General features: G+C 36.7%; 2 protein-coding genes and 1 non-coding gene across 5 annotated transcripts in view; 2 read left to right on the top strand and 1 right to left on the bottom strand.

The window, feature by feature from the left end:
- The first annotated feature begins 15,452 nt into the window (after positions 1–15,452).
- Positions 15,453–19,802, top strand: LOC127086324 (proton pump-interactor 1). 3 transcript variants are annotated; one of them, XM_051027074.1, is made up of 8 exons: positions 15,453–15,687; positions 16,324–16,724; positions 17,244–17,417; positions 17,536–17,715; positions 17,829–18,023; positions 18,422–18,520; positions 18,672–19,163; positions 19,245–19,802. In XM_051027074.1, the coding sequence occupies exons 2-8, from the start codon at positions 16,350–16,352 to the stop codon at positions 19,545–19,547; spliced, it is 1,818 nt and encodes a 605-aa protein (XP_050883031.1). In that variant the 5' UTR covers positions 15,453–15,687; positions 16,324–16,349; the 3' UTR covers positions 19,548–19,802. The 3 variants fall into 3 exon arrangements, with proteins under 3 accessions (XP_050883031.1, XP_050883033.1, XP_050883032.1); XM_051027076.1 differs by having other exon boundaries at positions 15,457–15,687; positions 16,332–16,724; XM_051027075.1 differs by having other exon boundaries at positions 15,457–15,748.
- A 14,768-nt stretch (positions 19,803–34,570) lies between these two features.
- Positions 34,571–34,677, bottom strand: LOC127088738 (small nucleolar RNA R71). The gene has a single exon (XR_007790561.1). It is a non-coding gene; the product is annotated as a small nucleolar RNA R71 (small nucleolar RNA).
- A 34,430-nt stretch (positions 34,678–69,107) lies between these two features.
- The window catches only part of LOC127086323 (uncharacterized), a 3,158-nt gene continuing 176 nt past the window's right edge, over positions 69,108–72,089 (top strand). The window contains exons 1-10 of the mRNA XM_051027073.1: positions 69,108–69,372; positions 70,238–70,347; positions 70,518–70,649; positions 70,741–70,814; positions 70,906–71,011; positions 71,186–71,254; positions 71,388–71,452; positions 71,539–71,637; positions 71,721–71,820; positions 71,918–72,089. The exon at positions 71,918–72,089 is cut by the window's right edge and continues 176 nt beyond it. Coding sequence (XP_050883030.1) covers positions 69,225–69,372; positions 70,238–70,347; positions 70,518–70,649; positions 70,741–70,814; positions 70,906–71,011; positions 71,186–71,254; positions 71,388–71,452; positions 71,539–71,637; positions 71,721–71,820; positions 71,918–71,980 — 966 coding nt within the window. The 5' untranslated portion in view covers positions 69,108–69,224 and the 3' untranslated portion in view covers positions 71,981–72,089. The remainder of the gene's footprint in view (positions 69,373–70,237; positions 70,348–70,517; positions 70,650–70,740; positions 70,815–70,905; positions 71,012–71,185; positions 71,255–71,387; positions 71,453–71,538; positions 71,638–71,720; positions 71,821–71,917) is intronic.

Here is a 72,089-nt window from a genome sequence, read left to right as displayed (position 1 = left end):
AGAAGATTATGGAAGACATGCACGACGGTATCTTTGGGACTCATTCTAGTGGACATACAATGGCCAAGAAGATTCTGAGGTCAGGGTATTATTGGTCTACCATGGAAACTGATTGCCACCATCACTCCAGAACTTGTCATAAGTGCCAGATCTATGCGGATAAAGTACATGTGCCTCCTGCTCCATTAAACGTGTTGACCGCGCCGTGGCCCTTTGCAATGTGGGGCATTGATATGATTGGCGAGATTAAACCTACCGCCTCTAATGGACATCGTTTCATCCTTGTTGCTATTGATTACTTCACAAAGTGGGTGGAGGCAGCCTCATTTGCTTCTGTTACTAAGAATGTGGTGGCACGATTCATCAAGAACAGCCTCATCTGCCGATACGGCGTCCCTGAGAGAATTATCACTGACAATGGCACTAATTTGAACAACAAGATGATTACTGAACTCTGCACGCAGTTCAAAATAAAACACCATAACTCTTCTCCGTACCGGCCAAAGATGAACGGCGCTGTAGAAGCGGCTAATAAGAATATTAAGAAGATTATACAAAAGATGACGGTAACATACAAAGACTGGCATGAGATGTTACCATTTGCTCTTCATGGTTATCGTACTTCCGTGCGAACTTCGACAGGGGCAACTCCTTTCTCTTTAGTCTACGGAATGGAAGCCGTTTTACCAGTGGAAGTTCAGATTCCCTCTCTAAGGATCATGAAAGAGGCGGGCTTAGACGAGGACGAATGGATTCAGACTCGACTCGATCAGATAAATTTGATGGATGAGAAGAGACTTGCGGCTGTATGTCACGGGCAGATATATCAGAAGCGCATGACCAGGGCATTCAACAAAAAGGTCAAGAGACAAGTGTATCAAATTGGCGACTTGGTAATCAAACGCATCATCCTACCACAAACTGACCCCAGAGGCAAATGGACTCCCACATACGAAGGGCCATTTGTAGTTAAGAAGGTATTCTCAGGTGGAGCCATGATACTCGCTACAATGGATGGTGAAGACTTCCCACATCCCGTGAACGCGGACATAGTTAAAAAATACTACGCATAAAAGAGACCCGCTAGATCGACGTATCTAGGCAAAAGTAAGGGCATCCCGGCGAACCAAAAGGGTTCGGGCAAAAATTAGGGATATATAAAAAAAATGTACACCCGGCAAGTCGAAAACCTGAAAAGGCGGCTTGGGCAAAAAAGGGTATCCTGGTGGACTGAAAACCTGAAAAGGCGGTCCAGGCAAAAATTAGGGATTAAAGCGTATGACTATGTCCCGTTCTCAGTCAACTTTCATCCAAGTTCGAGGGACTGACCAAGCCAATCACTTCTATCCGACAGCAAGGGATGAGATGCTCGAAGACATAATGACAGTAGTAGGCTTAAAATCAATAGGACTTCTTCCACATAGCTTTCTCTTTGTTTTCGACAATTTCCTCTTACTAGGATTTCTGTCTCCTTGTACACAAATTGCTTGTTTATAGGCCTCCTTTCAAAATCAATACAACCCTCTTTCAAAAAAAAGATGCTTTTGTTTTTACTTTTCTGTTTTGGTTGCGTAAATGTCCATTGATTTAATTTGAATTAATATGTGCATTTGAATATGACTGATGTTTACCAAAAATACATGCATAGAATAGCAATAGCAATTACTACCCGACTTCAGGATCAAGGAAAAGGTCTAATCATGCTTCCAATGAATCCGCTACCAATTCTCTTCCCCAGCAAGCCTGTTTTTTTTTTCCTCAGAAAATGGCAGTATCCCCAGGCACAGCCAGTTACTCCCCAACAGAGGTCGGCGTCACCAGACAGATTGATCATCTCATCCATCCCCAGCCAGGCTCTGTTGAATATTTCCACCATCAGACAGAAATCAAGCATCCCCAGCCGAGAAAGGGTCATCGACACAAATGTCTCAAATCAGTAGATGGGGATTTATTTTCCCCAGTAGAGTCCCCAAGCAGAACTTCTCATACGCATAACTCATTCATTACATCCTTTCACAGCATACGCATGCATACAACATTCACATTTATTTTAGCATAACACGAAACATCTCATGCATCATGACATAGCATGAAGCTAACTTTTTCTTTGCAGATTAATTATCCTCCTGATATAGTCAAAGTAGAAGGTTCATTCAGACATACACCTTTATCAATCACATTCAAGATTCAGATACATATTTCAAATACAGTTCATGGGAACATTCATTCTGACAACACTTCGATATCCTCCTAACGATGGCATCTCTAAGCCCATCCCAGACATTTATTGCAAGTACAACATATACAGGTTATCAGATACAGCCTAACGTACGGTTCATTCTGATTCAGCCCAACATATGACTTCTTCAGCAACTCCAATGCGGTCTAACGTACGACCCATTTGGACCTTCAAATCCTCAGATGCTGCCTAGCGTACGGTACATTCAGGGGTGTAGTCTAGCGTACGACTACTTTCTTTTTCAGATGCAGCCTAACGGACGGCTCAGTCTACAACTCGGATACGATCTAACGTACGATCCATTCTGAACTTCAACAACCCCAACGCGGTCTAACGTACGACCCGTTTGGATCTTACAACCCTCAGATGCTACCTAACGTACAGTACATTTCTGAAGTGTAGTCTGGCGTACGACTACCCCTTTTATCATCAGATCCTACCTAACATACGGTACATTTCTGAAGTGTAGTCTAACGTACGACTACCCCTTTCGTCATCAGATTCAGCCTAACGTACGGCTCATTCTGCAACTCAGATACGATCTAGCGTATGGTCCATTCTGATCCTTTATCCCCAACAGCATATGACACACTCCGACTCCCCAGCGAAGTCGGCAGCCTAATGGATGACTCATTATACGGTCTAACGTACGACCCAGTGTGGCACCCATGTCTTCAAATTGGCCTAATATACGGCGCGATCTGAAGCTTTCGTCATCAAACCTCCCGGATGGCATCTTTAAGCCCATCTCCATCAAGACCAACTGTCGATTCTCAAGTGCAAATTTTTGGGGCATTCTAGTGTTCAATAATCTTCCACCTCCAGACCACGAATGGCGTATACACCATTCTAACTCTCTCGGTCCAAGAATATTGAACAGGGGCAGCTGTCATACCCCAAAATTTGCCCATTAATATTTCAAGACATTTTGCAAGGCATTCCGACTCATATATAACACTGATCTTGAAGAAACAAAGGCCCAGCTCACGGATGGCCCAATCCAGAAAATGGCCCAAACTGGCCTGTTCGCTACGCGCTCGCCTAGCGAAGCTGACAGACAACAAAAATTTCGGGCTTCATTCTGAGCCCAAAAAAAAAAAAGAGAATTTTTTTTTTAATTAATTAATTAATTAATTAAATAATTAAAATAAATAAATAAATAAAATATAACAAATTATTTTGGACTTGGGTCTCCCTCATTCCAAGCCCATTACCCACGAAATTAGTCTATAAATACTGAAGTTTCAGTAGGGGAGTTACACTTGGAGTTACACTGGGAGATTCACTGGAAAAAAAAGAGGAGGAGAACAGAGAAGAACGAATAGAAGTTTTGGCATAGGAACCCTGCCTACCCGGAGAATTCAGAGTAAAGAAACCCTGAAGGCATCCCATCTGCACCGAAGCCATCGCCGTCCAATTCCCGCTGCCTAACTTATTCCGATACTACAAGTGGTCAATCCCTTCAACCTTGAATTGGCAAACAGGTTTGCGTATCTCTATTGTTTATACTTTCAATTGGCCATATCTACATATATAATGCATCATGATTAAATGTTGATATATAATTTGCTTTCGTATGGGAATTTAAATATGCCTGAATACCCTGAATGTTTGATCATGTTATTCCTGTGATAAAATGCCATAAAATTCAAAGTTCCTAACGTGGGGCTGTTTTCAAATTCAAAATCCGTGGCCGCTCGCTAGCACCTCGCTAGGCGAGCCTGGGGCGAGTATTCGCCTGGCCTTCGCTAGGCGAGGCAGAGGCGAACGAGACAGTAGCTGACTTTTCTATTCTGTTTTTTTTTTATGTTTTATCATAGCCATGCATTATTCATCCTATCCTATTTATTGTTGTGATATTTCTCCGGTGTAATCTTCGATTGCACCCTGATTTGGTGTTCTGACATGTTTCTTTTTTTTTGAGTTTCGTAAAGGTTCACATATCCCAGGAAAAAGTTATTGGCTAGGTATTCCACTTTATTTGTGGGATACCCTTGTGGAGTTTCACCCTAAATTAATTTTTAATGTATTAATTTCTAATGTATTAATTTTTTAATATATTATTTTTAATAATTTTAATGTGGAGTTTCATCCTAATTATATAATTAATTGTAAAACTTTGCCTTTGAATAAGTGATCTTGGACCTCTCTTTGTTGCCTTACGATTACGATATTACGGTCATGTCCCGCGAACGTGGGGATACCCTTAGCAAAGACCCTTCGGTTAAATCATCATAAAATAAATTATAGTCCCTCGGATGTTGCCTTCGAATATACAACTTTGTCCCTCGATGACCCTCCGATGTTGCCTACGGTTAAAAGATGATAGTCCCTTCGAATGCTAAGATATCCTCGTAACTGTTGCCTTCAATGACCTATCGATGACCCTACGATGACCCTTAAACATCCAAAGGATAAAACTACTTATTTCTCAATAATAAGGACAGTTTTACCCTCATAAGGATAGGAAATGCTCATAAAGACCTTGGGTCGGTATAACTCTTAATTGTTGGCTCACAATCTAAAAACAATTTTCACACCTCACACCTTTCAAAATATCTTTAGAAAATCACCACTTGGTATATATTCATACTAGAATCATTACCGAGTTATATTTTTCTAAACAATTTCCAAAACTAAACGAGATAACTACTTTGTATATATTCATACAAGAATCATTACAAAGTTAAATTCTCTTTCCAAAAACAATTTTCCAAACAATTCACAAACACTTTTTTTCAGACAAAAAATAATATAAGTGATCGAGCAATTAAGAGCCCATGGATAACCATGGATACAAAGGGTGCTAACACCTTCCCTTTGTATAATGTACCTCCCGAACCCAAAATCTAAATTAAGGTCTTTCCTGTTCTTTTCCACCTTTCCTTATTGGATAAAAGAAAAGTCGGTGGCGACTCTTGCTAACCGCGACATTGCGATAAAAAACACAAAAAGTCCAGTTCACCGTATGACACAGTGTTACCAGTAGAGATTCAGGTTCATGCAGTCAGAATCCAAAGGCAACATGAAATACCTTCTGAAGATTATTGGAGCATGATGGCAGACGAACTGGTTGAGTTAGATGAGGAAAGAATGTTAGCCTTGGATTCATTACAAAGACATAAATAAAAAGTCGCCAGAGCCTACAATAAGAAGGTGAAGGGCAAAATGTTTGATGTCAACGATTTAGTTTGGAGAGTGATCTTGCCTATGGATAAAAATGACAGAGTCTTGGGCAAATGGTCCCTAAATTGGGAAGGACCGTTTAAGGTTTTGCAGGTTTTCTCTAATAATGCCTACGAGGTCGAAGAGTTGGCACCAGATAGGCGAATCTTGAGGGTAAATGGAAAATACTTAAAAAAGTATATGCCTCTCCTTCAAGAGGTCAAGATTTCGACAGGCTAAATAGATGTCGAATAAATTAGGCTGGAGAAAACTATGTTTGAAACCAGCTATAAAAGCACAGAAAATTAAACATACACGGTGCTGGAAAATAAAGTAGTAGCATAAAAGTTGGCAAAAGCCATTGTTCAAATATTACATCAAAATAAAAACGCCTAAAATTGGCCGAATCTAGATTGAAATGATTGAAGCTCAAGATTGTAGTGCAGAGACTTAAGTTCAAAGTTGTCGGTCTGGACCCTAAGCTGTTCAAGTTTCTTTTCAACATTGGAGAGTTCTTCAACTACAGCCAAGGCATCTGTGGTGGTTTGCTCGACATTATCTTGGGACGGCTTCACAACCTTGTCGACAATGCGGGATTCCTCCTCAATAATTGACCCCAATTCACTATCCAGAGCAGAAATTTGACACCGAAGGTCATCAATTTGGAGGCGTATCTCAGCAGCTCTTGTTTGTTTGGAGGCCAATTCCTTCTTCTTCTCCTCAATCGTTCCCAGCATTTTGGTGACTTCTTCATCGGCTTTCATCACCAGATCCCATTTCTCCTTCACAAAGGCCTCTGTAGTTATAATCTGGTGTTCATTTTCCCTAACGTTGTCGAGATGACGCAGCATGGGAACTAGAAGTTTTTCAAATGTGGCCATCGCACACTTAGGATACTCATAAAGGTGAAGCTCCTTAAGTTGGGCAAGCACATGCAAGAGTTCTGGGCCGACAGCAGGTTCACTCATAAGCACATGGGGTAGATCTGGATTCAAGGCGTAAAAACGAACCCTGTACATTAGAGCTTTGACCTTTGTTGCTTCATGACCCATCTTCTCAGAATGGAGTTGGTGAAGCTGCTCAGAATTTGAAGAAGCATCACGTGATCTTACTAGGCTACGAAGCCTAGCAATTGCTTATAGAGCAGAAGGCTTTATTGCTAGCGCCTGGGAAGATGAAGGGGAAGTGGTTGGTAGAGGAGCAGTTTGAGGAGGTTGGATTTTTGTGATGCCAACATTTCCTTGTCCCATTAAATCCTGCAAAGGCAAGGAAGCTGAAGAAAGACTAGATTCAGAACTAGTCGAACTGGAATCCGTGTGCGTGGCAGGGCTAGTGACTGAACCAGAATCACTATCATTAATCTGGATAGGGGAGCCAGTGAACTCGCTAGCATTGTCGACAAAGGTTGCTTGGTGAGATGGAGAAAAAGTTATCGACAGGGGAGTATAGTCAACAACATGGTGAGGTTGCTCACCAGAAGCATTAGCCTGTTTTAGAGCAAAAGGATGTTTGTAAGAAAAGTCCAGCAATTCAGGGAAAAAGATAGTAAAATAAGTGATTACCTGTGTCGGTGTAGGAAGAACAATATCCGGATTCCCTTCCTCCAAGATAGCAACAGCAGGGATGTTGGTCGGCTTCAAAGTCCCCACAGTTGGATCAGGGACCTTATTAAGGATAGACTTGTCGACCACAATGGTGTCAGCGTCTAGAGAAGAAGAAGCCTCTGTAGTGAGCACTTTGTGTTGTTTTTTCATCTTTGCTTCACCACCCTTAGAGGGAGAATCATGTTTCTTCCTTTTATGGCCCTGGTGGCCTTTGGGTTTGTGGGATTGTTGAGGAGATGGTTAAGTCGACTGTGGAGTCGGCTGAAGACAGGAAGAGAGGTTATAAGCAGATATTCTAGTCAGAAGATCGGACAAACCGACAAGAAATACCTCAGGTCCTGTGGCAGCAGAACGCTTATGTTTTTTGGATTTCTTGGACTGAGGAGAAAGGACGGGTAGATCTGTCGAACGTGGTCGACCCTGCATATAGGTAAAAGGTTAGAGGCCATGTATTGTTTTTCTTAGAGAAATCACATGGTTGAATGAGATTGCTACATATAGTTGCATACCGAAGAACTGGGTTTTTTCAAAACTTGGGAAGGTTGCTCATCATCATTAGAGGACTTCTCAGGAGCAGCCTGCAAGAGTGGAAATGACAGTTAAGAATATATACCAAAGTAAAAGAAAATGGAAAATCAGCCAGATTTGAACCTGAGTCTTTTCTGTCGAAATGATAGGTTCATTGACAGAAGCGTGATCCACAGGGTCTATGGGGATTGCTGTAAAGAAAACATAGAAAGTCAAGTAAGCGACAAAATCCAAATAAAAGGAGGTGCTAGATTTCCAAAAAAGTGTTACTAATTTGTGTGGTATCGAGCACTCTAACATATTGAGGATCAATATGAAGTGGCTCTGAGTAGTAGGGCAGATAATGCTTCGTCGGTACCACTCTGTCGGCCTTTTTCTTATAAGCATTTTGCACGTCTAAAAAGGGACAATAATACCAATCTGGAATTGAAGAGCCGAAGGCCAAAACCAATGGGCTAGATGGCAAATGAGGGAATTTGATGTTTCCAAAATGAAGGGCGTAAAGATACTTGTCTTTCGCGTAACCAGGGATTTTAAGCTTTGGGATCCTGTCGGTTACCTTCTCCTTTAATTCGGCAGCGGCCTCAGAAATGGTCCGACGAAGATTATCAGGTCGATACACAACTCGGACATATTTCTGGAAAGCTTGAATTTGTTTGGTATGGAGAGTCTTACACTTGGTCGATTTCGCCTACAAATGGACAAGAGCTTGAGTTAGTTCAGATAATTTGGCCTCAGGAGCGCCAACGTAAGCAGCAAAATATGATTGCCACCAATCATCAAATTCTTTAGTGCAGAAGAAGGCTGGTTGAAATGGGATGGAATGGAGCCTGGGTTGGTTTTTCCAAAGGGCCTCAACATCTTCTTGGATCATACTCTAGGGCTGATCACAAAGGATATTTGTGAGTATGTCGAGAGAAGAAAACAGGGACTTGGGAATAAACTGACAAAGTCCAAACTGTTTAGCTACCAAGTTGGGTTGGTAAGCAACTAGTCCAGGGTTGACGCTGGATGTTACAGCCGACAGAAACTGGGGGACCAGAAAGCGTCTCCCGATAACAAAAGTTTCATTCCTGTGTTCATCTTCAGTTGGAGGGAAAGCCCTGGTGAGCCATTCAGGACCTTCAGTTCGACTACTGAAAGGAGCCATAGAAGGGTGAAAGTCGGCGCGCTTAACATGATGTCGAACAAAAGGCGAAACACCTTGACATCAGGAAAGGTTCTGTCGATGGGGGTCAGAGGGATCAGTCGCTTCCAAAGAAGGTGTTGCTCTTCTGGGGGACACACGACCCTTCTCATCCCATGAGACGTTATATCTTTAGAAAAAGTGGCGTTGAGCCACAGTTGTAGGAACCAAAATGGACCGTGAGCCAAGACATTCTTCTTTTTTGAGTTCTCAGGGTCAAAGAGTTTGATTTGGCAGACAACTTTAGATAAAGACTCGTAAAGAGAGGCCAGTATTAATTGGCCAAGAGCGATGTCACGCTCTTGGTGTAGCTGAGTTGCCAGGAGAGCAAAGTGTTTAGCTATCTGCATTAATCTAGAGCAGAACACAAAGCGAGACAACCAAAGAGTTAGAAAGGTCACATGTTCTTCAGTGGTCACAGGGCCCGAAGATGTAGCATGATGATTAATGAAGTTATTGTATGTCAGTTTGCGAGAATCATCGACGTCAAACCTTAGAGAGACTGGTGCTACGGCTTCACAGTCGAAGACTTCGCCGGTCGGTTTTAGGCCTGTAATGGCAGCAATATCTAAAAGCGTCGGCGTAATCATGCCACACTTTGTATGAAAGGAGTTGGTCGAGCTTTCCCAGAATTGGAGGGCAGCCAGCAACATGCCACAGGATTGAGGGGGGCCACAACGGGCAATCTGCAAAAGGGTATATATACCTATTCGTTTCCAGTGGTCGATTTTCTCTGCCTCTAAACGATCCATTCAAGCGCAAAACTTAGGACAGTTCTTAAGAGGAGCAGTTCTAAAGTTCCTTTCGACATAACGGAGGGAGATAGGTGTTTGAGAAGAAACTAGTGGTTCAGAAAGATGACTGGTAGGAAAAAAGGAATTTTTCTTAGTTATCTCTGGTTGACGATTCTCTAGGAGTGGACCTAAGAATGCTAGAGGTTTGTCAGATAGGGAGAAAGGGATTAATACCTGAGAACGCAAGATTTTGGCTTTTTCTTCAGCAAAGGGAGGTTCAGGAACATATTCCTTGCCATCAATGGTGAGTGGTTGCATGAGCTTCGCAGCAGAGGGGAGTGTTTTGTTTTTGCTTGAGCTGACCATGGAAGAAGTTGAAGGTTTGAAGAAGAAAGGAGTTTGTTGTTTTCGTTTACTGAAGCAGAGGGCGAAAAAAGGAAAGAAGAAGAAGAAACAAGGGTTTTATAAGAGTTTAAACCCTAGGAAAAGGAAAAATGGACGTTTGATTTTATTTTTCTGACACATGTACCCATGTTCCCACATCTGCAGACACGTGGAGGCGAAGGGGCAGTCGTGGTTGGAGACACGTTTTCGTCATAAAGACGTAAAGTGATGGAGACGTGATTTTGTGAGTCTCGAGAGAAAAAGGAGATGTTTGTCATGATTAGATGACGTCAGCAGCGTGGGACAAACAGGTGTACCACCAAGTAGAAGTGGAAACGGTAAAGAGCAATTCGACATCTCAAAGATGCCATTATCTCATAAAAAGTCGACATTCGAAAATGGTATCTCTGGGGGGAATTTTGTTACCACAAGAAATTGATAGGGCATGTTGAAAACGTAATTAATGAAAGCGCCTTATGGATTTAAGGATTATACCCCACCAAGGGGAGGTTTGAAAGAAAAGCTGAGCCTAAAATAAGCAAGAGCTGGGAAAACCACAAGTTACCAGAAGATGAAATCGACGGAAGAAGCAAGTTTGGTCGAAATCCGTTCTGTCGACTGAACCGGAGATGGGGACTTAAGAAATTCATGATTGTACCAAACACATAGGGAATGACGTCGACATAAATACCTGAGCGGGATAAGTTTGAAATTCAAAATGACTAGCAGTTACAAGGAGAACAAACACCAAAGATATGAAGCAGTTTTTAGATCGTGTGGCACGACGTCTGTCTACAGACAGTTATTTTTGAGTAGTTTTGCTTGTAGGAAGTTTCTTTAGTCCATTACAAATAGGGGATCCCACAGAGGACTCCGGGTGTTCACTTTGTACCAAAATCACTTGCAAAAAACTTCACATTCCCAGCGTGAGGAAGCAAGAGTTTTTAAGAGTGCTATGTACGTGAATCACCACATTTACTTCAATGCAACTTCCTTAATTTTCAATTGTTCCCGTTGAACACTTTATTTTAATTTCTTTTACGTTTGAATTATCCTTTTATGTTGTCGTCTACGCTGTCGACACTAATTCTATTACGATAATAGAATTCACCAAAAGCGTGTTCGTTGTGTATGTCTTTTGAATGTTATAGCGTTGTCGGTCACGAGTCACCCATAGTCTATAGCATCATCATTTCGTGTGGAAAAACCTTTGCTTGTTCAATATTTTGTCAGAAGCCGTTTCTCACAAAGTTAATAGTCCGTCGAACTGAACGAGTTACCCTGTTACATTAGCACATGTCTTAGGATCAACTGGTCGATCCTGCAAGTAACCCTTAGTTTTAAGGCTTGGGGAGGACCAACGGTTGTTTACCAATTTCCACAGTAAACAGTTTTTTGCATTTGAACTTACTATATATTGGAATTCATGTTGTCACAGTCTACCTTTGACCATCTTAAAAAATGTGTTTCAAATGCTTATCACTCATCAATATCTCTATTTATTATCTTTTTATTGATGACAAAAGGGGAGGAAATTATGGGAATACTTAAGAAGGTTTAATGTATTTTTTTAATGCTTTTAATTAATCCTGAACCTTAATCATTTAGTTATTTTGATATTAATTTCTTTTGAATGAATTTAATCTCACTGTGCTTAATGAGAGTTTTAATTAACAAAGACAGGACTCGGGGAAAGCTTACAAACCCTACCTTAATGAACTATCAGACTAAGGGGGAGCTTACAAATCTCAAACCTAAAGTCAGTTTGTTGATTAAAATTATAAGATTTAATTCACATGGATAGGGAGTTAAGAGTAGCTTATAAACCTCGTCTTAATGAACTATCAGACTTAGGGGGAGCTTACAAACCTTACCTTAAAGGACTATCTAACTTAGAGGGAACTTACAAACCTTAAACTCTGATGTTAGACTGTGTTAATTAAATCATCAACCATTGTTCTTAAATACATTTGTTTGTCATCATCGAAAAGGGGGAGATTATTGAAACAAGATTTGTTTATGTCCTTAAAAGGTTTGGATGATTATAAAGTATTTAAAGAACAATAGAGTTTGCTAACACTTTGTTTAAGTGTGTATGATCACAAGCATATAACTAATCCTGATAGTTAGCATATGTGAAGAAGCAATGTATACCTAATTCTGATTGATCAGAATTTGAAGTGATTCACTAGCATCTGAAGGCATCAAACTCTAAAGGTTCAGAATCTGGTCTCAAGACTTAGCTTCTAATGACAACTCAGATTTTGAAAGGATGAAGTGCATTTGTTCCGTACATTGTACCAAAAATAGTCTTGTCTTAACAAAGCCCCAGATCTCTGGACAAAGTCAACCAGGGTTTCGTTTTGCAAGGCTTAAGAAATAAAGATGTGACATCTTCATTCTGTTCTACCTTTTGGTAGATACATAGTACTTTGAAAGATACTGTGAGTAATGCTATTATTCAGTGAACAAAGCTTCAAACCAGATGCAAGTCTCTAACATCTCTTTTGGCATACTTCTTCACTAAGTTTGCTCGCTGTGTTTAAACCCTCAAACGACTCTTTTTCCATCTCTATAAAACGAAACTGAAGACTCAAAGGAAGATTACAACATTGCAATACATTTCGAAAGATCTTAAGCATAACTCTAAGCTATTATTTCTTGTAACTATTATTGTCTAAAGATCTTAAGATTTATTATCTTAGATTATCTCATAAATCTTAAGAGGTTGTAAAACCTTTGTGGAAAGTATGATTGAGCCAATTTAAGAGATTTTTAAAGGTCCACCATCACCAATTAAAATCTCTTTGAAAGAATCATATTTAAAGTGAATATGCATATTATTTTTACTATTTACAACTTAGTGACTTGCCTCAATGTCAAAGACCCAATTAAGGTTAACATAGTTGATAAATGCATAATATTTAATTGAAGAGTTACTAGATTTGAGGATGTGTGGGAAGTAGTTGATAATATGTAGTAGATTTGACAATGTGTTGGTAATATATTTCCCTAAAAGTTAAAACCTTTGAATCTACATCAACTATAGTCACAATCAAAGTTTGAACCACGTAAAGAGTAAGATGAGTAGCCATAATAACCCTTGTGATATGTTTTAAGAGCAATTGTAGTATTAAGAAGAAATGAATTTGTCTTAATGGTGGTCAATGGTGCTTATATAAGTTTCGAGATTGCAAAACTTGTTAAACTTAGGATGTGTTTGGTTCTGGGTACATGGAAGGGAAGAGAGGGAAGGGGAGGGGAAATTTTTAATTAAATATGTTTGGTTCAAATTTTAGGAGAGAAAAAGAGGGGAGGGGATTAAAATCCCTAAAAAACACACTTTCTAGGTCCTCTGAATTGGGGGGATTTGGAGGGGAGGGGAAGGAATATGAGTTTTGATATTTTAAAAATTATTATATTTATTAAAATATTCTTAGTTTAATTTTAATATTTCAAAATTATTCATTTTCTTCCGTGTTACTGCTTCTCTTTTGTGTGGTTTTTTTTCGATTGCTTCCATCAACTTAATATAATTGTTCTCCACCTTCAAATTATTTTCGAATTTTTGTACTTAATATAAATCATAACCATTGCAATTTTTGTTTGTTTTTTTATAAATTTTTTTTATGTTTATTTATATTCATATTTTTTTTCTAACTTTGTCATGTATCCTATCATATTTTCTTTAATATCAAATTTTAAACCACTCATTTTATTTATTTTTCTTTATTCATTTTATTAAACATTTTAAACCATTAATATTTAAAAATAAGTTATTTTATATATTTGTTTAGTTAGATGATTCATAACTATTTAAAAGTTGTTTTCAACATATAATTTAATTTTTGTTCGAGAGTCATAGTCTGAATCAAGTCTACTCAATTTTTTTAACATTATTTGATAAATTATTATTTTTTAGTCACTCAATATTAGAAGTTTTTTTGCCAAAAAAATATAAAAGAATTTTTCACATTTAATTATCATATCACTTATATAAGATCATAAATATAAAAATATAAATTATTAATAAATCTCATCGCCTCCCCCGAACCAATCATATTTTTAATTAAAATCTTTTCCTTTCCCTCCCTTCCTCTCTTTTGAATCAAATATTTATTTAATTAAAAAAAAATTCACATCTCATTCCCTTCCCTCCATTAAAATCCATTCCACTCTCCTCCTAATTTGAATCAAACAGACCACTAAATATGCATCACTTAATATTTCTATGGATTTACAAAAAACTATATATACATAACAAGTAATGGATACAACGACTTTTATTTGCTAATGAATGTAAAAACAGTTTTTATTTGCTAATAAATGCATCAATTTCTATTTTATAATGATGGCTACTGAATGTATTATCTGACTCTTTCTTTTTCTTTCTATTTATTACTAATGAATATTATGAAATGCATTGGTAAAAAAACATGCTTATGTCCTCTAATTATGTTGGAACATTATAATACGATTAGGATCAAGTAAATAAGTTGAGTGTTTTCCACTATAATTTTTAATCACTTGTTTTTTTTTTATATTTATTGTGTCGATCATAATTAATTAAGATTCTAAGAAAGATGTTATGAACACTCTCTTTTTAATATTCTATCTAGCACTTATTCTTTTATAGAGTGAAAAACTTGTGAGTCCTACCATTTTACGTGTGATCCATTTTCAAAATAAAGGATTTACATGTGTTTTATCTAATAAAATAATAAATATTTGAGAAAATGTTAAAAAAATAATATTCTTATCACTCCTTTAAATACCGGTTATCTATGTTAGACTTATACTTCTTAAATAAATTTTTACATCAATTGTATTTTAATGGACAACAAGATCAACTAACCAAATCATTGATAATCAATCTGGGACAACTTATAACAAAATTTATTTCTTTTATCTCTGTCAATATCAAATCAAAAAATCATTTATGTCAAATCATATAACTATTTTATTGAATTCATTACCTTTAACTTTTTAAAGAATTTAATTGATCATTAATAAAAATATTTTACATTATCAATTAATCGCATATGATATTTTTAATTTTTTTTCCAAAAAATACATTTAAATAGAGGGTGTTACAACTAAATTCTTTTTCAAAATATAAAATCAAATAAGCACAGTTCTTTACAACCCTATAATTACCTATCTACAAATTAACCTAATTTTCCCCTAAAGAGAAAAAAATCCATTCTCCTATTCAAATATAGGCTTGGAACATTTTTGTAGTCAAAGGTACTACATCGCAAACACTAAATCCCTTTACAGCATATTTTCTTGTTAAAGAAACAAACCTTCCATTGATTCCTAGAATAACAAAAACATATAGGTAACGGTAATTTTAGATTCATACTAAGAAGAACCAAAATCACATAACCCAATATCCAATTTCTTAATTTCAATTTACCTTTTTTATCCAATTGAAGAAAAATCCTAAAAAAAAAACCAAAACTGAAATTTCCAAAATAACATGTAAAGAAAAAACATTAGCCCTACGTTTTTACCGTTTCGAAGAAATCGAGGTAGCGAAATCAACTGTCGAACATGAAAAAATCTTTTTCCTTATTTTGTTTATGTATAAATACCAACACTGTAAAAATGTTGTAGCTCTCTTTCTGTTTCTCTCTCCCCTCCCTGTTTCTCTCTCTCTCCCTCTCTGCGAAACGGGTTCTGATTAAACCTGCACGTGGAGGACTAAGGAAGAAGAAATCACGAGATCTGACCCATTTTTTCAATCTCAATTTTTTGGGTTTTTACATAATTTGGAATTGAATTCGGAGACCCTTTGTCAAAAGGGGTCTTCTTCTCTACAAATCTCCTTACCTCTCTACACTGGTATTCTCTTCTATTCTATGATATTCAATTCTCTCTGTTATTTTCTTTTCTTCAGCTCAAGGTTTGTTTTTGTCTATCAATGATGGAGTAATTGATTATTCAGATCATGCCCTTTTGATTTTTATGTTTTGATTTTGATGTCTCTGTCTCGATATTATGAGATTTGGATTTTGCATGTTGGGTTTGATCATGATTGAATAAGATTGATTTTAACCCTAAAAATCGGATTTTTATTTTTGTTTTAATAAATCGTCAATCTGGATTTTGATGTTTGTGATTTTTTTTCTTTGCATGTTTGAGATTAAGATGCTAAACTTTAGATCTCTTTTTTTCGATGTCATGGGCTCTGCCTGGATTGCTTGTTTGTGAACAAATTGTAGTGTTCATTGTTCATATTGCTTTGTTCTGTATGTGGTGTGTGTTTTTACTGTTGGAATATTCTGCATGTGTATTTGTTTGTGTTTTTTGGTTGTTTGATGATGATGTTACAATGTTAATGCTCCTGAAATTTTAATCTTTAATTCATGATTTAGCATTTGAGTATCTGTTTATTGGATCGATTTTATGCATGCGGCTGAATCTGAGCTACATGATATGTTATAAATATGTTTGTTTTATTTATTTATTTGGATTCAGGTTTGTAGGATTTTGTAGTTGGAGTCATGGCGGTTGAGATTGCGGGATTCGAGATGGTTCAAGGACCGATTGAGAATGGTGTTGAAGGAGGCAAATCTGTTGCACATGAAAAGGAGAATGGAAAGCTGGAACAAGATCTGGGAGCTGGTGAGGCCATCAAATTTGGCTCACATGGAGATGAATCTGCTAAAGGGGAAGCTGACGATGTTGCTGATTCCAATACCCCGAAGAACGCTGCTGAAGAGTGGCCTGCGCCTAAGCAGATTCATTCGTTCTATTTTGTCAGGTGCAGGCCTTATGATGATCCATCCATCAAAACGAAGATTGATCTCCTTGATAAGGAGATCAGCAAGAAAAATCAAGCTCGGTTTCAGATCACTGAAGCACTGAAGGCAAAGCGGGTGAGTTGCTGATAATTCGTCATTGTTGCTTCTCTGATTCGTAACCCTACAAAAACCTAGAAAGACAAAACCATTTTACTGTGATGCTATGGTTTTAATGCAGATATATGATAGTCATAATGTTTAGTTGTTAATTAATGTCAAGAGTCTAATAAATTATTTTCCGGTCTAGAAGGCATGCATGTTTTGGTGCCTCTTAGCTGGATGCACGGCGAGGCGAACGGTAACTGTAAAAGGCACATTTTGTTGTACTACCCTGTGATGTAATCTAGAAAATTTATTCGAAGGAGTCAAATCATTTATTCTCCTATCTTGACAGCGTACAAGTTTTGGTCACAACATTGAATAATAAACCATAAAAAGTAACGTTTTTTGTCTCCTGTCGAAGTTATATCTCGCAGTCATCTGACATTTGATAAAAAATTAATGTGGATTGCGCATGACTTGACAATGGAAAGTTTTATAGTCTTAGCATACATCTAATATAATTTTATGTTTGGTTTTTACTCCTCCCTGCAGTCGGAACGATCAGAGTTGATTTCTCAGATTAAGATTCTAAGAGGTGACAGCAAGCAATTTCAGAGTATCTTTGATGAGAAAATGAAGGAGATTGAGCCTCTGCAGCAGGCACTGGGAAAGATGCGTAATAATCGAAGTGGTATATGCTCATCTGAGGAGGAACTTAATGATGTTGTATGTTATCAATCTCCTAGTTGTTTTTTAATTCAGAACTCTCGCTTTACTCGTGTTGTATCTAATTCCAACACGTGTTCTCTATTTTCTCACTGCCGGTATTATTTTATGCACACAGATATATAGCTTACAGTACCGCATTCAGCACGAGAGCATTCCACTGAGTGAGGAAAAGCAAATCCTCCGAGAAATCAAACAGCTTGAGGGGACAAGGGAGAAAGTTATTGCTAACGCTGCAATCAGGACCAAGTTACAGGATACTATTGGGCAGAAAGATGCCATCCAAGATCAGGTTAAGGTAAGATATAAGTTTTCGTAAGTTTGCTAGTGATTTTTTTGAAGAGTTCTGATTTTTTAATTATATCTATATCATTAGTTAAAAATTCCTTGAGATGTTTAATTTTTTTGCAGCTTATAGGTGGGGATTTGGATGGAGTGAAGAAGGAGCGACAAGCGATTCGGTCCAAAATCATTAAAATTGATGATGAGCTGAAAACCATCGACACTGCTATCCAGTCTCTGCAGGAAGAACTCGGCGGTGTTACTCAGAAGAGGGAACAGACTTTTGAGAGCATTCAGAAGCTTAGGAAACAGCGCGATGAGGGGGTATGTTTTCTTGCATTTGGTTGTGAATTATTTTTCTGTTAGTATTTTCTATGTTCACTATGAAGCATTAACTTTGAAAATGTGTGCTTGTTTAAATGTTTTCATATGACGTCCAGTCTGTTTTTGAATATTCAGATTTTCGTTCATTATCGCATTGCATTTTGTGAAGTTTTAGTTGAAACTGCGATAACAATCACGAGTTCTATCAAACAGACATTTGTTTAGCATATCTATTGGCATCATGAGCCCCGCAAAGTGTAATTTATGTCCTTGATGTAAATTTAATTTAAACAAGCTTTATTCTGTTGCTGATGAACTATGCAGTAATTTTTGTCGTTATTTCTAACTCATTTTTTTTTTGTGATTTCTGAATTTGAATTCGGCATTTTCTTCTTCAGAATTCCTATTTCTACCAAAGTCGTACACTTCTGACCAAGGCACGAGATCTGGCTGCTAAGAAAGAGGTTGCTGCTCTTGATGAACTTTCACAGAAAGAGGTTAGTTGTTGACATAAATATTCATTCGTTGGAGCTATTGAATCGTCAATGATGGCATTTCACACTAACCGTCCTTTTTTCATGTTTTCACTGACTGTGATATCGGTTGTGGTTGAATCTAACTTTTTCTAATTTTCCCTCATGATTGCAGGTTGAGAAATTCATGTCACTTTGGAACGGTGGCAAAGCTTTTAGGGATGATTATGAGAAAAGAATCTTGTCATCATTGGACATGCGACTGCTGAGTAGGGATGGGCGCATGAGGAACCCCGATGAGAAGCCACTGCTGGAAGAACCAAAAGTTGCTGTGGCCGAGGCATTACCAAAAGCCATCGCGAAACAGCCAAAGGAGGAGCCTAAGCCTTCTCCGGTAGAAACTTTGGCTACTCAGAAAGAAACCAAAACCAAAGGCAGGGATTCGAAAACTAAGTCGGATAATGATGATTATGAATTTGAGAATCCTCATAAGGAGACCCCTGCTGCGAAAGAGCCTGACATCGATCCTGCGAAGGCGAAAGAGCTGAAAAGAGAAGAGGAAATTGCAAAAGCAAAGCTGGCTTCGGAGAGGAAGAAGAAGCTGGCAGAGAAAGCTGCAGTCAAAGCAGCTCTCAAAGCTCAAAAGGAAGCTGAGAAGAAGCTTAAGGTAATTTACTTTCTCTCTTGCTAATAGCTTATGTAGCTTGTTCCATTGAGATAAATTTCCAAAATGTGAATTTTTTTCCAGGACCGTGAGAAGAAGGCGAAGAAGAAATCAGGAGCTGTTACCACTCAGGAGGAGCAGGAAGCTGCAGAGGTCGAGGCAACCGAACCAGAAAAGGTTAACGATGTTGTTGAGGCCCCGGCTCCAGTGAAGGAAAAGGCGACAAAGGAGAGCAGTATCAGGTCCAGAAGCCGAGCAAAAGGACCAGAGTCGATTCCAAAAGCTATTCTGAAGCGCAAGAAGTCCAACAACTACTTGATATGGATCGCCGTTGCTGCTCTGGTAGTCCTTGTGCTGTTGGTGCTTGGTTACACTTTTGTTCTCTAAATAAGAAGTTTAGTTCTAGAAGGAGCTGCGAAACCGATTTTCCTAATGGGTGGCTAGGTTTGCGAGGTAGCTTAAGTTATTTCTGTTCTATACATCCCTCTTAGGGGAGTTGAGTCGACAAAAAAACACATTTACCCTGCTGTGCTTTTGCTCCTGTCTTTTGGTAAAAAGCTATATACACTAGTTTGGATACTTTAATTTTCAAATTTTGTTCAGATATCATGAGTTTTTGTTGGAAAGTTTGATTTTGTTTCATATTATCTAAATTCCTGAGGAAAATTACCATACCTCAAATTTTAGGATGCATTTTATTTTGATAAAGTGAAATTTCCATAGTTGGTTGACCAATAATTTGTCTACTTGGGATTATGAGCCACTGATTTTGAAAATAGTTGGATGCAAAGTTGTTGCTCCATTAATAATGTGATAATGTGATTTTAGACTTGGGCATGAAAATAGTTGGATGCAAAGTTGTTGCTCCATTAATAAAGTTAATTTTTTTTTATGCTAAGAAAACATTTTAATTATTTTTTAAAGAAGAAATGAAAATAGAAAATTACTTTTTAAAGAAATTAGTTATGGATAAAGAATAATGAATATTTTTTTAATACTCATCTAACCATTTTAAATAAATTAATAATAATTTATACATATTTTAAAATTTTCTAAAAATAAACCACAACTTCTAAAATTAATTTACTTTTAATATCTATAAGAAGTAACTTTATAAAACTAAGTTTATTGGTTGATACTAGAAGCAAAACTGATCTAGAACTCCTAATGCAACTATGTAAGTAGTTGGGCAGTTTTGCAAGTGTGGACAGTACGGGGTATCAATATTGAATATCCTTATCTCCGTCTAACTTTTTGACTTTGCATGTTTGAGTTGAGTTTGAGGTAATGTGTCAAGACACGATCATATTGCAAGGGTGGGTCACCTTATCACACATTTATTTAAAGGGAATTTATTATCCCACCATGTAAACGTGAAAAAATATTTTATAAAAAATTTAATATATTTTTTCGATTTTAGAGATATATCTTTCAACGTATCTTTGCACTATTTTATGATGCATCAAATGAGTGTCATCTTAGAGTAAAATAAAATTTTATTTCGAAAATGTATATCTGGATCTAAAAAGATCACACTCCTAAGACATGATTGAATTGGTTTAATGTGTGTGTTTCGTGCGTCCGAAAATACATCTCTAAAATTTAAGATTTTTTTTTTATTTTCATGTGATACCTTAATAATATATAAGATTGCATTAAAAAATTCCCTCTATTCAATTGTAAGAAAAAGAGATACATAAGTTTGTTGGATTTAAATAGGCTTTGATGTAATGTGATAGGCTTTGACATCTGTTGAAACGTTTGTGAAGTCTGGAATCGATGTTATGTGATATGTTTTATGTATTTGCATTTTCATCTTTTATATTTTTTCTTATTTTCCGCTGGTCTTCCTTCTCTATTTCATATATTTCTTCTAGATTAACCTTAAAAGGAATGTTTTTTCAGTGTTGTATAGACTTAAAATGGTTTTATGGGGTTTGCTCAATGTTGTATAGACATTTGTTGAAATGGTTGGGGTTTATTGAATGTTTTATGGAGTTTTATGGTTTTACTCGTCCAAATCGATTTATGTTTTGGTTTTTCCTGTGCTATTTTTTACTCGTCCAAATCGTTTCTATTAAAATTTTGTGCTTTATATTATTTTGAAAGTACTGTTGTTTGTATTTGTTGAATGTGAGCTACAAGGATTTAGTTGGAGAAATCCCTTTAAGGATATCCTATAAGAAGTTCAACATTTGTTAACTTTATCATGTTTCATTGCAGGACTTTATCATTTGTTGAATGTTTTCATTCAAATACTGGTTGCATTTGTTTTCATTCAAATACTGGTTGCATTGACTTTATCATGTACTAACCAATATATGCATGGGATCCATTTAGCCCATTTTTAGGTAGTTATGGAGAATTGACTTATATGCCTCATGCAAATATGTTTTGGGGGTATCTTGAAGAGCTTATTTGTTCTTATTTTATGATATAAGAACTTATAGTAGTGCTTCGATGAATTTATAAATAATTCACGGTGTGCTCATGAGTCATAAATTGTGCTTGACTTATGTTGAAGTTGTAGCATTATTCACTTAACATTTAAATGGCCTTTCCCCCTTTTTACTTTTTCTGTAGCAGTTATATTTGTCATCCATTGTTAATTTGCTTTTATAATATGGGGAAACTCTTTACAGGCGGTGCACTAAAACCCACTGATGTTAAGCGGTTGTGGGTTTATGTAAATGTTAGCTGGAATTTCGACGTTAAGAAGGATTTAAGATGTCAAAGAAAAGATGAAGAAAATATTTGAAGAAGATAAGTCGACTTCCACTAAGAATTTTTTTGATGAGATTTCGACTAGATTTGGCAAAGAGGTCTTCATTTCTACATGGTGATATCATTTTAGGACTAAGAATATTTTTGACCTACTATGATAATGACTTCGAAAAAATAATTTGAGATAAGGATGATTAACTGTTTTTAGCCTTATTAGTTTCTTGAAGGACGTGTGGAATCTTGTGAAGGGCGAAACACATATAGGCGAGAACGTGTCATTCTGGAGAGAGGACCATTCGTTACCGTTATTGTCGATTTAGTATAAATAGGGGCCCTCGTATCAGGATTCAGTGTGTTAAATTGTATATAAAACTCATATTACTCAAAGTATCTAAGTGTATTCAGAAAATAGATGATGAGTGAAATGTACATATGAATCACCATATTTTCATTCAATGTCAAATCATTTACGTTAATGTTATTTTCATACCTTTTAAGTTTCAGTCGAAGTTGTTCTTCGTTTCTTTATATTTGTAGTCGAAGTTGTTATTTATTTATTTATTAATTATTCTTGCATTATTTTAAAGTCACAAACTAGTGTAGAAATACTCATTATCAAGACAAACTTAAAAAAAACTATGCACATGTGTTATAGGATCAATCTAGTAGATCCTGCAAGTAATCAAAGTATCAATTTTGAAGGACTAACAGTTGTTTACCAAAATCCACGGTAAACAAATTAGCATGCCCAGTGGAGCCCTTATGCTTAGGCGTTTTAAAATTTTATTTTGCATTAGTTCTTCATACACAGGAAACGAATTTTCAAACTTTGTTGCATGAGATTGAGAAGTGGTAGGATAGCCAGAAATAGCAAAGCTTTGCCAAAATGGAAAAATGTTAGGAGAATGGTTAACCCACCAAATAACAATGGAGAGAAACCTCTCGGACGACAGGGGAAAGCACGGCCGTAACGATTGTGACCGAAGCGATACCATCGATGATGAGTATGCCGATAATACCATCAAGTACCCAAAAAATGGACCAATATTATCCCCGATGATAACGCAGAGTCAACCAGTGACTCCAAGACTCGTAGTCTCGAGTAGTTTCAGGCACTATGTGCTTGAATTCACCATGCATATGAATGGTTACGAACATCCGTACGATATGCCAACTTCAGTGATGGCGAGTTTGCATAATAGTGCATCAACATGGCCCAACAGTGACTACGTATTATCCATTGCAAGGGTCGGGATCGGCTGTCAACAATCTTGGTCGAACTACCCAACCCCTAGGAACAAGATTTTCTGCCCAGCCAATGTCCACTTTTACTACAAGTTCTGCGGCAGTGTTAAGGCAGCAAATGGACGAAAGCAACCACGAAATGGTTCATATGCTCACCTAACATATGGACACAATATTCAATCCTTTAATCCAAAATGCTACCCAAAATAATCATCAAAACATCCAAACAAATCAGCAATTGACAGCATAAATGGCACGCATTGTAGATTTCTTTGGTGCTCAAAGAGCACCAATTCAACATGCTCCACAACCACGACTAGTACGACTAGTGGAAAACCAAGGAGCGACTTTGGAAGAAGACCCAACGATTAATCAGGCTCAACAACTTGCATTGAATATGGGTGAGGTTAATCATGGCCAACACGGCGAACCCAGAGTGGTCGAACATTCAATGCCTAGGGAAGTCGAGCAACCTAGGGTTATGATGGTCAATCGTGACCAAGACGCTGATGAAGTAGTTCACTGAGTTCGACAAGAAGATTTAGCAGGAGAGAATAATTTGGTTGTCATAGTCAAAATAATAATGGCACGAAATGGAGTGAATGTAGGCCTTTGCAGGTCAAACTATACCTCCCCATTATCTGAATATGTCCTGCAGACTGAACTGTCTAGGAGAAGGAAGGTCCCAAAATTTACAAAATTTTCTAGTGAGACCAGCGAGTCCACTGTCGAACATATAACAAGGTATCTGACTGAGGATGGGGACATTGCCAACAATGAAAACCTAAGGATACAATATTTCCTCAGTTCCCTTACCAAGAATGTTTTTACTTGGTTCACCATGCTCCCAGCCAACTCCATCAATGATTGTACCCGTTTGGAGAGATTATTTCATGAACAATTTTATATGGGACAATCAAAGATTAGTCTAAAAGAATTGGCTAACATTAAGCGTAAGTTTATAGAGCCAATAAATGATTATCTGAATAGGTTTCGTTTGCTAAAGGCAAGGTGTTTTACATAAGTGCTTGAGCATGAGTTGGTCAAAATGGCCGATAGTGGTTGGATTATTCCATCAGGAAGAAACTAGATACCCAATATTTAAGAGATATGACCCAATTGGGGACAGGGTTTGACAGGTAGAACCCCTCAAGGCCAAAAAGGCTAGGGCGAGTAAGAATAATAGAAAAGAGAGGGTAGTATATGTCGAAATGGATGAGGATGGTCAAGAGGCCAACGTCGATGTTAGTAGTTTTGATGAAGGAGAAGTTGATATGGCCTAACTAAAGTAAGGGCCACCTTATGTTTATAAAGTTCTTGCACCTTCGAACGGGAAAAACCCCGTTGAATCAGAAAAGAACGATAAATTCCCTAAGAGAACATACATTTCCGACGTAACAAAGTGTGATGAGATTTTTGACTTATTAGTTAAAGATGGTCAAATTATAGTATCACCTGGTGCTAAGACACCACCGTTAGAACAACGAAAGAAAAGAGGATTTTGTAAATATCACAATTTTTTAGGCCACAAGACCTCACAATGCTTTCTTTTCAGGGATCTTGTGCAGAATGCGATCAAGGACGGAAGACTAAAGTTCGGAGACAAGGGAAAAACCCAGATGAAAATTGATTTTGATCCCCTGTAGATGGCAGATACCCACTATACCGAGCCTGCAGATGCCCACATGATCGAGGCCACTGAACATATTGGTATAGAAAACACCATGACTAAAGCTACTGAGGGTTTCAAACACGAAGTCAAAATGGAGGAGGCTACTGAGGGACTTAGTGTCAAGTTGCAAAAGGTTGGGATTACTGATGGTCTTAATTTAGAGATCAACATGGTTGAAGTAAGTGAAGAATAGACATGGAATCAGATGAAGAAAGCACCAGGCAAAATGAGGACCAAATGAGGGTTGCTTATCCCAAGAATGATGAGAACCTAGTCGAATTCCCCCATCATTGCCAGAAAAAGAAGTCTGAAGTGACGATGTTCCCCGGATGCAGTTCTGTATTCGACAGGAAGGCTACTGAAAATCTAGAAAGAGTTCGAATAACCCGTTACAGGTGAAACTAGAAAGATACCAGAAGTCAATACATCTTCAACAAAAGAGGAATTCCTCTCAGACAACAACAAAGAGGCCCAAATCTCCTGGCAAATAGGCCAGCCGTATTCAAGCCAACTACTTATGCCCCAAGGGATAAATGGGTGATGCTTGGTGAAAGAGGGGACCAAGGTCAAGAGAAGTGGATAAGTTTTGAAGTTGGTAGGGGATCTTTAGTAGCATATCGGAAAGAGTTCCAGGTGTCGAGGCAACATACATATAGGTCCGAAAATTATAAAGGAAAAAAAATCCTATGTCGAGGTCTTAGTGGCGAAGACAACAGAGACGGAGGAAAGTTGAAAGAGAAGCGTCTGAAAATGCAATGGCAAAATCAAGTAGTAACCAACCTCAAGCCAAAGATAGAGTTGAAGAGAAGAAATCAATAGAGAGAAAATTCTCCTCTTCTAAAGGGAAAGGATCCAAGGAGAAAATGTTAGAGCAACCAACAACAGATGATGACATGTTGACATATGATTTTTACTCAGGGGATGAATCTTCATTGAATATCAATTGCAATATGGTCTCAGTGTTACCATTGGAATATGACCAGGTGGCTGAGGTCGAAGAGGCTGAAGAGGTTGATGAAGCAGAAATGGCTTGACACGTGCCAGTTTGTTACTATCTGATGAATAATGGACGTGTCAAAGAACAAAATGCTTTATTCGAAAGGCCAGATGAGGGAATGAGAAGTCACCTGAAACCATTATTCATTAGAGGAAAGAGTGAGAATACTGGAGTAAATAAGATTCTAGTTGATGGTGGAGCAACTATTAATTTAATGCCACACTTCATACTGAAGAGGATTATCAAGTTTGATACTGAACTAAGGCCACATAACACGGTCTTGTCAAATTATGAAGGGAAGATTGGTCACACTCTGGGGGTTATTCAAGTTGACTTGACAGTTGAATCTGTTACTAGGCCAACTTTATTCATGGTCATAACATCAAAAGCCAACTATAACTTACTTTTGGCTCGTGAATGGATACACGACATATCGGTGGTTCCCTCTTCGCTCCACTGAAGAATTTTGATCTGGCGAGAGGACGAAATATTGGAAAACATTGAAGCTGACCAAAACTAATTTATGGCAGAGGTTAACCATGTTGACAAGCGTCACTTCGACAAGAACTTAGAAAACATAACACCTTGCAGCCCAACTGGGTTTGCATACTTGCCTTCATATAAGGAATTTTATTCTCTCTATTTGCACCTAACCCATGGATTTCGATGGGATAGAGAGATCATGGAAGATGAAGAGGAAGTTGAAGGGGTGCCAGGACTCCAACCAATTGGTTGGGGGGGGGGGGGGGGGGGACAAAGACAATTATTATGCCCGAGTCCATAATTTTGCAAAAGATTCCGGCTTATATAGCCGAGAATAGGTTGAAAGTGGCCCTTGAGGCCTAAGTCAAATACATGGTTGTCGAAGCCAATGAAACATAAGTGCATCTTGAGGGGTCTGGCGTTGATTTTGAACCAGAGCCACCTGATAAGTTACCAGTTGAGGTAGCAGGCCAGAGGCTCGATGCAATCTATGATGACGAGCCTTTGGAATTTGAAAAGGATCTAATAGCATCAAATATACAAATGTTGGTGCAGGATCCTCTAGAAGAAAGTGATCTGGGGGACAGGGCGAATAAAAGACCAACATAAATTAGTGTCAACCTTAGCACAGAACTCAAAGTCGAAGTGATCCAAATGGAAGAGATTTTGCAAACTTTGGTTTTGGATGATGGGATCATGCAGATGATAAGTACTGAATACAGGGAATTTTCATCTATTCATGTTGGCAAAACTTGTTACACAAGCAAAAGCAAAAGCAAAGGTGGAGTTAGAGGGGAAAAGAAGACCGCTGACTTGACTTCCTTTCCATGTTTTTCTTGTCAAAAAATGAGCTTTTGTTCACCAGATGGCACTATATCTCCGGCAATATGTGTCTAAATGGTTAGATTTTTGAGTGAATGAATTACTAGTTTTTTTTTTTTTTTATGATTCCAAGTTTTGACTCTCATACAAGACCTATTGTGGTTTATTTCCCCCCTCTCTTTTTAACTTTATTGCTCAATGTATCTAAGTTCTTTCCACATTAAAATAGTTGACTCAATTGGTTTAAAAGTTCTGCAAAATGATCTGCACTGTTACAAAAAAATATCGGTTGGTTGTCATGGTGCAGTTTATAAGAATCACTCCCATTTGGTGAATACATTTGTTTTGCTTAGGTTCATTCAACATGTTGGTCAAGTTTATTGAAATGTATGTTCTAATTATTTCTGTTTTTTTTTTTTTAAGAATCTTACACTGCAATGATATATTTTGGTGTACTTTTTTTTCCGTATTAAACTATGTGATTCCTAGTTATTTTTCTTCCTAGTATCACGTTTTTGAATTTTTTTTCATAAAAAAAAGTTATTGGAAATAGCACATACCTAGTTGCCAATTTTCATGTGTAGGTGAGTGGAGGTGAGTGGTGTGAGGACTTGTATAGGATTTGACAATCTTATTGTTTGAGCATGAAACTTACATGATAAAATTCCTTTATAATTTTCGTTATAACTTTTTAGGGGTCTAATTTAGGGGATTTAAGGTTCTTGTTTTTATGAAAAATTAGTGTTTTTTTTTTAATTTATATTTTCTTTGAAAATAAAAAGTTGTTTTTAAATTAAAAAACTGAGTAAAAAGGTTTGGGTCTTTAGTTTTTGTGGCTGATTCTAAATTTTGGGGGTCTTTAAAGTTAAATCACAACTCTGAAAAGTCTTATAATTGCCAGCTCTAGTTTTATCAGTCATTCTTAAAATTTTACTATAACATTAAGTTTATAAGTGACTCTAGTTTTGATGAGTCATTACTTAGAATTTTAAAACATTAAATTTATGAATCATCATTTAATTTGTCATCCTCTAAATTTAATGGGTTCACTATATTAATCTTGTAAATTTTTTAATTATTTTCAAAATCTATTCGAAATTTGCATAAATTTCAAAAAATGCTTAGTGATACCTTAAATTCTAAGTTTTTTTTATCAAAAATTCTGAAAATAGTAATGTTATGGTGGATGGAATGTATGGTACGCATGAATGATGTGAAATGAATCATTTGTAACAGAAGTTCAATTTCTTTTCTTTTCTTTTAATTTTTTGTTGTCTAAATTGGATAATAGTGAGATAATGTGAAACCAAATCTAAATAATGATGTGGTGTAATGATATGAAATGAAGAGCGGAGAAATGGACTTGATTCTTTATTATCATAACTTAATTTTTCAAATTAAGAGGGAGACAACATGATAATAACCAATACCATATGCAAAGTACAATAGTAAATGGGTAAAACAAATGGACTCTTTAATATTTATTTTCTTATCATGAACCTAGAGTCTAAAAAATGCAAAATGTAATGAAAAGATGATATTAAAGTGATCAAATGGTCTTTGTATTTAAAATGCACAAGTCCTTATTAATGACTTTTATGATGACTCAGATGAATTAAGTTGAAAAGGTGATACATGTAATGCAAATGGATTCAGAGTGAATAATAAGACAAAATTAGGATATGACAATATGTAATTATTGAAATTTATATATGTTGGATTGATATGTAAGTGATTGTATTAGTATATATGTTAAATCATCAAATATTTACTCACACATCTCTTAATATGTGAGTATGTTGACTAAATTAAGGTGTGACTATGAGAGCATATCCACCTTAGTTTTGCAAAAACTGTTGAGTCAGGTATGATTAACGAGAATGAATCCACTTTTTAGTGGGGAGACCCCATGACACTAGAATGGTAAATTCTGGAATCATTTGCATGTGTTCGAAATGGAATGAGTATCACATTTGTATATAGTCTTGTATTTAGGCTTTGTGCATTGTTAAAAGTTATGTGATTAACGTGAAAGTACTAAATTGATGTATGTATTTTGATGACATATCTACATCTGATGATTTATATTCTAGAAATTATATGTTGATTTTAAATTATGACCCTATACTATTATCGGGGATTTGGCTTAAGCTCCATATTTTTAAAGGTTTGAGTTATGTAGGAAGATGTGGTTGGGCAATGATTGGATTGGCGATCAAAATCAGTAGGGCTTAATGCCACTTGAGGGATTTAGTATCCAATCACTATTAGTTAGAGCCCAAATATCAACTTAGGATTTTGTTTAGAGTTTTATTGTTTACTTCTCTTTGAAGAATTATTGGTGTCTTTATATGATGTATTCTTTAAGTGAAATAATTGTAATGGAAATGTTTTAATGACAACTCATTAAGGTTGTTAGTTAAATGTCTATTTTGAAACTATTTTACAAACGTGACAATGATCCTAAGTTTGATTTAAAAGGAAAAATTATAATTTGATTTAAATCAAATAACGGTTGTGAATATTTTATCTCAACATTTTGATTATTTTGAAAAGAAAAAAACAGTCCCGCTCCTAAAAAATGGGGTGTTACACTTGGAGTGCCATTATCCTGTGCCACGTGGAGAAAGTTATAAGAAAAGTCGTCAGGAAAAAGACTGCAACTTTAATGTGGAAAATATTGAATAGTTATATATGACAAGATCTTTGACTCACAGGTTGTGCCTAGAAAAACAACTCTATTCAACTCTATTTATTCTGAATGGTAGAAAACATATCGATAATGGAGCCATTGACAAAATTCCACAATATCATTGATGATTTAAGAATATTTAAGTGAAGATAGATGATAAGGACAATTCTCTACTCTTTTTAAGATCATTTCTCAGTTCCTTTGAGAACTTCAATGTTGTATTTCTTTATTGTAAAGAAGGTACTTCTACTTTGGATGAAGTTCATAAGATCCAAGGAATTTTCAAAGGTGAAAGATTTGAATATTGACGATAATGGTGAACGCTTAAGTGTCTCAAAATGAGGAAGTGATCACAAAAAGGATGTCCAAATATAAGAGGTTTGACTAGTCAATGATAAAATTACTTATTTGTAAGAAACCTGATCACTTCATGAAGGATTATACCAAGATGGTGGAAAATGAAGATTTTGTTCATATTGTTGCTGGCTTAGATGAGAATAGTTATGATAATCTTGGTGTACTAGTGATGTTAAATTTTGAGATTGAATAGAATTGGTTCATGGATTGAGTTTTCTCTTATCACATGTGCAAAGGGAAATAATACTTTGAGACTTTGAAGCTGGAGAAAGGTGGATGGATTTTCCATAGTGGCAATAAGGCTCTCCAGGTTCATAGTGTTGGTACAACCAAACTTAAAATGTTCGATGATCGCGAGTTCATTCTATATAATGTGAGGTATTTTTCAGAGTTAATGTGAAATTTATTATCCATAAACATGTTTGATGATCTAGGTTATTGTACTAGAGTCGAACACAAGGTGTTGAAGATTTCACATGATGGAGTTATCATGGATAAATGGTCTAAAATATGTTGGTTATATATTTTAGAAGGTTTTAATGTTTTTGTTCATTCATCATCACATAATGAAGACTTTCATGACAAGAACAACCTATGGGATTTGAGGTCGAGACATGGTAAATGCATGAAGGTTGTTTTAGAGCATTTTAATGAGTTTTTTTACGAGACAATGGATAAAACACATTTGATAGTGAGTTGCCATGGAATTTCTGGGGTAAGGTAGGTGCCAAAGCAACTTGCCTGATTGACAAATTTCCATTCGCATTGATAAACATCAACTCATGTGCTTACGTTTGGAGTATAAAACTTGTAGAGTACTCAATTTTGAACCTTATTAGAGCTTTACCTTTTCATTAAATCCAACTAATTCATCTTGATGGAAAGGTTATGAATTACGTATTCAATGGATATCCAAGATATGATAAGGGTTATGAGTTATCGAAAGTGGAATCTGGAGGATAAAAGTTTACCATTCACAAATATATTACTTTCAATGAGTCTTGGAAAGGGAAGAAGAGTAAATACTTGAAGGTGAAGATATCAGAAAGTATGTAGGAGAATACTCAGTTTGAGGTGAAGGTTCATACTATGGATACCATTAGTCATAAAAAAATTATTATATAGGCCTATGCTTATCATTTGAATTATGACAATGTAAAGAGGAAAAGTGTACCATTATAGGCTACAATTATGTTGACCTTAGTAGTTATGCTTTTAATATGGTTGGAAGGTTGTAAAACTAAAAAACAAAGATCTTTAGGGAGGCATTCTAAATAAAAAGGAGGTAACAAATGATTAAAGAACCATACTAATGGGATTGTTACATTATATAAGAATGAAAAGGTGGTTGGAAGCAAGTGGATGTATGTGGCAAGATTAATGTTTAAGCTTGGCTTGAACTTGATCAAGTTGGTTGAATGATGATTCAAATAAGATAGAGCAACAAGTTAGTTGATGGGTAAATTGACATCACCACAATTTAAAGTCAAGGTGGTATGTCTTAAAACCTCAAGTGATGAATAAAAGGAACAAATATTTGAGATTCTTAGAAACCAAAGTTGCAAAAAATTGAAAAGTAGAAGAAAAGTCGATGGAGGATGACAGAGCCACAAAGGGGGGGGGGGGGGGGTCTAGTGGGGTGGTACATAGGCTGGAGTCGAAGATGGTGCAAAAGGTTCCATGAACATGGATGCGTTAGTCTTGTGGTTAAAATCACGATGGTCAATATTGCAGAGGTGCTTGATAGGAGTTTGGTAGGTGGTGGTGGCAGAGCTTTAGTGGCAGGCGATCCTCGGGCATCAGATCCAGTTCAGGCAATTAACAAGTATCTGACTTAGTTATTTTGGTTCATGGATATGTTTGTTAGTGATTTGTATTTTTGGCATATTATATATGTTGGGTTTAAATAGTTATAAATATACATCTCTATCATTATTTTTGAAACAACCTTCAGAAATTCAGGACTGAAGTTAGAAAGAAAAACAGGGAGTATTTTGAGAATCTTATGCAAAACTTAGAGAGGCAAGGGTTGAAATTGATAACATGAAATAGTATCACATTCTAGGACTCAATTTAATTAAATTATATTATTATTTACTTCAATTTATTTCATTTTATTAGATATTACGCGGTATTTTCTTTCTATTTATCTCAGGTGGTTTATTTGAAGCACAAGTAAAAAAGGAAGAAAAGGAGGTGCAAAAAGGAATGAAAAGAAGCAAATATCAAAAGCCAAAGCCCAGCCCAAAAAGCACAGGCGTTGTGCCTGTGACGAGCGTCACAAAGGCTGTGACGAGCGTCACGCTTTACACACTCCTGTGACGAGCGTCACACATGGTGTGACGGACGTCACACCATTCCCCTATATTTTTGGTTTCAGAGACGTTGAGTCCTATTTGCACGCCTAACCATTCGCCACGTGAAGACCTTTGACGCGGATTACTTTTGGAAACCGTTACAGAAAGTACCAGTATAAATATCAGCTTTGCAAACCCTGCAGAGGTTCCACGCTTCGTCCAGACTTCTTCGTCTTTTTCTCTTTTTCGCATTTTTTCTCTTCCAGCAGTACAAGCACATTTTTACAGCATTGCTTTTACGATTTTTATATTGTTTCCTTTGCAATTTCTATTTTCTTTTTCCGCACTTAGTTAATTCTTTTTCACACAATAGTTTCTACACCGGGAACTATTGTGTACCTTTTACCGGATCTAACCTTACGTTAGAATCTAGTTTTTTTATTCCTTCGCTTTTATTTTTCTGTTTGATTGAAGAATTCAAGAACAAATCCAACCGGCCTGTGGTGGAGTGTTCAAGACTACTATTTAATTTCTCAGGTTCTTTAATTATTGTTTGAATTTATATATGCCCTGCTTTATTGTTTATTTATATTATTTGCCTGAGATGAATCTGTTTATGCATGATAATTATTTAAGTCTGTTTAGCATGTCTGGATGATTTATTTAGGTATCGGTATGTAAAGTAAGCGGAATGAAGGAATCAAAACCAAATTGGTTTAATTAAGTCTAAAATTAAAATCACTCTTTTTACGGTCTCAATTTACAGGTTTAATAACAAGGTTTTTGTACGAAAGTAAAAGACATAAAGAAGTTAAAAGCAATAGAACGAGAGTTTGAGTTTTTGACTGGACAGTGTAAATTGGACATTAATTCTAGATCAGGGCGAGAGCAATTTTTAGAGTTAATTAAATTCTAATCTTTTTCAAAAAGTATTTTTAAAGATTGAATGTGAGGACGAGAGTTAAGCATTTGAATTTAATTATATAACCTAAGTCAACAGAGCGAGAGTTTGAGATAAGGGTGTTTAAACGATTAGTGTTTTCTTAAAAAGAGTTTCTACGGATCCTATTGTTTTCAAAAAGTGGTTTTTGACTTAACTATAAGTGACAGCTACGTTAATATAAAATCATAGTTTATTCAACAGAGCGAGAGTTTGAGATAAGACTTTTAATCAATAGTGTCAACTGAAAAGATTTATTTTAAAACCAAGAAACCAACGAAGAATTGATTCCCTAATTACGACGAACTACATACCGATATCCGCTTATTAGATATTTATTTTAGATCTTATTTTAGTTTTAGCTTTTCCCCCAAACAATCAAAGTATTACCTGCCTTAGCTTTACGAAGTAACCTTAGATAACGGTATATCGATTCATAAGTCCCTGTGGGATTGATATCTTTTAAAACTACGCGATAGAACTGTGCACTTGCAGTTTGTACCCCAAATTCGACTCATAAAGTCGCGATCAAGTTTTTGGCGCCGTTGCCGGGGACTTTTATTTAGTCGATATCGTAACTCTTCTGTTACGCTGTAGAGACTAAGGCTTTTCTTTTTCTTTTCTTTCTTTCGTTGATTTGTATGCCACACCCTCGCTCACAAGGCGAGCCGTTCTACTTACGAATCAACGATATCGAACTATATCTCCGAGTCTTACGACGAATTCGGGAATATCGTGCTGCAAACAATCTCCCTCCTGTTGAACTTCCCGATTTCAAAAATATTTTCCCTTCGATACCCGAGATGGCAGAACCAGCTCATGCTCTTAGAGATTACGCCGCTCCATCGCAAGATGAGCCGTATTCAAGTATTGCTCCACCCGCAATCGAAGCAAACAACTTTGAACTTAAATCTTCACTGTTGCAGGCAGTGCAACAGAACCAATTCTCTGGAAATCCTACCGAGGATCCAAACCTTCATTTATCCGTATTCGTCCAATACGCTGATACTGTTAAAGCTAATGGTGTCACTTCAGAGGCAATTCGACTTCGTCTTTTTCCTTTCTCGTTAAGAGATAGCGGTAGAAGATGGCTTCAATCTCTTCCTTCCAACTCAGTCACCACATGGAACGAGTTGAAGAAAGTTTTTCTTGCTCGATATTTTCCGCCAAGCAAAACAGCTATGTTAAGAGCCCAGATAAATGGATTTAAACAGAAAGATATCGAGTCTCTTTTCGAAGCATGGGAAAGATACAAAGACATGATGAGACTTTGTCCACACCATGGTTTAAAGGACTGGTTAGTAATTCATACCTTCTATAATGGTCTCCTGTACAACACGAGGTTAACAATAGACGCCGCCGCAGGTGGTGCACTGATGAACAAACCTTATGCTGATGCTTACCAACTTATCGAAAGCATGGCTCAAAACCACTATCAGTGGGGAAGCGAACGAACAATGGTAGAAAAACCTCAAACGAAAACTGGCATGTACGAGATAAGTAACCTTGGTCATGTTAATGCAAAAGTGGATGCTCTGGTCCAGAAAATTGAAAGTTTAAATGTATCACCTCCAGCCACCGTGGTTGCCATAACTCAGAATTGCGAAGTCTGTGGAATCCAAGGTCACACTCCTGCAGATTGTCAACTCCTAACAGGAATCCAAGCGGAGCAAGTAAACTATGCTCAAGGTAGCCCCTACTCGCACACCTATAACTCAAATTGGAAGAATCATCCCAATTTTTCATATAAAAGTAATAATGCTTTATACGCACCTGGACAATCTCCAAATCAAGCCCCAGCTATACCTCCGGGATATCAGAAGCCGATCCCATCTACACCTAACAATAACGCCCCTAGGAAATCCAACTTGGAAATCATGATGGAAAACTTTATAGCTTCTCAACAGCAAACCAATAAAGATTTCTTAAACCAGAATGTACACACTGGCGAACAAATTAAACAACTAGCAAGTAAAGTAGATGCCCTGGCTACTCATAACAAAATGCTGGAAACGCAAATATCACAAGTAGCTCAACAACAAGCGCCTACTGCTGCCCCAACTGGTACATTTCCTGGCCAACCCCAACCTAACCCAAGAAGCCACGCTCATGCAATTATACTGAGAAGTGGAACGAAAGTGGAAGGACCGTCTGACCCAAGGATAGAAAACCAAAACTCTAAAAAGTCAACTGAGGAGGAAAGTGAACCTAAGGAAAAGGAAGAGAGTAATAAGGAAACCGTAGAAAAGAAGGAACCTTATGTACCTCCAACACCTTATAAACCACCTATCCCTTACCCTCAAAGGCTTATTAAAACCAAAGATGCGGGCCAATTCAAAAAATTTGTTGACCTACTAAAACAATTAAACGTCACAATTCCGTTTACAGAAGCTATTACGTAGATGCCCTCATATGCCAAGTTTTTAAAAGAAATTCTTTCTAATAAAAGGAAACTTGAAGATAGCGAAACCGTTACACTCACCGCTGAATGTAGCGCTATAATCCAGAATATGCCTCCTAAACTTAAAGACCCAGGTAGTTTCTCTATACCCTGTCACATAGGAAAATTTGTCATTGACAAAGCCTTATGCGATTTAGGAGCCGATATTAGTGTTATGCCTTTATCCATATGCAAGAGACTTGAAATGGGAGAATTAAGACCAACTAAAATGTCTGTGCAACTAGCAGATCGTTCCGTCAAATATCCTGTAGGAATTCTTGAAAACGTTCCAGTGCGCATAGGTCAATTCTACATTCCAACTGATTTTATAATTATGGATATTAGAGAAGATGAAGTTACACCCATTATACTGGGAAGACCGTTCTTAGCAACTGCCGGTGCGATCATAGACGTAAAACGAGGACGACTCACTTTTGAAGTAGGAGAAGAGAAAATTGAGTTCATTCTTTCCCAATTTTTGAAAGCACCTGCAATAGAAGATACATGTTACTTCATGGATATCATCGATGAATGCATAAAAGAAACGGAGTTAGAAAAAGACAAATCATCTAACTATCTTATAGAAGACAAACTTAACCAATGTTTAGCAATAACACCGGATCCTACGCAATGCCTTAAGAAACCAACCCTAGACCTGAAAACACTTCCCAAAAATCTGAGATATGAATTCCTAGACTTAGAACTTGAACGACCAGTGATAGTTAATGCTGACCTAGGAAGACTCGAAACAGAAAAACTCCTGCATATCTTAAGAAAATATCCAATCGCACTAGGTTACAACATCACCGATCTTAAAGGAATAAGTCCCTCTATTTGTATGCACCGCATCATGCTAGAAGAAGACTGTAAAACTTCTAGGGAACACCAGAGGAGACTAAACCCGATCCTGAGTGAGGTAATGAAGAAGGAAATAACCAAGTTATTAGAGGCAGGTATCATATATCCTATATCTGATAGAAAATGGGTTAGTCCTGTATACGTAGTACCAAAGAAAGGAGGTGTAACAGTCATTGAAAATGAAAAAGGAGAAACTATAACCAAACGAATCGAATCGGGATGGAGAATGTGCATTGACTATAGGAAACTAAACAAAGCAACCCGAAAAGATCATTTCCCCTTACCATTCATTGACCAGATGTTAGAACGATTAGCAAAACATTCTCATTTCTGCTATCTAGACGGTTACTCAGGTTTCTTTCAAATACCGATTCACCCTGATGACCAAGAAAAGACAACGTTCACGTGCCCTTTTGGTACCTTCGCTTATAGGCGAATACCGTTTGGCTTGTGTAATGCTCCTGCAACCTTCCAAAGGTGCATGATGGCAATATTCGCCGATTTTCTAGAAAACATCATGGAAGTATTTATGGATGACTTTTCCGTATGCGGACAAAGCTTTGAAGAATGCCTTGAAAACCTAGAAAGAGTTCTAGAGCGATGTGTAAAAGTAAACCTAGTACTTAATTGGGAAAAATGTCACTTTATGGTACAAGAAGGAATTGTTTTAGGACACATCATCTCGAACAGAGGAATTGAAGTAGACAAAGCCAAAATAGAGGTAATCGAAAATCTTCAACCCCCGAAAACTGTGAGAGAAGTACGAAGCTTCTTAGAACATGCCGGTTTTTACCGACGATTCATTAAAGACTTCTCTAAAATAACTAAACCTTTAACCGGGCTATTAATGAAAGATGCTGAATTCATATTCGACAATAAATGTTTAGAAGCATTTCAAACGCTTAAACAAGCACTGATCTCCGCGCCCATAATGCAGACACCAGATTGGAATGAACCATTCGAAATAATGTGTGATGCCAGTGATTACGCTGTAGGTGCTGTTTTAAGACAACGAAAGGATAAAAAGCTTCACGTTATATATTACGCAAGTAGGACTCTAGATGAAGCACAAATGAATTACGCCACAACCGAGAAAGAACTTCTAGCAGTAGTGTTTGCGCTAGATAAATTTCGTTCTTACTTGGTCAGAGCCAAAATAATCATCTACACTGACCACGCTGCTATCAAATACCTCTTAACAAAAAAGGATGCTAAACCTAGACTCCTAAGGTGGATCCTGTTGCTACAAGAGTTCGATTTGGAAATCAAAGACAAGAAAGGAACTGAAAACGTAGTAGCAGATCACCTCTCTAGACTTGAGAACCTCGAATCGGAAAGAACATCGATCAACGATGATTTCTCGTACGATAAACTTATAGCTACTTTGGAAGAAAATAAAGCTGATAAACAGGTAGAAACCACCTTAGCTATATCCGTTACACCGTGGTACGCTGACCTCGTAAATTATTTAGCTGCCGGAATAATTCCACCTACCTTATCCTACCAGTAGAAGAAACGATTCTTCTATGACATAAAACACTATTACTGGGATGACCCCTTACTTTTTAAAAGAGCCCCCGATGGTATTTTCCGTCGGTGTATACCCGAAGAAGAGGTAGAAAATATAATCCAACACTGTCACTCCGCTCCTTATGGTGGACATGCAAGTACATCCAAGACCTGCTCTAAAATCCTACAAGCCGGTTTCTATTGGCCAAATATATGGAAGGATGTACATGCAGCTATTAAGAAATGTGACAGATGTCAACGCACAGGAAACATATCTAGACGTGACGAGATGCCACAAAAGGGCGTTTTGGAAGTAGAGATTTTCGACGTGTGGGGAATAGACTTCATGGGACCGTTTCCATCCTCTTTCGGTAACAAATACATACTCGTGGCAGTTGACTACGTATCGAAATGGATTGAAGCTATAGCTTATCCAACAAACGACACACGAGTAGTAACTAGACTCTTTAAGAATATAATATTTCCAAGGTTTGGTGTCCCAAGAATAGTAGTCAGTGATGGTGGATCACATTTCATATCCAAGGTACTCGAAAAACTACTGCTTAAGTATGGCGTAAGACATAGAGTAGCGACACCTTACCACCCTCAAACCAGTGGGCAAGTGGAAGTGTCTAACAGAGAAATCAAACAGATACTAGAGAAAACAATCGCCACTTCAAGGAAAGACTGGTCATTGAAATTACCAGAAGCTTTATGGGCTTACCGAACTGCTTACAAAACTCCCATAGGGACAACCCCATTTAAGCTCATTTATGGAAAATCCTGTCACCTCCCGGTAGAATTAGAACATAAAGCCTATTGGGCTATTAAAAATCTAAATTTAAACTATAAAGCCGCCGGCGAAAAGAGAATCCTTGATATAAGCGAATTAGAGGAACTCAGAAGAGACGCTTACGAAAATGCCAGAATCTACAAAGAAAGAACAAAACAATGGCATGACAAGCGCATATCAAGGAAAATCTTCAAACAAGGCGATACAGTCCTTTTATTTAACTCCAGGCTAAAGTTATTCCCGGGAAAACTACAATCTAGATGGTCAGGTCCTTTTCAAATCACCAATGTTTTTCCCAGTGGAGCAGTAGAAATTAAAGGCAAATCTATGGAACCATTTACCGTAAACGGGCAACGTCTAAAACATTATCACTATGCAGAAAACAATGAAGATTCGCAAGTCTTGAACTTAGACGAAATGCCTCCAGAACTTATAGATTATAATTGATAGTTTTTATGTCGAGCTTGCGACATTAAACAAAGCGCTTAGTGGGAGACAACCCACAAATATTTTATTTTTTTCTATTATTATTTTTCTATTTTCTTCCTTAATTATTCTTTTAATTTTTGTTTAGTATTCATTCTTAATTTATTTTTATTTATTAAAAACTTTTCTCTTCTTCTTTCGGCATTTGGCCAAATCCTGACTAAAACTCTTGTTTTTCTTTTCTCTAGCTAACACTAACCTGATGGGACAAATTGATCGTATGGGTATCAAATTCAGAGGAACAGCTCAGAAACAAAAATTTGAGGAACTAGCCACGAGAGAGATGCTACCTAGTCTGTATGCTGATGACTGGGCAATGACTGCCCTTGGACTAAGACAAAGTGTCCTGTATTTGCTGAGTCAGATTGGGTGGGAAACCGCTCCTATCCGTAGACAATTTGTCACTTACCGGAGACTGACTCTAGAATTCCTTAGTTCTCTGATCTATCTACCCAGCCATGGGAAAGGAATAAGCAGAGGTTTTATCCAGTTCAAAATGTTTAACATGGAGTACCAATTTAATATTCAAGACTTTACCAACCTTTTAGGTTTCCCTACATCCTTTGACACATTCACAGTGAGCCAAGAAGAACTTTTTGAATATAGAGAACTTGAACACTTTTGGGGAAGCTTGACTGGAAATGACGATCCCGAGGAACATGAGTTTCTCTCTGGAAACATACATAACCCGGCCTTTCGCTATTTCCATAAGATCCTGACCCACACCTTATTTGGGAAGAAACCAAACAGTACCACAGTTTCACGTGATGAACTCTTCATCATATTTTGTGCTTCCCAGAACCGTCCAGTAAACGGTGCCACTTTTATGTTGGCAAATTTAGACCACCTTATCCAAGATGAACGAGCACCAATTCGAATAGGCGGTTTAATAACCATGATTGGTAATGCTATCGGATTACGTCAGCCTATGCTTGACTTAAGCCCTTTTTGTGGCATTACTACTATGAGTATACCCTTCCTCTTCAACACTATGTTTATAGCAAACCTAGGATCTGACGAGTTTGAGCTTATAATTAATAACCAAGTTCTTTGCCTATTCACCATGCCCGATCCTAGGACTAGTGTTCATAACCGCAATAACTGGCTCTACAATCTGAACGAAACCCCCTCTCCTGCTAGATCCACTGAATCCATCCAAGACTATGAGATTTGTGATGACCAGATTCCTTATGCTGAATCAGACCCTCGGACACCATCTGATTATTATGATATTGATCCTCCTCCTCAACCTGTTCAGACCGAAGAATCGGCAATACCCGACCTTAGACATCATATGCCCGGAACTGATTATAACACCGCCATTGAAGCTTTGATGTCAGAACAAGACGCCCTCAGAGAAGAGTTCGCTAACATGAGACACGAATTTCTGGGACACATGAACAGTATGACAAATCAGTTTCACGAGTTGCTATACCGTGTTAACTCCTTTGTTCCTCCGGCCAGAGATCATGCAGATGGATAGAAGTCGTTTTTCTTAGTTATCTAGCTTTAGTTAGTTTTATTATTTAATGTTATTTCAAATTATGTTCGTATTTGTTTCTCTTTCGCATTTTTGTTCTTTCTCCAATGTTACATTATGATTATTTTATGAAACTATTGAATTATCCTATTTTATTATGAATTATGCAATATCTATCAAAAAAATGCTCTCTACTGTTGCTGCCTACATAAATTATTAACAATATAATATATTTATGCACTATTATACAAAGTAGAATAGCATGCAGGGAAATTAAATAGCAAAATAAAATAATCTGAAGCAAAACAAAATAAATAATAAAAATAAATTACCAAAATCATTATGAAGAACGCTAGCAGAACCATGCCAAAAAGATTGTGTGACGAGCGTCACACATTCTATCACGGACGTCACACAAAGTGCTTGTGACGCCCGTCATGCCCCTGTAACGAGCGTAACGCCTTCTGAACATGTTAACGTTACAAAGCCGTTGGAGACGAACTTTACAACCCTACACCTTTTTACCTTCCCCATTTATTCACATTTACCCACATTTATTTACTTTTCAACCACTCCCTTTCCAACTTCAAAATTTTTCCCTATAAATACCCACCATACCTTTCTTCCTACACCACAACTATTCTATACAATCAAATATATTTTCTTTTCTAATTACTTCTTCCAACTCATTCATCAGTATGACGGGAAATCAAAATTTCGGAAATATCATCTTCCGATCCGAAGATGATAATTATCAAAGGGAGCAATTCGAGCGTTTTCAACAACGAGGTGTCACCTCTACCAGGTATCCTGATTCAACTTGTTTACAACAATTAGGATTACTTCAAGGTATCGAGTGGATGCTCCGCCTTGCCGATCTAACCTTTCTATGCACGCATAATCAACCCACCTACCCCTCCCTAACCTTAGAATTCTTAAGTTCATATGCGTACAACACTCCCACCGGTGAGGACGAATTCTTAACCGGTACCGCAACCTTCCGTATGTTCAACACTGAGTACTCCCTATCCCAAAACCAATTGAGTACCATGCTACAATTCCCCATAGAAGGTCAAGTCTACCCCAGAATCCCTCCAAACCTAAACTGGAACACAGTTGCCGCTTTCGACCTCTTTAGGAAAATATCCGGTGTATATGCCAACAATTGGGAAGAGCTCCTTGTTTCCCATATACATAACCCAACTATCCGGTACTTTATCCGCATCCTACAAAACACAGTTTTTGGAAGACCGAACAACAGCAAGGTCAACGCAAAGGAACTATTCTTCCTCGAATGCGTCTTCGAACCGAATGCTAAGGTAAACGCCGCCTCCTTCCTATTTCATCATATCCGCACCTTATGTGCTAGAGGCCGTCAACCTTTTGTAATTGGTGGATTAATCACCACCATAGCACTTGGCTTAAACCTAGGGGACCGACTCCAAACTTTAGAATCTTTACCTCCCCTCTTTATGGATATAAGCTACTGTCGGTCCAGCCGCCTAATAAAGAACAGAGTAGGCGGAAAATATTACCTTATGGTGAATAACCAGGCAATCCCAAGCGTTGTTCTACCCAACATTGCCTTAACAGATGTCACCAATCCCAACCGCCACCTCTATGACCTGAATGCTCCCGAAGCTATCGAGCCTCCACATACAAACCTGTCTGCAGACGAGTTCGAAGAAATGGAGCAAGGTGATAACGCTCCTGCACAACAATCAGTCCCGTTCAACCCTTCCGATAATGCAGCTGGCCCATCCTCCCGACGTCGTCGACGAAGAAGGCCTGCAACCAACGACGACATCATGGATGCTCTTGATGGTATGCAAGCACAGAATCTCGAAATGATGCAAATGATGCGCCAAATGCAACAACAACAGGAAGAGAGGAATGCCATAACCGACCAGCGGTTCACTGATTTGCTTAGCAGGTTCGACAACTTAGAAGTACATCAACGATCACCAGGTCCAAGAACAAGAGGCGGCAGGCAACCTTAACTTTAGTTTCTTTTTCTTTTCCTTTTCCTTTTTTTTTTTTTGTAATTCATTTTTTTTCCTTCAAACATTGAGGACAATGTTTCATTCAAGTATGGGGGGGAAAACCGTGTTCTTTCTATCCTTCTTTTTCTTTTTCAAGTATGTATCTTTCTCTTCATTGTTATTTCCCTTATAAAAAAAAAAATATAATAAAATAATATTTCTTATAATATAGATTTATTTTAAGTTAAGTCCCAAATGTGAAAACTTTCTATTATCTATTTCCCTCAATTTTCATGAGCCATAACAAAAATTCAACACACTCAATAAGTATAAAAGTCGCTTATTTTATAAAACTTGAGTGAAATCAAGACAAAAAAAAATTATTACCATAACAACGCTCTAAGAACCTCAACATGTTAGATCAGGATAAGTACCTATTATACCAATCCCTTGAACTTTTAGTTTTATAGTAACCCCGAGTAGTTTATACGAGAAGTCAGTACCATCTTAATAGCAAACTACGTGGAGGGCCGATGAATATAAGTGAATGATTCCCAAAGTAACATGAAAATATATATATATATATATATATATATATATATATATATATATATATATATATATATATATATATATATATATATATATATATAATATATATATATATATATATATATATATATATATATAAGGATATGCATTAATTAAGTTAGGTGATCCTTACCAGATCATTTAATCTAAAGGTTGCAGACCATACAAAAGCATAATATGAAAGATCCATTATGAGTTGGTTCAGCAGGTATCTGGTACTGAACTTGGTAGGGCGGACTACGGTCCGATCCCCCGCAATTTGCAATGGACTGAATAACGAAGTTATCCGACTTATGTACCAGAACTTCTAGCAAAAAGGGGATCAGAATCACTAATCGGTTACTCCACTATGTGCGCGAAAAGATAAAGGGCTTAATGTGATTTCGCTAGAATGAAAACGGGTGAAATAAGAGTAAAGGAACTAGGATAGCTATAATGGCATTACTCGAACTGGTTTGCATAAGGTGGGGTTATCTGAGGTTGTGACGGTGGTTGTTGATGTCAAGATTAAACTCAAGTTACTTCTAAACAAGGTTTACAGGCAACCTAGTACGAATTGATGTGTGTTTTGAAATTTCATCTGGCTAAAATTTTTAAAACAAGTTCTATACTGTATTTTGCTTGAGGACAAGCAAAGATCTAAGTATGGGGGAGTTTGATAACATGAAATAGTATCACATTCTAGGACTCAATTTAATTAAATTATATTATTATTTACTTCAATTTATTTCATTTTATTAGATATTACGCGGTATTTTCTTTCTATTTATCTCAGGTGGTTTATTTGAAGCACAAGTAAAAAAGGAAGAAAAGGAGGTGCAAAAAGGAATGAAAAGAAGCAAATATCAAAAGCCAAAGCCCAGCCCAAAAAGCACAGGCGTTGTGCCTGTGACGAGCGTCACAAAGGCCGTGACGAGCGTCACGCTTTACACACTCCTGTGACGAGCGTCACACATGGTGTGACGGACGTCACACCATTCCCCTATATTTTTGGTTTCAGAGACGTTGAGTCCTATTTGCACGCCTAACCATTCGCCACGTGAAGACCTTTGACGCGGATTACTTTTGGAAACCGTTACAGAAAGTACCAGTATAAATATCAGCTTTGCAAACCCTGCAGAGGTTCCACGCTTCGTCCAGACTTCTTCGTCTTTTTCTCTTTTTCGCATTTTTTCTCTTCCAGCAGTACAAGCACATTTTTACAGCATTGCTTTTACGATTTTTATATTGTTTCCTTTGCAATTTCTATTTTCTTTTTCCGCACTTAGTTAATTCTTTTTCGCACAATAGTTTCTACACCGGGAACTATTGTGTACCTTTTACCGGATCTAACCTTACGTTAGAATCTAGTTTTTTTATTCCTTCGCTTTTATTTTTCTGTTTGATTGAAGAATTCAAGAACAAATCCAACCGGCCTGTGGTGGAGTGTTCAAGACTGCTATTTAATTTCTCAGGTTCTTTAATTATTGTTTGAATTTATATATGCCCTTCTTTATTGTTTATTTATATTATTTGCCTGAGATGAATCTGTTTATACATGATAATTATTTAAGTCTGTTTAGCATGTCTGACTGATTTATTTAGGTATCGGTATGTAAAGTAAGCGGAATGAAGGAATCAAAACCAAATTGGTTTAATTAAGTCTAAAATTAAAATCACTCTTTTTACGGTCTCAATTTACAGGTTTAATAACAAGGTTTTTGTACGAAAGTAAAAGACATAAAGAAGTTAAAAGCAATAGAACGAGAGTTTGAGTTTTTGACTGGACAATGTAAATTGGACATTAATTCTAGATCAGGGCGAGAGCAATTTTTAGAGTTAATTAAATTCTAATCTTTTTCAAAAAGTATTTTTAAAGATTGAATGTGAGGACGAGAGTTAAGCATTTGAATTTAATTATATAACCTAAGTCAACAGAGCGAGAGTTTGAGATAAGGGTGTTTAAACGATTAGTGTTTTCTTAAAAAGAGTTTCTACGGATCCTATTGTTTTCAAAAAGTGGTTTTTGACTTAACTATAAGTGACAGCTACGTTAATATAAAATCATAGTTTATTCAACAGAGCGAGAGTTTGAGATAAGACTTTTAATCAATAGTCTCAACTGAAAAGATTTATTTTAAAACCAAGAAACCAACGAAGAATTGATTCCCTAATTACGACGAACTACATACCAATATCCGCTTATTAGATATTTATTTTAGATCTTATTTTAGTTTTAGCTTTTCCCCCAAACAATCAAAGTATTACCTGTCTTAGCTTTACGAAGTAACCTTAGATAACGGTATATCGATTCATAAGTCCCTGTGGGATCAATATCTTTTAAAACTACGCGATAGAACTGTGCACTTGCAGTTTGTACCCCAAATTCGACTCATAAAGTCGCGATCAGAAATTCCTATAATTTTTGTTCTTGAAATTTAAGAAACATTTGGAGGTGTCTATAAAAATTGAAAAAAACTTCTAAACTCCTTGAGTTTATGTGATTCGTATATAGAGAGATGTAGAGATTGTGAAACACTTAAGTAGAAATTAGGGTTTGTTCTTGGGAGTTTGAGTAAATATTTTCTTGTAACTCTTTTGTAATATCTTGTAATAATTATTGGAAGTATAGTGAACTGGAGAACTATTGTCTTCCTTAGAGTAGATCAGTTTAATCGAACTAGGTAAACAATTTTCTCTGTGTTCTTGTCTTTTATCTCTCACTCGCTTGCTTTGGATTTGCTTACACTATTTGAAGGGTTGTTTTGATTTCTTAAGGCCATTTATTTATGTTGCGATTGTTCTTTGTCCCACACATCAATATTCTTGACGAGTTTAATATTAAGGTTAAATTTCAACGAGAACTTGGTGTTTTTGAACATATCAACAAACTTACTATTATTGTTAGATTTTTCACAACATTTATTGATGTTAGTGGTTCAAGGATAAACGCGCGAACACATAAAATTTTGTGAGAATATGAAGTTGAATGAAATATATGGAAGAAATTAAATATCAATTGCATAAAACTCACTTGACTCAATTGTTTTGATTGTAGTTTCTGATGGAACCCAAGAAGAAGCTCCAAAAAGAAGTTCCCTGCAAGATTTCCACTACATAAGGAAAGTCAAGCTCTTCAAATGCGACAAACTTATTCCGAAGTGACTTCCATGCTGCCAATTTTTCAATAATTATAAACAAGAAGATCTTGGCTTGAATACGAGTAACATTAATAATCATGATAAGTACGCCAGTCTGATCACGTTGATAGGCGACCACAATTGGGACCACTGGCATAACTTGATTGACTTGATCCACAAGTTTTATGTCAATTCCATTCTCAGTGAAGAAGAACTAATAGAAAGATATTCTCGAGCCATATAATTCAAGGTAAAATACGTCAAGAAAACAATCAACACGTACCTCAACAAGACTTTTGAGAAACGAGTAAATGAGTTAGATGACTATTCTAGAAGAATGGTCCCAACCTGCTAGGACTTTGATAAAATTTACAAAGGCCTTTGTAAGCATAACAAGACTTATAAAACATGTGCTCACAAAAACCCAATTTGATTCCTAAGACAACACTTGAAGCTTAAAGCTTATGGATGGTTATGATCACCAACAATGCCATCCCCAAAATATCTAACACTATAATGATGTGGCTATTATAGTTTGTTTATAATTAAAGGAGGGGAAGTTGACATTCTAAAAATCATCTTCGATGAAATATGGAATATCCTCATGCAAGAACCAACCTCTAGCTTTTCCAGAATTATTGACGTGGTTGTCCAAGTGTTACTATGTCCCCATGACTCACTCAACTATGTGTTCCATAAACCTTGATATAAATGATTCCTATATAGATTGACACTGTCAAAAGTCAAGAAATCACTAGGCTACCCACACCACATATGTTCCCTAGACCACAAACTTTGAGTTTATGGACCCAACCATCAAAGGATACTTCACTTGCAATTAGGATATAATGGATACTCAATAGAGGGGGATGGCATCACTAAATGAGTCACTACACTGGCTTGAGTTGCAACACCATTGACCATACTCTTATCAAGTTCTTCACCCAACGAATTTTGATGCACTCTGTTCGTGGAATATGGGCAAGCCTTTTTAGTAGGGGAACATGCTCAATAAGAAGCTAAAGATAACAATAGAGCTGAGGATGAAGATGAAGAGACAATGGATGAGGATACCAATAAGGAAGAGAATGATTGTAAGATCCAAACAAACTATATTTAATTTTTCAGTCATTTATTATTTTTCAATTATTTATTTATAGTGTTTGAAATTTTTGTTGGCTACTTTGATTATCTTTATTTATTTTGCCTTAAGTTTTTTTTGCTTTCTTTATTTCATATTTTATAGTTTAAAATTTCCACGTTATCTAGGTTAATTTTATATGCTTTCATGATTAATTCTTAGATTAACATTCATGTTTTGTTGTTTTGTTTTCTATGTTGACGAAATTGTAAACATGATTGAACTTCACTATTTAGACATGATATGATGATTAAGGTTTTTTATTTTAAGGTTAAACTTATTTGCATTGATATAGATGAAAATCAACTTGATTATCTGTGAAATACTATGCACTATCTGAGTGAAACCCTCACCCTATTACGTGATATACTTGTGAGACAATGATGATGATTGGTTAACTTTTTATTAGAATTCTTGATTGAATCCTTTAATGTAGAAACTTAATCATAAATATGCTTTATTTTAATGATACTATCTGATTATCTTGAATTAGTTACTGACAAGCCATACAAGTTTGAAAACAATTTTAAAAACCATGTTTAATTGAATGGAAATCCTAACTATCAAGATTGTGTAATGATGATTTGAACATCGTGTGTATGTTTTATTTTACTTGTGTTTGAAGGAAAACAAAATGATGTTGGGGAAAGGTCATTAGTGTGTAATTTACCTATACCATTGATTTCACACACACACTTATTCAATTACTTTTGCACGAAGTAATTCAGAAAACCTATTATTTATGCATAAAATGGACTTTGATTTGTAAATGTGAATTGATTATAATCTATAACCCTTTGAATGTAATAGGTTTGATGAATACAAAGCCAATAAAAAAAATCAAAATTCGAGCAATATGGAGCAAGATAACCAAAGTTTGAAGGCCAAAACTCATGCTAAAATCAATGAGCAAGTAATCTTTAATCATCAAAATTGTAACAAAAAACTTACCTTGATAAACAAAACAAATTCTTTGGGAGATCCATAGCTCACCCAATGAATAAAAGGCAATTCAAAGGAGGTTTTGAAGATGGTTTTGGCGCAAAGAAAACTCAAAACCTTAATTCGTCGAGCGAGACATCCTTTTCCTAGTTAAATAAGAAATAATTTAAAATCCATAAATAAATAATTGAGTTGTCAATGTGATGAATATAATCTTAGATATTAGAATAGTTTTACTATGTGTTACACCAACGAGAGAGACCAAGATAATTGTATCATCGAATGCTTGTCAACTTGGATACAATAAAGGATTAAGAGATTGTCCAATGTCCTGTTCCTTCTACTCATTCTATATTGCTACTATCAGTATGAGTAGCTAAGCTTTTTTAGTTCTTTTTTGTTGAATGTTACATTTATACTCTATAAGTATGACATGTATGTATTATTTATGATCATAATGGTATGCATGTTTTAGTTATTCTTTCATATTAATCTTTGTGTTTGTGTAAATGCCTGTTATATTGTCAAATCATAGTAATCAAAATCGAATTGGACTAAGGGTTTCAATCAGTTGGATCAAAAACAGGAATTCTAGCCAATCTATTTGGACATGAAAACATGATTGCAAAAGAACCAAAATTTAAACCGGAAAACCGATAGAAAAACCGTTCAAAAATCGAAAAAACCAAAGGTGTAGAATTTTTTTAAGGTCAGATCGGGTTTTGTTTCTGATTTATACAAATATGATAAAGGATTTCATTTTGAATCAAAATGTTGTTTGATTTAATTTCCTTCTTCTTTCTCCGATAACTCTAGTACACATAGAAAAACTAAAATAAAAAATATTCTCAATTTCTTTGTTATTCCTCTATTCATTTGATTAATGAAAATGGAATTTATATAACAATACATAATTACAGAGAATACATATTATTAATTTATTATTATTATTATTATTATTATTATTATTATTATTATATTAAAATAAAAGTCTTAGACATATATAATTTATTGACCCATTACTTATGTTTATGAAATTTCTTTTTTTTAACAAAAAAAAAGGAGATTTATGACATTTTAGATACTTTTGTGTTATTTTGTTTATTGATAATTTTTAAATATTTTCAAATAATTAAATATATAAAAGATTATAAAAAGTTAAATAAACAATTAAGTGTTTATTTTTATAAAATTATCAATAAGTTTTTTTATAATATTAAAAAATATAATTATTTGAATATATAAATAAAAAATATTTATTAATATATAAACTATTCAACTATGATTCAACTCTAATCTAATTTTAAAAACTATAAACTAATAAGTATTACTGATTCGACATCCGATCTAATCATGTAATATATACATGATCTCTAATACAACTTTTTACATATAGAAAAAACATCTTTAGGATTAGACTTTAAATAATACGGATATAAATTTTTTGGAATTTTTTACAAAAATAACCCAGTTTTTAAATTTTTTTTTCCAAAATAACCTTATTTTTAAAAAAGTTCCCAAACTACCCCATTTTTAGGTGGAGGCGTTAATCCAATTGGCGTCTCCTCTTAAAATTAGAGTGCAGGTGTCAATTGAATTGGCTAGGGCACATGGTGCAGCCAATTCAATTGGCGCCCATGTGTATTTCTCCAAAGGAGGCGCTAATTGGATTGACACCTCAGTGTATTTTGATTTTTTTTTATTAAACAGTCTACATGATACATAATTTTGAAATAGGACCAATTCATATTAATATAAATTCTCGTTTACACAAAAAAGTCTAATGTTGATGACCGGGATCACCTAACCGACCTCCGGTCCCACATCCCCTAGCTATCCGAACCCGTGACCCTAACCCACGTTGATGATTCACCACTGGTGTTTGAGCATCTGAGGGGCCAGGAACATCACTACCAACTACAGGAGATGGCCTGTTGAGATAGTCAGACAAATCAGCATAGTCTTCAGTATGCATCGAAGGTGTACCGCCATAGCTGAGTTCATGACCCATGTCAGAATAGTTAGGTTGTGTTTGACTCATTGATGGGCGACCGGGATGGTTGAAGGGAGACATGTGTGTGAATGATGCGTCGAGGAAAGGTTGGAAAGATTGTTGGGGTGTTTGGTAGAGATAGGGTTGTTGGAGGTTTCAGTTTTGTGAGGTTTGGGCTTCTTAGCTATGGTAGGAGGATGGACGGTTGGTGTTGAATGATCATTGTGTGTTCCGGATAAGGCGGCTTTGGTAGGGTGATATGTTGGGTGCGAAGCGATGTTGGGTCTCTGGTTGATTATCAATTTGTTGGTGGTGGTATGTGTAACACCCCTTTTTCTACCCCAAAAGGGCGTCACATCGACGTTTTCAAAAACTAAAAGCTTTCAAAAACCAAACATCATTCATCATCAATACACAACACACCTGGTCATTTAAAATAACACATTTCCATTATCGTGAATATTCAAGCATATGCGTTCGCAGCGAAAAATAATGAATACTCATGCATTTCATAAAATGATCCATGTCCCATACCATGATCATCTCTCAATAATCTCTCCAATTAAACATGTTCACAAGTAATAACATAATACGTATCCAAATACGATATGAGTTCAATACTACTAATCTACCCAGTGTTACATGACCAGAGCATTGACTCACTACTTAGTCTCTAAACGAAGTACCACAGCTCTCCAACTAACCTCGAGTGAGCTACCGTCCACTTACTTCAGCGATACTACTCTTGAGTATCTGCGCGATACCCATGTAAAGGTAACATTCAAACAGAAAGGGTGAGAATTCAAATCATTATGAAGAAGTACAATCAAGCACAATGATTAAATCTACAATTAAAGGAATTCATCACACTTCATATAACCCTGTAAATAATATTCATCAACATCTATTTCACATGTTTCAAACATCCATCAAAACTCAAGAAGCATAATATTCAAGTCCAATATTATATTCCCAAATATACACATAACTACAATTATCACATAGTCACATATTCAGTAAAGTTATGTACCCAAACATCATCAAATTCAATTACCATATCTCATACACACATCACAATCACACCAATGCAAACATTCAATTATCACCTAACTCTAATGTGACTTAATGCATGACATGTGACTCTATGCATGTGGTACCATCTACTACCACGCCTATTTCCAATTAAGGATCAACGTGTGCAACATCTACCACGCCTATTTCCAATTAAGGATCAACGTGTGCAACATCTACCTTGCCTATTTCCAATTAAGGATCAACGAGTGCTCATCTACCTCGCCTATTTCCAATTAAGGATCAACGAGTGCTCATCTACCTCGCCTATTTCCAATTAAGGATCAACGAGTGCTCATCTACCTCGCCTATTTCCAATTAAGGATCAACGAGTGCTACATGTGAACCCACAGTTTCACCGCTTCCACCATGAAGTCGACCATCTTAACATTCCACATATCACCATAATTCAACTCTATTAATTATCCACCAATGGTACAATAACACATTCATAACAAATACACCATTCACAAATCCACCAATGGTACATATACACATTCATAACAATATATCATTCATAAATCCACCAATGGCACATATACACATTCATAACAAATACACCATTCACATAATATGCAATTAACCAATTCATGTTACCACATGAATAATATCAACAAATAACAACAACTCATCAACATCTTAACATCATCGACCTAACAACATAATTATCACGCAATCATATTACAACAATGCAACGATTCATCAACCAAACGTATAACCCAATATATTTATCAATATAGTAGGCATGTGAATATTATTAAAATATATTAACAATCAATACCATGTTTTAGGTATGAGTATTAGCTTTCTAACGCTTCAAACGCCACCAAAATCGGACTTACGAGTTAAAAGTTATGATCAAAATCGTGCACGAAGGCATTGCTAAAAGTTGTTGCTTATTAAATTTTCCAACATAATTTTCATCTTCTTCAACCCCCATAGCGTCCATTAAATAATCTCCAAAATTACTTTATTCCTGAAACAAAGTTATAGCTCTCTGTTTCAGCTATCCAACGCTTCGAACGACACTCGATTTGGACTTACGGATCAAAAGTTATGACCAAAACGATTTCGACAATAAAACATAAAAACAGGCCGCGAGTGTGACGGACAGCATGCAGGATTTTCCGCGGTTTTCATCGTTGGAGGACTTCCGGACCTCCGATTTCAATTCCGTAAAAAGCCAAACGTTCAGAAAATTATAACTCACACAATACTTCAAATATATAACATTAATTTTCAGTTTTAACACAATCAATCACCACAATCAAGTATAATCATCAAAACCTAACAATCCTAAAATCATGCAAATTAGGGATTTTGACCTAAACATACATCTACCCATTGACCCAATCATACTAACCCATAATAATAAGGACTCCCCCCTTACCTCTTCAATTTTCTGGAAACCCTAGCTCTCCTCTTTACTTTTCTTCTCCTCTTTCTCTATTGCCTTCAAATGATCAATGAATCCTAATTCTCACTCTCCTCCCCTTTATTTATAGTATTCTATTTGGGCTCAAATCATGATACTCCTTATTTAATTAATAGGCCCAATAAGACCTAATATTTAAATATCCCTATTTAATTCCAATAAATTAAACCAACTCAATATACCCACCAAGTTAATTAATTCTCTTATTCATTATATCTCATATCAACTAAATTATTAATTAACACACCAAATTAATTAATATAATAGATTATTATACCACCTAACACCCAATTAATTAATTAACATTCCACATAAGTAATAATAGTATAATAAATAAATACTAAAATTGGGTTGTTACAACTCTCCTCCACTTAAAAGATTTTCGTTCTCGAAAATTCACCTCAAACGAACAACTCCGGATACGATTCCCTCATCTTATCCTCGAGTTCCCAAGTAATATTGCCATTGGTGACTCCGCCCCATATCACTTTCACCAAAGCAATTTCCTTACCACGAAGCTTCTTCACTTCTCGATCTTCTCTAATCTCGTCAAGAATGTCACACGTAAGCTTCAACATACCAAGCTTAACACATGAAGACGTCGCTTCACAAACCAATCTTCCTTAGCACCAACTTCAGGAAAAATAACCGTCTTCTCAAAACAATTGATATACACCCGATTAACTTCTAACCAACACCATCCTCGAATCCGACCTCTCTTCGGGTTCAGGAAACGCACGACATTCTCAAATCAGGTTAACTAGCCAACACTGCACTCTTGCATGCAACAACATAATGTCCAAGCTCGATACAATTGGAACATCCAAGATAAGCGGACGCTCCTCCCCCACTTATCTCATTCCCAACCTGACAACGGAAAATAAAACAAGCATCGACAGTGTTCTCACACACATGTCGCATACTAGGGAACCAACATAATTAAACAACCTGGCCGGACGGACCAACCAGACAAACAATATCGATCGTGTCAGATACACCAAGCAAATACAACGGGATTGGAAAACCCTAACGACTATTGACCAACTGATCAACCAGGCTCTGATACCACTAATGTAACACCCATTTTTCTACTCCAAAATACTTAACATATAATCAGAGTAAATATGCACGCATATAACCAAAAGGGCGTCACATCGACGTTTTCAAAAACTAAAAGCTTTCAAAAACCAAACATCATTCATCATCAATACACAACACACTTGGTCATTTAAAATAACACATTTCCATTATCGTGAATATTCAAGCATATGCGTTCGCAGCGGAAAATAATGAATACTCATGCATTTCATAAAATGGTCCATGTCCCATACCATGATCATCTCTCAATAATCTCTCCAATTAAACATGTTCACAAGTAATAACATAATATGTATCCAAATACGATATAAGTTCAATACTACTAATCTACCCAGTGTTACATGACCAGAGCATTGACTCACTACTTATTCTCTAAACGAAGTACCACAGCTCTCCATCTAACCTCGAGTGAGCTACCGTCCACTTACTTCAGCGATACTACTCCTGAGTATCTGCGCGATATCCCTATAAAGGTAACATTCAAACAGAAAGGGTGAGAATTCAAATCATTATGAAGAAGTACAATCAAGCACAATGATTAAATCAACAATTAAAGGAATTCATCACACTTCATATAACCATGTAAATAATATTCATCAACATCTATTTCACATGTTTCAAACATCCACCAAAACTCAAGAAGCATAATATTCAAATCCAATATTATATTCCCAAATATACACATAACTACAATTATCACATAATCACATATTCAGTCAAGTTATGTACCCAAACATCACCAAATTCAATTACCATATCTCATACACACATCACAATCACACCAATGCAAACATTCAATTATCACCTAACTCTAATGTGACTTAATGCATGACATGTGACTCTATGCATGTGGTACCATCTACTACCACACCTATTTCCAATTAAGGATCAACGTGTGCAACATCTACCACGCCTATTTTCAATTAAGGATCAACGTTGCAACATTTACCTTGCCTATTTCCAATTAAGGATCAACGAGTGCTCATCTACCTTGCCTATTTCCAATTAAGGATCAACGAGTGCTCATCTACCTCGCCTATTTCCAATTAAGGATCAACGAGTGCTCATCTATCTTGCCTATTTCCAATTAAGGATCAACGAGTGCTCATCTACCTCGCCTATTTCCAATTAAGGATCAACGAGTGCTACATGTGAACCCACAGTTTCACCGCTTCCACCATGAAGCCGACCATGCATGCCATGAATGAATGTACAAATACCAATACATATGCAATTAAGATCATCTCTACCATCTTAACATTCCACATATCACCATAATTCAATATTATGAATTATCCACCAATGGTACATATACACATTCATAACAAATACACCATTCACAAATCCACCAATGGTACATATACACATTCATAACAATATATCATTCACAAATCCACCAATGGCACATATACACATTCATAACAAATACACCATTCACATAATATGAAATTAATCAATTCATGTTACCACATGAATAATATCAACAAATAACAACAACTCATCAACATCTTAACATCATCGACCTAACAACATAATTATCACGCAATCATATTACAACAATGCAACGATTCATCAACCAAACGTATAACCCAATATATTTATCAATACAGTAGGCATGTGAATATTATTAAAACATATTAACAATCAATACCATATTTTAGGTATGAGCATTTGTTGGTGTAAGCCCTAGAGGCCAATACATTTTGGTACTTGTATCGAATAATAAAAGGCATTCTCTTTATTATGGTTGATTAATTAAGTCCCTGGAATAGATAGTCCGTTTAATGTATTAAGTGTGACTTAATCATGAGAACACATTAAACATAAGGACACTATTCCTAAAGTATCCGTAGTCGAGCTTTAGTGTGAAGTGGGATAACATTAAAGCATTAAGACTATTATGTTTGTAGACTGATGATCACATCTCATGGATCATGGATAAAGAGTTATCAAGTCTTAAACATAGGTATGAATGTTAGGAGTAATATTTATACCGGATTGACCCGCTATGAGAATACTATATAGAACGTTATGCAAAGTGTCATAAGTTATTCTCATGGTGATAATAGTGTATTCCACTCTTCGACCTGAAACCACTATGGATCCTAGGTGTGGAGTCGAGTGCTTTATTGCTGATCCAACGTTGTCCGTAACTGGATAACCATAAAGACAGTTGATGGGTACTCCACGAAGCATGCTGAGGGACATGAGTGACCTAGATGGAATTTGCCCATCCTGCATAACAGGATAAATGTCTATGGGCCCAATATTGAACTGGACAAGGATGACACGGTCTATGCCTTGTGTTCAATATAGACATAAGGGCAAAAGGGTAATTATACACATAAGTATTATCACAGAAGGAATTGTCAGATCACATGACATTTTCGTGTCTTGGATAGCAGTGATGTGTTGCTAGATACCGCTCACTGTTTATTATGTTAAATACATGATTTAATATAATTGCCAACGCCGCGAAAACCTACAGGGTCACACACAAAGGACGGATTGATGAGAGATAGAGTAACTAAGGAATATCGTAAGGTACGGTGCCCTTAAGTGGATTATAGAACATCGTAAGGTACGGTGTACTTGAGTAGAATACGAAATATGGTAAGGTACCATGGGCTTAAGTGATTTTGGGCATATTATAAGATATGGGCCAAAATACACTTAAGTGGGCTTTTAGCTTGAAGCCCACACAAGTGGTTCTATAAATAGAACCCTTGTGCAGAAGCACTAAGTGCGGTTGCATTATTTTCGTTTTCTATCACTCTCTCCCTCTCTCACTCAAAGCCTTCACTCGTACCAGCTAGCACTGAGATTGAAGGAACCCGTTCGTGTGGACTGAGTAGAGACGTTGTCATCGTTCAACGTTCGTGATCGCTTCGTGGATTTGCATCAAAGGTTTTGATCGTCACAAGAGATCTGCACCAAAGGTTCAACCGTCACAAGAGGTAAATATTCTATCACTGATCATGACCATTCGTAAGGATCTCTAAAGGAGAAATTTTTTAATTTCCGCTGCGCTTTGGGTCGCAATTCTCCTTCAGTGGTATCAGAGCCACTTACGAAACCATGAATCGGATAGGTGTTTAATTTCTGTATTAATATGATTAAAAGACAGAATGAATCAATTAATTAAACGGGCAATTAAATTTGGCATCATGAGTGTACGAGTTGGATGATTGATGTTAACTATGCTTCGGAATCCGACATTAGTATGGTGAAGCAGCGATACATCGATCGTCCATAGGTTACACAATTGAGACCGATCAACTTATATATGATATAAGTAATCCTAATGCAAAGTACGGTATATGTGATATACTGTTTCTGTTTCATTCATTCGAACACTAAATGATTGTTTTCCTTTGAGCGATCAATGGTCATTTGCTTCGGAATCCGACATTAGTATGGTGAAGCAATGACCTGTTGATCAATCATACTGAATCAACAATCGAGGTGTGTTTGACGGTATGAAATTGGCGCATTAGGGTTGGTGACGGCGCAAGGGTTGTGCCGTCAAAGAGTTATGAATTAGGGCTTTTGGAAAGCGTGTTGACGGTTTCAAAGTTTGTTACTTTGGCTGCGTGAAGCTCGTGTGACGAGCGTGTTGACTGTTTCAAAGTTTGTTACTTTGGCTGCGTGAAGCTCGTATGACGAGCGTAACAGGCGTAACAAACTAGATGTGTGACGGTCGTAACACACCCATGACGGTCGTTACACTCACATTGCCTGTGACGGTCGTCACACTCCTGTGACGGTCGTCACACTCCCAGAGTCAAAAATTTTGGGGTTCCTGTTTTGTGACTACGCAAGGGTTGTGTTCATGCAAAACAATGTCCATTTCAAATGAATTGTTCATTAAAATTTTGGACAGGGGCGCTGCCCCTCCAACCCCGCAAGGGCGCTGCCCCTTGACCCCGTCCGCTGATCGGTCAGCGGAACCACCGTCCGCTGACCGGGCAGCGGAACCCCCGGCTAACTCTGCGTGGTATGATCGGTCGCCGAAATTTAATTTGGTTTTAATTAATTAAAGGAATTGAGATTAATAATAATAATAATAATGTGTTTATTATTGTTGCCTTGTTGTGATCAGTTATGGCCTTAGTCTTCCTTTATTTTGTTTTGGGTTTTTAAATACGACCTGCGTGTCGTGCCTCTCCTTTTGATCTCTTAATGTAAATTCTTTTCTCATCTCAATCCCTCGTATGTAAAACGAGTTTCTTCTGTAATGTAATGATATGAAGAAAGAGAAGTATTCAATATCAAAGGAGAATAATGATATGAAGAAAGAGAAGAATTCAAGATCAAAGGAGGACAACCTTGAAGATCTTGCTTGGAGAAGCTTAGAGAAGAATTCAATACTAAAGGAGGACAACCTTGAAGATCTTGCTTGGAGAAGCTTAGATCGTTATTAGGTTAGCTTAGGTTCTCTCATTGGCTTGGGAGAACAATTGCGCTAGGGGCCATAACTGTTTCATTGTGTATGTATGTTGATGCATGTGAATGTATGTTGATGCATGTGAGAGACGATTTATATGATAAACAAGCCGGTGAGATCATAACAATTGCAATTCCCTCAAACTAAAATATTAAGTTTATGCTTTCCAAGTTTTAGCACTCATCAAGACTAGTATCGAATAATGTAGGTTTCGCCAAAGCGAGGTGCATGTTCTATATTGGTAAGGTGCGATGGGATAATTGTAATATCCAACTGCTAAAACAATGGGTCAAACTTAACTAAACAAATTATGAGAATATTATATATGTTTGCTTTCCAAGTTTTAGCACTCATCAAGACTAGTATCGAATAATGTAGGTTTCGCCAAAGCGAGGTGCATGTTCTATATTGGTAAGGTGCGATGGGATAATTGTAATATCCAACTGCTAAAACAATGGGTCAAACTTGATTATAATTTTCTTATATATGTTTAGAAGCAAGAGTTGGGAATGATCCATATGATGGATTGGAATAAGGAGTTATTCACCCAACTGAAATTTCGAGAGTTGTATGAGATACAATTGGAAGGAGTTCCTACCTAAATAACCTAGTTTTGTGTAATCCGCCTACGCGGACTTAGAACGAAGTGAAATAGGGATCTCGACCCACTAGAAAATCTTCCAACGGGATTTTCCGAATCAAATGATGAGGGTCATTTGTTTTGAGTAAAATAGTGGGAGCATATTTGATTAAAGGCCTAATTAAATATGTCAATGATACTTATATTTTCTTAATCCTTATGTAGATAACCATGACAACAAACACCTCTAACAACATCTTGCGATCAATCCTTGACAAGGAAAAATTGTCTGGGACAAATTTTCTGGATTGGCACCGAAACCTGAGGATTGTCCTCAAACATGATAAAAAGCTGTATGTCTTGGAGACACCTGTTCCTGAAGAGGAACCTCCTAGTTCTGCACCTAAGGCAGAAAGAGATGCTTATAAGAAGCATGTCGATGATGCCAATGAAACTGCTTGTCTCATGCTGGCTACCATGAACTCAGAATTGCAAAAGCAACATGAGAACATGTCAGCATTCGATATGATCGAACACCTGAAGTTGCTCTATCAAGAGCAAGCAAGGCATGAGAGGTTTGAAGTTTCAAAAGCCCTTTTCCAAAGCAAGTTAGCAGAGGGAGCCCCTGTAGGTCCCCATGTACTCAAGATGATTGGGTATGTGGAAAACCTTGAGAGATTGGGCTTTCCCCTCGAAAAGGAACTTGCGACTGATTTGATCTTGCAATCGTTGCCAGATAGTTTCAGTCAATTTGTCCTAAATTTCAATATGAATGATATGGACAAATCTCTTCCTGAACTGCTAGCCATGTTAAGAACTGCTGAGCAGAATCTGAAGTCAAAAGGGAAGTCCATTCTGATGATCGGAAATGGAAAGAGGCAGAACAAAAGGCCCACTAAGCAGAGTGATAAGGGGAAGGGCAAGGAAGTTGCAAATCCCAGACCCACTGCTGCTTTGAAGCCTAGTGGAGGCATAGCAAAAGAAGGCACCTGCTTCCATTGCGGTAAGACCGGACACTGGAAGAGAAACTGCCCAAAGTACCTGGAAGATAAGAAGAATGGAGTAGAGACTTCAACTTCAGGTATTTTTGTTATTAATTCATCTACTTATGCATCATGAGTATTAGATACTGGATGCGGTTCTCACACTTGTACAAATGTGCAGGGGCTGAAAGGGAGTAGAGATTTGGCAAAAGGTGAAGTTGACCTACGAGTTGGCAATGGAGCAAAGGTTGCTACTTTAGCCGTAGGATCTTATGTATTGACTTTACCGAGTGGTTTTATAATTCAGTTAGAGAACTGTTATTATGTATCTGCAATTAGCAGGAATATTATTTCCATTTCTTGTTTGGACAAGTTTGGTTTTTCATTTATAATAAAGAACAATTGTTGCTCAATTTATTTGAATGATATATTCTATGCTACTGCACAAATGAGCAATGGACTATATGTCCTTGATCTCATAATGCCAACTTATAACATTAATACTAAAAGGATGAAACCTAATGAGTTAAATCCATGATGAGTCACGTTGATCTTCCAAACTCCATTTGCGGACATGCACTATTGACAACAGCTTACACACTTAACCGTATTCCATCCAAAAGGTTAATAAGACACCATATGAGATATGGAGTGGTAAGAAACCACATATGTCTTACATGAAGATTTGGGGTTGCGAGGTTTATGTGAAACGACAAATTTCAACTAAGCTTGAGCCCAAATCTGACAAATGCTTATTTGTGGGGTATCCTAAAGAAACAAGAGGGTATTACTTCTACAATCCTTCAGAGGACAAAGTGTTTGTCGCTCGAACTTGAGTTTTCCTAGAAAGGGATTTTATTTCCAAAGGAACCAGTGGGAGGAAAGTAGAGCTTGAAGAAATTCAAGAATCACAAAGCATCGATACACCTATGGAGGAATTAGAGCAGGAAACACAAGTAGTTGTGTAAGAGCAATCTGCTCAAGTAGAACAAGACCAGCGTAGGTCAGGCAGGATACGTCACCTGACTAAGATATATGGATATCTGGTCTAGGTGATGTATTACTCATGGATCAAGATGAACTTGTGACCTACTCATGGAATCTTCGTTTTGATGAAACAGTGAAACTGTATGGATTTGTTAAGAACGAAGATGAGCCTTGTGTCTACAAGAAGGTTAGTGGGAGCATGATCGTATTCCTGGTATTATATGTAGATGACATATTACTTATTGGAAACGATATCCCTACCCTGCAACAAGCAAAGTCTTGGTTGGGGAAATGCTTTTCTATGAAGGACCTAGGTGAAGCAGCCTATATATTAGGAATTAGAATCTATAGATCATAAAATGCTCGGCCTGAGTCAGAGTACATAGACAAGGTGCTGAGACGCTTTAATATGAATGATTCCAATGGTTATGTGTTTTGCTTAAATGGTGGCGCTGTGAGCTTGAAAAGTTCAAAGCAAGATACAGTTGCTGATTCTACAACCGAGGCCGAGTATATTGTTGCCTCAAGTGCAGCAAAAGAAGTTGTTTGGATCAAAAAAAAAAAGTTCATTAGTGAACTTGGCATAGTCCCTAGCATTGTGGATCCCATTGGTATCTATTATGATAACAATGGTGCTATCGCACAAGCTAAGAAGCCTAGATCTCACCGACGATCCAAACACATACTTAGACGTTGTGTGAGAATATGCAGAGTACCTACACTTGACAATATAGTTGACCCACTGACAAAGCCTCTTGCGCAGCAGAAGCATGATGGCCATACTAGATCAATGGGCATACGGGGTATGCTTGATTGGCTCTAGTGCTAGTGGGAGATTGTTGGTGTAAGCCCTAGAGGCCAATACATTTTGGTACTTGTATCGAATAATAAAAGGCATTCTCTTTATTATGGTTGATTAATTAAGTCCCTGGAATAGATAGTCCGTTTAATGTATTAAGTGTGACTTAATCATGAGAACACATTAAACATAAGGACACTATTCCTAAAGTATCCGTAGTCGAGCTTTAGTGTGAAGTGGGATAACATTAAAGCATTAAGACTATTATGTTTGTAGACTGATGATCACATCTCATGGATCATGGATAAAGAGTTATCAAGTCTTAAACATAGGTATGAATGTTAGGAGTAATATTTATACCGGATTGACCCGCTATGAGAATACTATATAGAACGTTATGCAAAGTGTCATAAGTTATTCTCATGGTGATAATAGTGTATTCCACTCTTCGACCTGAAACCACTATGGATCCTAGGTGTGGAGTCGAGTGCTTTATTGCTGATCCAACGTTGTCCGTAACTGGATAACCATAAAGACAGTTGATGGGTACTCCACGAAGCATGCTGAGGGACATGAGTGACCTAGATGGAATTTGCCCATCCTGCATAACAGGATAAATGTCTATGGGCCCAATATTGAACTGGACAAGGATGACACGGTCTATGCCTTGTGTTCAATATAGACATAAGGGCAAAAGGGTAATTATACACATAAGTATTATCACAGAAGGAATTGTCAGATCACATGACATTTTCGTGTCTTGGATAGCAGTGATGTGTTGCTAGATACCGCTCACTGTTTATTATGTTAAATACATGATTTAATATAATTGCCAACGCCGCGAAAACCTACAGGGTCACACACAAAGGACGGATTGATGAGAGATAGAGTAACTAAGGAATATCGTAAGGTACGGTGCCCTTAAGTGGATTATAGAACATCGTAAGGTACGGTGTACTTGAGTAGAATACGAAATATGGTAAGGTACCATGGGCTTAAGTGATTTTGGGCATATTATAAGATATGGGCCAAAATACACTTAAGTGGGCTTTTAGCTTGAAGCCCACACAAGTGGTTCTATAAATAGAACCCTTGTGCAGAAGCACTAAGTGCGGTTGCATTATTTTCGTTTTCTATCACTCTCTCCCTCTCTCACTCAAAGCCTTCACTCGTACCAGCTAGCACTGAGATTGAAGGAACCCGTTCGTGTGGACTGAGTAGAGACGTTGTCATCGTTCAACGTTCGTGATCGCTTCGTGGATTTGCATCAAAGGTTTTGATCGTCACAAGAGATCTGCACCAAAGGTTCAACCGTCACAAGAGGTAAATATTCTATCACTGATCATGACCATTCGTAAGGATCTCTAAAGGAGAAATTTTTTATTTTCCGCTGCGCTTTGGGTCGCAATTCTCCTTCAGCATTATCTTTCTAACGCTTCAAACGCCACCAAAATCGGACTTACGAGTTAAAAGTTATGATCAAAACTGTGCACGAAGGCATTACTAAAAGTTGTTGTTTATTAAATTTTCCAACATAATTTTCATCTTCTTCAACCCCCATAACATCCATAAAATAATCTCCAAAATTATTTTATTCCTAAAACAAAGTTATAGCTCTCTATTTAAGCTATCCAACGCTTCGAATGACACTCGATTTGGACTTACGGATCAAAAGTTATGACCAAAACGATTTCGACAATAAAACATAAAAACAGGCCGCGAGTGTGACGAACAGCATGCAGGATTTTCCGCGGTTTTCATCGTTGGAGGACTTCCGGACCTCCGATTTCAATTCCGTAAAAAGCCAAACGTTCAGAAAATTATAACTCACACAATACTCCAAATATATAACGTTAATTTTCAGTTTTAACACAATCAATCACCACAATCAAGTATAATCATCAAAACCTAACAATCCTAAAATCATGCAAATTAGGGATTTTGACCTAAACATACATCTACCCATTGACCCAATCATACTAACCCATAATAATAAGGATTCCCCCCTTACCTCTTCAATTTTCTGGAAACCCTAACTCTCCTATTTACTTTTCCTCTCCTCTTTCTCTATTGCCTTCAAATGATCAATGAATCCTAATTCTCACTCTCCTCCCCTTTATTTATAGTATTCTATTTGGGCTTAAATCATGATACTCCTCATTTAATTAATAGGCCCAATAAGACCTAATATTTAAATATCCCTATTTAATTCCAATAAATAAAACCAACTCAATATACCCACAAAGTTAATTAATTCCCTTATTCATTATATCTCATATCAACTAAATTATTAATTAACACACCAAATTAATTAATATAATCGATTATTATACCACCTAACACCCAATTAATTAATTAACACTCCACATAAGTAATAATAGTATAATAAATAAATACTAAAATTGGGTTGTTACAGTATGGGGTATGCTCTTGGTATGACATGTTTGGGTTGTATGTTTGTGTGTTTGTGGAATGGAAAGTTTGACGGACAAGGGGTTGTGTGTATCCGATCTGACAATGTTGTTAGGGGTTATATGTTGAGGCGTCTGATGTGTAAGTTTGTTGGCGTGGGTCGTACAGGTACATATCCTCGGCGATGAACTGAAAACCAACTGATATGTACCAAGCCATATAAGTACGACTTGGTTTTTCTTCATTTGCCATCACTGCGTTAGTTAAGACATGGTCATGGCGGTGCTTCCATTTTCGACACTCAGATCATGACGGGCGCTAGGGACGGTAGTCTTGACCAACCCCATGCTTGGAGCAAAACAACACATCCAGAAAAGGTAGATGTGTTGTGTGAATTTTTACACAAAAAACTATAAAGATAGGCTAGACAAGCGGATCCCCAACTATAACTTCCTATTCTATCTATATGTCTTAGTAAAGGTAAATACATAAGAACCAATTAAAAACATAATGTAACACCTAGTTTTTATTATTCGAGCCTCTTCGGTAGAATGCTCATCTAAATGTAAACTGTTATAATATGACTTAAGGCATGAAAGGAGTATACCTTGACCTCTTGAGTTATCATCTAACAAATCAGTATCCAAGAGGTCCATGCAAATTGAATTCACATAGTTGGTTTTACCATTTATAGCTTTACCTTCAATAGGAAGTCCCAAAAGCATGTAGACGTCTTCTAACATGACGGTACACTCACCGGTTGGAAACCAGAATGTGTGTGTCTCGGGACGCCATCTTTCGCATAAAGCAAGAATGAATTTATTATCCACCTACCAAGACATAATTTTGCTTATATGTCCAAAACCGGCGAGTTCAACATAAGGTTGAATCATCGGGTCCATGTGGACATATTCGTGGACCTGAGTACGGAACCTTGAAACATCCTATAAAAGAAACAAGAAAATACTTTACTAAGTTGATATGTTATTAAAAGGTACTCTATTAGAAGGTACTCTAGACAAATAACAAAACAGTAAAACGCTTACATAAGTTGCTATGTTTGCAACTGTTCCTCTGTGCGATTCGCCCATTGTGAGGATAAACATCTTTTCGGAGATGAAAGAAGTTGGTGCAGATGAAAGAGGTTGTTGCAGATGAAAGACTTGGTGTTGCAGAGGAAGTAGTGAGTGGTGGTATGGAAGAAGTGTTAGAGTTGCCTTCCTATTTATAGGCAAAAGTGTGGAGCATAGAAAAATGTGTTTGCATGTGGTAGCCAGATGAGTTGGCGCCCATGTGCATTTTGTACATGGTATCATCATTCAAATTGGCGCCTCCATAGGCACATACATGACACACCTAGGTCTGAATGCTTGGTTACGAGGTCTGCATGCATGCAAGACATGGTGTAGCCAAATGGATTGGCGCCCATGTGCAAGGATTGTAAGGAGGCGCCAATTTATTTGGAGCTAGTGCTTGCATGTGTGACACATGAATTTCCTCTCTCTTGCATGCTGGACACATCATTTCAGAGTAGCTTGCATGTTTGACACATCATTTCAGACTAACTTGCATGTGTGACTCATCACTTTAGACTAACTTGCATGTGAGACAAATCACTTACCTATTTAAGTGTCTTACTATCAACATCCAACACTCAACACATATTCATCTGCAACAAGAAATTAATTTTCATCTGCACCAGAAATATTACAATGTCATCTTCACCGAAATATAGTGTCAATGTTCACTGCAATGGTGAGACATACGAGTCTGAGTTATACGGATTTTGTTTTCGAAACACCGATACCATTCAGCTTACGATCAAGAGAAATGCAAATTTCTTGCATTTGAAAAAAAGAATACAATCCTGCATTGGATCAGGTATTGTGTCAAAGATCACGTATCAAAATCCAATATTTTTTGAGAACAGTCAATGCAAGTTTTTCCCGCTTAAGGTACGGGATGATGAAGATGTTGAATACATTTTTGTTAGTCATGAACATTCAGGCTGCAATTGTATCGAGTTGTATATTACTCTTCAACCATGTATACCATCTCATCAATCTTAAATAACCAGTCAGGATGAATCTGGTGAATTTGATTCACAATGCTCAGATGATGTCGACCCAGAAGCAGAAGCAGAAGTCAACATCGTTGATGAAGAAGAAAAGGAGACCGAGATACAAGTCTATCATATGTTGAACAACGACATTGAAGATGATGATCAACCAGCGCCAAAACATCCTAGTCATGTCTACAATTCGCCTTAACATATGACAAACATGGATCTGCATGACGATGAAACATCCAACAGTGTTTTCTACAACCCGTATCCACGATCAGAAGGCGATTTAAAGGTGGGAGACATGTTCCGCACTAAAGAAGAATGTGTGCGAGCTATCAAAAAAATTCCACATGAACAACTCTGTTGATTTTACAGTGAAACACACTGATTCAAGAATGTATGTCATCGAATGTCATAACATCCTTTGTAAGTTTCGGTTGGCTGCGTCTTACAAAAAGAAAAACGACTCTTGGGAGATAGCTTCAATAGACCCACCTCACAGTTGCATTGCAACTAACGTTGAACAAGATCACCGTAAATTAAGCGCTGCATTGATATGTCAAGATATTCTGCCACTTGTTAACAAAGACCCATAAGTGAATGTGAGTATAATTATATCCCATATCAGAACAAGATATAATTATACTCCATCTTACAAGAAAGCGTGGATTGCGAGGACAAAGACTGTTGAACATGTATTCGGAAACTGGAAGGATTCATACAAAGAATTGCCACGGTTTTTATGGGCACTAAAAACATATGTCCCAGGAACTGTGGCAATTATGGAGACATTTTCAGCAATGACGCCAAACGGAACCTGTGTTACAGGTAATATAATCTTTCACCGTCTCTTTTGGGCGTTTGACCCATGCATCAAAGGTTTTGCATTCTGCAAACCTATTATTCAAATTGATGGCACTTGGTTATACGGCAAATACAAGGGTACTTTGCTTATGGCAGTTGCACAAGACGACAACAACAATGTCTTTCCCATTGCCTTTGCTCTGGTTGAAGGTGAAACAACTGGTGGATGGGGTTTCTTTCTTCGACATCTCATAACGCATGTGGCTCCATAAGCCAATCTCTGTTTGATTTCTGATAGACATGCTACCATTGAGAGTGCTTACAACAACCATGACAACGGATGGCATGATCCTCTTTCTACCCATGTCTATTGCATTAGACATATTGCACAAAACTTCATGCGTGCAATAAAAGATAAGAATCTTCACAAGAAGGTGGTGAATGCTGGGTATGCTCTAACTCAGCCGTCATTTCAATATTATCGTGATGAAATTAGATTGTCTAATAAAGACGCAGGAAGATGGCTGAATAACATAACTGTAGAGCAGTGGACAAGGGCATTTGACGAAGGTTGTCAATGAGGCCACATGACAACAAATCTTGTGGAATGCATGAACGGGGTATCAGGACAAAAATGGATACGACAGATAAAATGATAAGACTATGTAGTATCTATCGTCAACCAGGGCATACCAAGAACAACTGTCCCAATCGAGGAGCATCATCTGGGTCATAATCTTTTTGTAACATTGTATTTTTGTAACCTTCAATTTTTATATATCATTAAATTTTTGTTACAACGAGGATCACAACAAACATCACTACAACATAAGCAAACTGAAAACATAATATTTCTAACTGATTACAATAATCAAAGTGATGTCATCTCGTCCGAACATCATTTCCCTAACATTCTTATCAGCTTTCATTCGCACCCAACCAAAGATACTATCGAGTCTCTCAATACTTCTAATATTTTCCCCTTTTGGTATTTTCCCATCTAACCAACGAACCAATTCCCTCTTCAGTTGATCGAAAATAGTGATGTTCCAGAAGAGCATCAACATCTGAGGTTTGTCTCTCGCATAAATCACCTTTCCATAGCGGCGACGAACACCAAACATGATTGCCAAATGATGCAATGAGATGTGGAAAAATGATTCACACAACACCTCTATTTATAACAAAAAAATTTGCATAATACACTGAGGTGCCAATTCAATTGGCATCTCCTTTGAAAAAATACACATGGACACCAATTGGATTGACTGCACCATATGGCCTAGCCAATCCAATTGACGCTTGCACTCTATTTTTAAGAAGAGTCACCAATTGGATTGACGCCTCCTTCTAAAAGTGGGGTATTTGAGATTTTTTTTGAAAACAAGGTTATTTTGGGAATTTTCTTAACAAATTGGGTTATTTTAATAAAAAAAATCAATTTTTGAAGAATGATTTGAAATTAGAGTTTTTCTGATTTGGTCACTAACACCAAATATATATCTCTTAGGCACACATACAAATTATTAATTTTCCTTTTTATTCTATTAATTTTTTCAAAAATAATTAAAAACCTAATTTGAAAATTTTCTTTTTAACCGTTTCTAAAACTTGTGCCCAAATTCTTGTGACCATATAAGAGTTGCTCTTGAAATCATCCCGAAAACAAAGATATTAGATCTTGGTGGGAGCAAAAGCAAAAAAAAAGACATTTTACAAGTCTAAATTTGCAATTCCCAATATTTAGAGGGATGAAAGATAATATCTAAACCATAATCTAGTTATCAACAAACCCATATGGAATCAATCACTCCTTCGCCATGGCTGCTGCTACCACTAGCTTTGGAACTGCCTGCTGTCTTAGAAGAGTAACTCACGCTTTCGCACTTTCTCATCTCCGCACCAATGCCAATCTCTCTTTTCAAACCACCCTTACCTCTCATCTTCTCTCCCTTTCCACTTCTTCAGGTATTTTTTGCGAGCGTTCTATGTAAGTTGATTCTGTTCGTTATTCCCATTATGTTCAATTCAATGGTTCAAAAAGGGAGTCTTTTTTATAAAATAAATTGTGGGTATTGAAAAACGAAGGCCATGAAATTGTTTATTTTGTCCATTATTTAATTAAACTCAAAATGGTGATGAATATAGTTTAATTAGGCTAAAGGGTTTCATAAATTGTAATCAAGTAGAAAACTTGGCGTTTGTAAATTTTCAAACTGTGGCGGAGTCGTTGCTCTAAAGTCTTTAACTTTGCTTTATGTGAAGTAATGGTGAAAGGGCTTTTGGTACTTAAGAATAGATTATCAAATGTGTTGTTGAGAGCTTGTGTTTTTCTAAGTAAAACTTAAATCTTAATAAAAGAAAAATAATGTGCTTAACCAATCAATTAATCAAATTCTCTGGAGCACCGACACATCTGAAAAAATACGTGTCTGTGTCAGTGTGAGTGTCCAATACTATTGGATAGGGTGAGAGCCATATAAAATGAAAAGACTTGTGAATTTAATGTCTTAATGTTTCATATTTAATTATGGTGTAGGGTCCATTGATGTGGTTCCCTTGGTAAGTTCTTCTGTACATATCTACTTTCTCTAATATCATTTATAGTCTTTGCTGGTGCCGGTGGTTATGTTTGTGACTGAAACATATATTTGAGTAGTGTTTATGGCCGGATAGCTTTTAAGTCTTGTGATTGTGCATTGCTGAATTCTCTTTCCTAAATGCTAAGATATTTTGATGCTAAGATGTATTTCTTGTTAGCTAAATCATTATTTCGGCATCTCAACAACGACCCGGTTTCACGTTGGTAATGCTACTGCTTTGTGTCGTGCAGATTCAAGTGCAAGCAAAGCAGTACAAGCTTCAAAAGGAGAAGTTGATGTACTGCTCAAGGGAGTTGGGGAGAAAAGTGTAGCAAATGAAGTGAAGCATGTTCTTGAGATGGTGCTTTCTTGTTTTCCCCTAATCAATATGAATTTCATTGTGATTGTCACAAGCTTGGAACTCACTTTCTTCTCCACATGGAAGTCTGAAATTCATTATATCTTTGTATGCTATAAAACATCATTTGATCTCTGAATTGGTTGTTGTCGATTCCATTTGATTTGTTATAGGCTAGACGAGCATCATTAAAACGAGAGATTCTCCATACAAATTTCCTAACCCCTCCAGTGTTGAAGGAATCTATGCAAGTATTGGAAACATTAGCGGACGTTAAAGCATTGGTGCAAGGAGGTTATCCACAGGTAATTATCATACAGGTGCTTTCCATTACCGTGATACAGTAAAGTGTTTGCATTGTATCTCATGGTGACACATAACGTATATGTGCTCTAGGCTGAACGATGCCGGATTTCTGTTGGACATCCAGATGAACTGACAAGTGATCCGGATGTTATTTCGGCTTTGAGGTTAATTTTGTTACCATAATTGCCAAACTCAGGACAACAATTATTGATGCTCCTGGATACCTTAGCATTTACATAAAATTACTCTTTTCAGCGTTACGGGGAACTTCCAGTTTGAACCTTGCTCTCATGGTGACTTCCTTGGTTCAATTCTTGGTACGGGAATTGCTAGGGAGAAACTTGGAGATATTATATTGCAGGTATTCTATATTTTTTCCCCTTTATCGCGCAAACTTTCTAGCTTAAACTTTACTATGTGCACAAAATTGTAGCAACATCAAAGTTCAATAATATTATTATTTTACAATGTGCATACGCACGGAATCCCTCATCTTATATTTTAAAACTTCGACTTTGTTGGCTTCGCTATCCAGGGAGAACAGGGTGCTCAGATAATTGTTGTACCAGAACTAGTTGAATTTCTTATGATAGCACTGGATAAGGTAACACTATTCACTTGCTTCTTTTTACAATTTTCCTGGTTAAAACATCTAATTTTCAGAACAAAAGAGTATTTTTTAATTGTATTAGTGTTGCTAATTAAGTTCCAATCGCATGCTTCTTTCTTATATTTAGGTTCGAAATGTTCCTGTAACCTGCACCAAGATACCATTAATTTCTCTTGATTATGAACCACCAAGGTGTTGTATCGTATCGAACCTGGTCTCAAGTTAACATAATACTTAATCGTGTAATTCAAACTTCACGAATTTTGCTTATTGTGCAGAACGAAATCATTCAAAACTATAGAAGCATCACTAAGAGTTGATGCGGTAGCTAGTGCAGGATTTAAGATTTCACGTTCAAAGCTAGTTGACATGATCAGGTTCGAGATCCTCAGTTTATATATAATTTCTGTGGAATATTTTTGAGTTGTTGATAATTGTGCTAAACATATTGTGATCATAGCAATGGCGATGTACGTATCAACTGGATCCCGATTACTACGAAAGGAACAACAATCAAGAGCGGAGATCTTGTATCAGTTAGTGGAATGGGAAGATTAAAGGTAATAAATAACTTGTAAAAGCTTAAAAGAAGGATCATCTGAATGAGTGAGTTTGGATATAAACCAGTTCCTTTTGTTTATTTCATTTTGGTTTCAGATAGGAGAAGTTAACACCACAAAGAAAGGAAAGTTTGCAGTGGAGCTCATTCGATATCTGTAGAAAGTTTTTCATTGCTGCACAGAAAAAGTGTATATACAAAATATTGGATAATAATTGGCAAATAGTTTTTGAAATTTCAAGTATATGATAGTATTGAACTTCATGTATG

This window comes from Lathyrus oleraceus, chromosome 5, assembly GCF_024323335.1.
Source record: "Lathyrus oleraceus cultivar Zhongwan6 chromosome 5, CAAS_Psat_ZW6_1.0, whole genome shotgun sequence".
Classification (NCBI taxonomy): Eukaryota; Viridiplantae; Streptophyta; class Magnoliopsida; order Fabales; family Fabaceae; genus Lathyrus; species Lathyrus oleraceus.
The sequence above is the reverse complement of the archived record's forward strand: the minus strand, read 5'-3'. Positions and strand labels throughout refer to the sequence as shown.

Excerpts from the sequence above, each read along its gene's own strand:
- LOC127086324 (XM_051027074.1), top strand. The coding sequence starts at position 16,350 with ATGGCGGTTGAGATTGCGGGATTCGAGATGGTTCAAGGACCGATTGAG. Across the intron at positions 16,725-17,243 it reads AAGCACTGAAGGCAAAGCGG|TCGGAACGATCAGAGTTGAT; the intron begins GTGAGTTGCTGA and ends TCCTCCCTGCAG. Across the intron at positions 19,164-19,244 it reads AAGCTGAGAAGAAGCTTAAG|GACCGTGAGAAGAAGGCGAA; the intron begins GTAATTTACTTT and ends ATTTTTTTCCAG.